The sequence below is a fragment of the Ranitomeya imitator genome, chromosome 1 (assembly GCF_032444005.1).
Source record: "Ranitomeya imitator isolate aRanImi1 chromosome 1, aRanImi1.pri, whole genome shotgun sequence".
In the NCBI taxonomy this organism is placed as follows: domain Eukaryota; kingdom Metazoa; phylum Chordata; class Amphibia; order Anura; family Dendrobatidae; genus Ranitomeya; species Ranitomeya imitator.
In genome coordinates this window covers 10,699,434-10,766,438 of record NC_091282.1, presented here as the reverse complement: position 1 = coordinate 10,766,438, position 67,005 = coordinate 10,699,434, and the positions used below count along the sequence as shown (strand labels likewise).

General features: G+C 45.7%; 1 protein-coding gene across 1 annotated transcript; it reads left to right on the top strand.

Moving 5' to 3' along the window:
* The first annotated feature begins 7,993 nt into the window (after nt 1–7,993).
* On the top strand, nt 7,994–44,475 carry LOC138657438 (zinc finger protein ZFP2-like). Its single transcript, XM_069745230.1, has 9 exons — nt 7,994–8,205; nt 15,047–15,193; nt 15,496–15,675; nt 17,090–17,213; nt 34,554–34,651; nt 34,730–34,808; nt 34,913–35,010; nt 35,133–35,250; nt 42,884–44,475. The coding sequence occupies exons 2-9, from the start codon at nt 15,104–15,106 to the stop codon at nt 44,179–44,181; spliced, it is 2,085 nt and encodes a 694-aa protein (XP_069601331.1). The 5' UTR covers nt 7,994–8,205; nt 15,047–15,103; the 3' UTR covers nt 44,182–44,475.
* The last annotated feature ends 22,530 nt before the right edge of the window (nt 44,476–67,005 follow it).

Here is a 67,005-nt window from a genome sequence, read left to right as displayed (position 1 = left end):
GCAAGATGACTCTACTATAAAACATATCCAGATATATTATATATGATGTTACAAAGCTGTGACTCATATTGATTACAGAGCTATATTGATGTCATCATATCCCACCCAGCTGCATATATATATGTAAAAAATCTCTTTTGACATATGGCCAGTATGATTGTTATACCCTATTTTTTGCATATCACCCGGCATTTTTTGTATAGTTTGGGATTATTAGATAGTTTTTTTCTTTGGTACATCCCCTGTATTGTCTGCCGGTTTGGCACATCTGGGATTTATTAGGATTTTGTGTATCTTTTTTCTTTTATTACACCTGGGGTTAATCTAGACTAAATTGATGATAGATTTTTCATATGTCCCTCTTCCATATATTGCCCCACATTCCCTTCTCATATTAGAGTGATGGCATATTGTTGCGTATTTTTCTCCTCAGTTATTATTTCTATACTTCTCCATACCTATCTAGACCTGGCCTCTGGTGGTGCGCATGCCCAGTCGGCGTGAGGGGACTCAGCCGTTCCGCGTCCTTGCTGCTATGGAGACGTCGGGTACTCAGCTCCCGTACGTCCTGGCGGCATGACGCGGTCGGCGGAAGTGCCGGAGCGGTTAGACTGCGCATGCGCCGCCTACACCCGGGCCGCGGTGCTAGTTAGAGGGACAGTATTTAATCAGCGCTTGTGCGCCCTAATAGCCACCCCCCTGACGAAGGAGTACCATCCGAAACGCGCGTCGGGGCGCGTTTGTATGAGGACCCGGCTGACCCCGCTGACCCAATCTATCTATTAAGGTATAATGAGCTCCCCTGTTTGCCACCTTTCATACTAGAATATTCTGGCTGAGGCGGTACTTTCAACGATCTGTGGGCTGTGTGCTTCTATTGCCCTCAACCGTAAGAGGGTGCCAGCAGTATTTCTGCTGGTAGGAAACTTATATTCTATTGGGCACCCTCTCTGCTTTATCGGCTGCATTGCACTTTGGCACTTTCTCTCTATGTACTGACATTATGGTAGAGAGTCAGACTGGATAGACCACTCTTTTTATATTATTATTATTACCTGTCTTTTTACAGTTTTGCACATTTTTTGCACTTTGGTAATATTCACTATTAATATATTAATAATTACCCTCATTTTGTGGTATATAATTTGTGGCACGTTACACTTTGATCTGTGCAGTCTGACACATCCATACAGGAGTTTTTTTGTGCCTTTCATTTTACTCAGCACTTGTATTAGTATCTATTTTTTTACCAAAATTCCCCCTTGTCTTTGTTTTTTCTTGCTGTATACATTTTAGGGGAGCCACACCCTCGGTCCTAATTGTGGATACTGTTGGGGTCAGCTAGTGTTTTTATTCCAAACAAGCATTTTTTATATATAATAAATTCTTTTATCTATATTTTTGTATTAGATGTTTGGTTAATATTAATATTCTGTCCTTATGCGCATCTCTTATGATTATTTAATATACATATATTGTGCCAATTATATTCAATAAAGGCGTTTTTTTAATATATATCCTGTGTGGTGTCAGATCTTACTTCTATCCATATGCTGGCTATGGTTATACCTATACTTTGGTGAGTGGGTTCTCCACAAAGTGTTCCACAGCGCACTGGTTATTTGCATAATATTATCTATTTTTATTATTGCCTACGTGGCATGTATATGTATACATAGTACCATTGTGCCCTGTGGATTTGTCTTATCTTCAAGTGGCCAAAGTGGCTACCGAGGTGCTGAATGTGCCTAAGTGGCCCAAGTGGTTACCGAGGTGCCGAATATGCCAAAGTGGCTATCAAGTGGCCAAAGTGGTTACCGAGGTGCCGAATGTGCCAATGTGGCTACCAAGTGGCCAAAGTGGCTACCGAGTGTGTGCCATGTACATGTGTGTGCTGTGTACATGTGTGTGTACGTGTGTGTGTATGTGTGTGCCATGTACGTGTGTGTGTATGTGCAGCGCCCCAGAGACCTGGTCGTTGCAGTATGATGCTCTGCCACTAAGGGAAGTGATGGTACGTCTGATGGCACTGAAGGAATTCTACTGACCAGGTATCACCAGCACACATTACACTTCACACTCCGGCCACTAGGGGGAGGAAAAGGCTTTATTTATTGGGCCACTCCTCACACTGGTAAAACAAGGGGTTGGGGAGGAAGTTAGTCAGAAGCTGACTGGGTTGGATTCAGGCAACATCCCGTGGCAGGGGGTGTTGCAGGGAGAAGACACAGGGGGGTCCCTGTTGTGAATTGCGCTCTTGGCCTCCCTCCGGTAGTTGTAAGTGGCACTTTTGTGAGTTCTGCTCTTGGGCTCCCTCCGGTGGTTTTAAGTGGAATGGCTGCTCCTTGAATTTAGCAGTCAGCAGCTGCTTCCACTAATTGTCTATTCTGCTTGGCTATTTAGCCTGGCTATTTCCTTCAGCTTGTGCCACTTGTCAATGTTCCTGGCTGGATTCACATCTCTGCTTGGATTTCCCTGATATCCTGACCAGTTCAGCATAGATAAGTCCTTGCTTTGCTCTTTTCTGTCCACATGTTGTGGACTTAATTGTTCTGTGCATTCTGTGTTTTGTCCAGCTTGTCAGTATGGATTTATTCTGTTAGCTGGAAGCTCTGGGAAGCAGATTTACCCTCCACACCTTTAGTCAGGTGTGGAGATTTTTATAAACTCTGTGTGGATTTTTTGTAGTTTTTAATACTGACCGCACAGTATCCTGTCCTATCTATCCAGCTAGTATGGCCTCCTATGCTAAAATCTGATTTCATTTCTGCGTATGTTATTTCCCTCTCCTCTCACCATCAATATTTGTGGGGGGCTATCTTTCCTTTGGGGATTTTCTCTGAGGCAAGATAGGTTTCCTGTTTCTGTCTTTAGGGGAAGTTAGATCTTAGGCTGTGCCGAGGGGTCTAGGGAGTGTCAGGTACCCCTCACGGCTATTTCTAGTTGCGCTGCTAGGTTCAGGGTTTGTGGTCAGTACAGGTACCACCTCCTTCAGAGCTTGTCTCATGTTGCTCCTTAACCACCAGTTCATAACAGTACAAGTGGCCAAAAATGAATTAAATGCATCTCAAAAGAAGGAAAAAGAAATTCTGAGCCATTTTTTTTTTTTTGCACTCTGTTTTGTCTTTTTTTTTTCCTCTTGATTTCTGGGTGGTTCAGGATTTTGGCGCTGGCATGGATGTTCAGGGTTTGTTTTCTCGTGTGGATCAACTTGCTGCAAGAGTACAGAGTATCCAAGATTATGTTGTCCAGACTCCAGCTTTAGAGCCTAGAATTCCTACTCCTGATTTGTTTTTTTGAGGACAGATCCAAGTTTTTGAACTTTAAAAATAACTGCAAATTGTTTTTTGCTTTGAAACCCTGTTCTTCTGGTGATCCCATTCAGCAAGTTAAAATCATCATATCCTTGCTGCGTGGTGACCCTCAGGACTGGGCATTTTCTCTTGAATCAGGGGATCCGGCATTGCTGAATGCAGACGCATTTTTTCAAGCGCTCGGATTATTGTATGACGAACCTAATTCTGTGGATTATGCAGAAAAAACCCTGTTGGCCCTGTGTCAAGGTCAGGAAGCGGCAGAATTATACTGCCAGAAATTTAGAAAATGGTCTGTGCTCACTAAATGGAATGAGGATGCTCTGGCTGCAATTTTCAGAAAAGGTCTTTCTGAAGCCCTTAAAGATGTTATGGTGGGCTTCCCTACGCCTACTGGTTTGAGCGAATCTATGTCTCTAGCCATTCAAATTGATCGGCGTCTGCGCGAGCGCAAAGCTGTGCACCATATGGCAGTGTCCTCTGAGCAGAGTCCTGAGCCTATGCAATGTGATAGGATTTTGACTAGAACAGAACGGCAGGAATTCAGACGTCAGAATAGGCTGTGTTTTTACTGTGGTGATTCTGCTCATGTTATTTCTGATTGCCGTAAGCGTACTAGGAGGGTCGCTAGGTCTGTTACCATTAGTACTGTACAGCCTAAATTTCTCTTATCTGTGACCCTGATTTGCTCATTATCGTCCTTTTCTGTCATGGCATTTGTGGATTCAGGCGCTGCCCTGAACTTAATGGACTTAGAATTCGCTAGGCGCTGTGGCTTTTCCTTGCAGCCTTTACAGAGCCCTATTCCTTTGAGGGGCATTGATGCTACTCCATTGGCCAAGGATAAACCTGAGTACTGGACACAGATGACTATGTACATGGCTCCAGCACATCAGGATTATTGCCGTTTTCTGGTGTTGCATAACCTACATGATGTTGTTGTACTGGGTTTTCCATGGTTACAGGAACATAATCCGGTGCTGGATTGGAAAACTATGTCTGTGACTAGTTGGGGTTGTCAAGGGGTGCATAGTGACGTTCCTTTGATGTCAATTTCCTCTTCCCCCTCTTCTGAGGTCCCTGAGTTTTTGTCGGATTTCCAGGATGTATTTGATGAGCCCAAGTCCAGTTCCCTTCCTCCACATAGGGACTGTGATTGTGCTATTGACTTGATTCCTGGCTGCAAGTTCCCTAAGGGCCGACTTTTCAACCTGTCTGTGCCAGAGCATGCCGCCATGCGGAGTTATGTTAAGGAGTCTTTGGAGAAGGGGCATATTCGGCCGTCTTCGTCACCATTGGGAGCGGGTTTCTTTTTTGTTGCTAAGAACGATGGCTCCTTGAGACCCTGTATAGATTATCGTCTTCTTAATAAGATCACGGTCAAATTCCAATACCCCTTGCCTTTGCTTTCTGATTTGTTTGCCCGGATTAAGGGGGCTAGTTGGTTTACTAAGATTGACCTTCGAGGGGCATATAATCTTGTTCGTATTAAACAGGGTGACGAATGGAAAACTGCATTTAATACGCCCGAAGGCCATTTTGAATACCTTGTGATGCCATTTGGACTCTCTAATGCTCTATCTGTGTTCCAATCCTTCATGCATGATATTTTCCGCAATTATCTTGATAAATTCATGGTTGTATATTTGGATGATATTTTGATTTTTTCCGATGATTGGGAATCTCATGTGAAGCAGGTCAGGATGGTATTCCAGATCCTTCGTGATAATGCTTTATTTGTGAAGGGGTCTAAGTGCCTATTCGGAGTTCAGAAGGACTCTTTTTTGGGGTTTTATTTTTTCCCCCTCATCTATGGAAATGGACCTTTTAACGTCCAAGCCATTCATGACTGGATTCAACCCACATCTGTGAAGAGCCTTCAGAAATTTTTGGGCTTTGCTAATTTCTATCGCCGTTTCATTGCCAACTTTTACAGTGTGGTTAAGCCCCTTACTGATTTGACGAAGAAAGGCGCTGATGTGACGAATTGGTCCTCTGCGGCTGTTGAGGCCTTTCAGGAGCTTAAACGCCGATTTACTTCTGCCCCTGTGTTGCGTCAGCTGGATGTTTCTCTTCCTTTTCAGGTTGAGGTTGACACTTCTGAGATTGGGGCAGGGGCCGTTTTGTCTCAGAGGAATTCTGATGGTTCTTTGATGAAACCGTGTGCTTTTTTTTCCAGAAAGTTTTCGCCTGCGGAGCGCAATTATGACGTCGGCAATGGTGAGTTGCTGGCTATGAAGTGGGCATTTGAGGAGTGGCGACATTGGCTTGAGGGAGCCAAGCACCGCGTTGTCTTGACTGATCATAAGAATCTGATTTACCTCGAGTCGGCCAAGCGGCTGAACCCTAGACAGGCTCGGTGGTCCCTGTTTTTCTCCCGTTTTGATTTTGTGGTCTCGTATCTTCCGGGATCTAAGAATGTTAAGGCTGATGCCCTCTCTAGGAGTTTTTTGCCTGACTCTCCTGGAGTCCTTGAGCCGGTTGGCATTCTTAAGGAAGGGGTGATTCTTTCTGCCATCTCCCCTGATTTGCGGCGGGTGCTTCAGGAATTTCAGGCTGATAAACCTGACCGCTGTCCAGTGGGGAAGCTGTTTGTTCCTGATAGATGGACAAGTAAGGTAATTTCTGAGGTTCATTGTTCAGTGTTGGCCGGTCATCCTGGGATTTTTGGTACCAGAGATTTGGTTGCTAGGTCCTTTTGGTGGCCTTCCTTGTCTCGCGATGTGCGTGCTTTTGTGCAGTCCTGTGGGACTTGCGCCCGGGCCAAGCCTTGCTGTTCCCACGCTAGTGGGTTGCTTTTGCCTTTGCCGGTCCCCGAGAGGCCCTGGACGCATATTTCCATGGATTTTATTTTGGATCTTCCTGTGTCCCAGAAGATGTCTGTTATTTGGGTGGTTTGTGACCGGTTCTCTAAAATGGTCCATCTGGTATCTTTGCCTAAGTTGCCTTCCTCCTCAGATTTGGTTCCATTGTTTTTTCAGCATGTGGTTCGTTTACATGGCATTCCGGAGAATATTGTGTATGACAGAGGTTCTCAGTTTTTTTCTAGGTTTTGGCGGGCCTTTTGTGCTAGGATGGGCATTGATTTGTCTTTTTCTTTGGCGTTTCATCCTCAGACTAATGGCCAAACTGAGTGAACTAATCAGACCTTAGAAACCTATTTGAGATGCTTTGTGTCTGCTGATCAGGATGATTGGGTGGCTTTCTTGCCGTTGGCCGAGTTTGCCCTTAATAATCGGGCTAGTTCGGCTACTTTGGTTTCACCTTTCTTTTGTAATTTTGGTTTTCATCCTCGTTTTTCTTCTGGGCAGGTTGAGCCTTCTGATTGTCCTGGTGTTGATTCTGTGGTGGACAGGCTGCAGCAGATTTGGACTCATGTGGTGGACAATTTGACGTTGTCTCAGGAAAGGGCTCAACGTTTTGCTATCACAATGCGATTTTTTTCGCGGAAAAAAAGGAACATTTGCACTAGAAATGTGGAATACACTGTAATTAATAGGAGGCATATGTAAGCGTTTTTTTCGCGTTTTTATCACGTTTTTATAGCGAAAAAAAGCGAAAAAAACGTGAAAAATACTGAACGTGTGCACATGGCCTAACAGTGTGTGGGGGCTTCCTATTTATCCCAATCTGTGCCCTCAGATCATGATTGTGTGGTCCTGATGTTTGCCGGCAATTCACGACCAAATCGCGGCCTTAGAGTCTGTCGGCTGTAGTAATCTGTTCAGAAGTTAGAGACATTTAGGTGGTAAAAATGCACATTTTCATCTTTCATGCCACTTTGCATTAATTCCTGTAATGCACCTGAAGGGTTAATAAAATACCTGGTTGCAGTTTTCAATATATCAGGGGGTGCTGTTTTTAAAATGGTATCACTTTTGGGGATTTCCCAATATATGAGACCCCTAAAGGCACTTTAAACATGGATAGGTCCCTAAAAAAACAAATTTAGTAAATTTCCTTGAAAAAAAAAAATGAAAAATTGCTGCTACATTTTCAAACCTCCTAAAATGCTAAAAAAAATAACATTTTACAAATGGTGCTGATGTAAAGCCGACATGTGGGAAATGTTATTTTTTAATGTTTTGCTGTGGTAAAAGGGATAATCATTTAAAGTTTGAAAATTGCAATTTTTTTTAATTTTTTTCTGAAATTTATATTTTTTGTAAATAAACACAAAACATATCCATATAAATGTAACATTATTATAAAGTATAATGTGTCACGAAAAAACAGTCTCAAAATCACTGCTATGTGTTGAAGCGTTCCAGAGTTATTACCACATAAAGTAACAGGTCAGATTCCAAAAATTTGGCTCCGTCACTAAGGGGTTAAAAGTCTTAATACTAAAAGGACATTTTAAGGACAACAGAGGAAGAAACATTTGGGAATTCCACACTGATAAAGATGTTCAATTCTTTAGCACTGGGGAGACACTACATGGACACAATTCACACCTCCACCAGACACACTCCAGATAATAAACAACACCTCGCCATCTGTAAGGAAATGCCGAATCTGATCTCCTTGACTTATCTTCAGGAGGCCTCACCCCTCCTACATCATGAACAAATGTCCTACTGTACTATCCCTTAACATTGTACCTGCCTGCCCCTGATCACATGACAGTGACGTCACCACAGGTCCTTCACCCCACATAGTACTCTACTGAGCTCCGCCCCTGATCACATGATAGTGACAACGCCGAAGGTCCTGCAGATCATCCACCACAACAAATTGTTCCTAAAAGAGCAAAAAATTCCTCTCCCAGATATCAACCAATAACCTCAGCAGAGGCCGAATGTACAGAGAGCGGGAGGCGGCTCAGTACTGAGCGTGTACCAGCACCTGAGTGACGGCAGCACCGAGGAGCGGAGCGACAGAGACTCCGGTACAGGATCCATCAGTCACTGACGTCTCATAGATGTGATCGGAGCCTTAGTTACAGGATCCATCGGTCGTGGTCGGTGACGTCTTGTAGATGTGATCGGAGCCTTAGTTACAGGATCCATCGGTCGTGGTCGGTGACGTCTTGTAGATGTGATCGGAGCCTTAGTTACAGGATCCATCGGTCGTGGTCGGTGACGTCTTGTAGATGTGATCGGAGTCTTAGTTACAGGATCCATCGGTCGTGGTCGGTGACGTCTTGTAGATGTGATCGGAGTCTTAGTTACAGGATCCATCGGTCGTGGTCGGTGACGTCTTGTAGATGTGATCGGAGTCTTAGTTACAGGATCCATCGGTCGTGGTCGGTGACGTCTTGTAGATGTGATCGGAGCCTTAGTTACAGGATCCATCGGTCGTGGTCGGTGATGTCTTGTAGATGTGATCGGAGCCTTAGTTACAGGATCCATCGGTCGTGGTCGGTGACGTCTTGTAGATGTGATCGGAGCTTTAGTTACAGGATCCATCGTTCGTGGTCGGTGACGTCTTGTAGATGTGATCGGAGCCTTAGTTACAGGATCCATCGGTCGTGGTCGGTGACGTCCTGTAGATGTGATCGGAGCCTTAGTTACAGGATCCATCGGTCGTGGTCGGTGACGTCTTGTAGATGTGATCGGAGCTTTAGTTACAGGATCCATCGTTCGTGGTCGGTGACGTCTTATAGATGTGATCGGAGCCTTAGTTACAGGATCCATCGGTCGTGGTCGGTGACGTCTTGTAGATGTGATCGGAGCTTTAGTTACAGGATCCATCGTTCGTGGTCGGTGACGTCTTGTAGATGTGATCGGAGTCTTAGTTACAGGATCCATCGGTCGTGGTCGGTGACGTCCTGTAGATGTGATCGGAGCCTTAGTTACAGGATCCATCGGTCGTGGTCGGTGACGTCTTGTAGATGTGATCAGGGCCTTAGTTACAGGATCCATCGGTCGTGGTCGGTGACGTCTTGTAGATGTGATCGGAGCCTTAGTTACAGGATCCATCGGTCGTGGTCGGTGACGTCCTGTAGATGTGATCGGAGCCTTAGTTACAGGATCCATCGGTCGTGGTTGGTGACGTCTTGTAGATGTGATCGGAGCCTTAGTTACAGGATCCATCGGTCGTGGTCGGTGACGTCTTGTAGATGTGATCGGAGCCTTAGTTACAGGATCCATCGGTCGTGGTCGGTGACGTCTTGTAGATGTGATCGGAGCCTTAGTTACAGGATCCATCGGTCGTGGTCGGTGACGTCTTGTAGATGTAATCGGAGCCTTAGTTACAGGATCCATCGGTCGTGGTCGGTGATATCTTCTAGATGTGATCGGGGCCTTAGTTACAGGATCCATCGGTCGTGGTCGGTGACGTCTTGTAGCTGTGATCGGAGCTTTAGTTATAGGATCCATCGGTCGTGGTCGGTGACGTCTTGTAGATGTGATCGGAGCTTTAGTTATAGGATCCATCAGTTGTGGTCGGTGACGTCTTGTAGATGTGATCAGAGCCTTAGTTACAGGATCCATCGGTCGTGGTCGGTGACGTCTTGTAGATGTGATCGGAGCTTTAGTTATAGGATCCATCGGTCGTGGTCGGTGACGTCTTGTAGATGTGATCGGAGCTTTAGTTACAGGATCCATCGGTCGTGGTCGGTGACGTCTTGTAGATGTGATCGGAGCCTTAGTTACAGGATCCATCGGTCGGGGTCGGTGACGTCTTGTAGATGTGATCGGAGCTTTAGTTATAGGATCCATCGGTCGTGGTCGGTGACGTCTTGTAGATGTGATCGGAGCTTTAGTTATAGGATCCATCAGTCGTGGTCAGTGATGTCTTGTAGATGTGATCAGAGCCTTAGTTACAGGATCCATCGGTCGTGGTCGGTGACGTCTTGTAGATGTGATCGGGGCCTTAGTTACAGGATCCATCGGTCGTGGTCGGTGACGTCTTGTAGATGTGATCGGTGCCTTAGTTACAGGATCCATCGGTCGTGGTCGGTGACGTCTTGTAGATGTGATCTGAGCTTTAGTTACAGGATCCATCGGTCGTGGTCGTTGACGTCTTGTAGATGTGATCGGAGCCTTAGTTACAGGATCCATCGGTCGTGGTCGGTGACGTCTTGTAGATGTGATCGGAGCCTTAGTTACAGGATCCATCGGTTGTGGTCGGTGACGTCTTGTAGATGTGATCGGAGTCTTAGTTACAGGATCCATCGCTCGTGGTAGGTGACGTCTTGTAGATGTGATCGGAGCCTTAGTTACAGGATCCATCGCTCGTGGTAGGTGACGTCTTGTAGATGTGATCGGAGCCTTAGTTACAGGATCCATCGGTCATGGTCGTTGACGTCTTGTAGATGTGATCGGAGTCTTAGTTACAGGATCCATCGGTCGTGGTCGGTGACGTCCTGTAGATGTGATCGGAGCCTTAGTTACAGGATCCATCGGTCGTGGTCGGTGACGTCTTGTAGATGTGATCAGGGCCTTAGTTACAGGATCCATCGGTCGTGGTCGGTGACGTCTTGTAGATGTGATCGGAGCCTTAGTTACAGGATCCATCGGTCGTGGTCGGTGACGTCCTGTAGATGTGATCGGAGCCTTAGTTACAGGATCCATCGGTCGTGGTCGGTGACGTCTTGTAGATGTGATCGGAGCCTTAGTTACAGGATCCATCGGTCGTGGTCGGTGACGTCTTGTAGATGTGATCGGAGCCTTAGTTACAGGATCCATCGGTCGTGGTCGGTGACGTCTTGTAGATGTGATCGGAGCCTTAGTTACAGGATCCATCGGTCGTGGTCGGTGACGTCTTGTAGATGTAATCGGAGCCTTAGTTACAGGATCCATCGGTCGTGGTCGGTGATATCTTCTAGATGTGATCGGGGCCTTAGTTAAAGGATCTATCGGTCGTGGTCGGTGATATCTTGTAGATGTGATCAGGGCCTTAGTTACAGGATCCATCGGTCGTGGTCGGTGACGTCTTGTAGATGTGATCGGAGCCTTAGTTACAGGATCCATCGGTCGTGGTCGGTGACGTCTTGTAGATGTGATCAGAGCATTAGTTACAGGATCCATCGGTCGTGGTCGGTGACGTCTTGTAGATGAGATCGGAGCCTTAGTTACAGGATCCATCGGTCATGAACGGTGACATCTTGTAGATGTTATCGGAGCCTTAGTTACAGGATCCATCGGTCGTGGTCGGTGACGTCTTGTAGATGTGATCGGGGCCTTAGTTACAGGATCCATCGGTCGTGGTCGGTGTCGTCTTGTAGATGTGATCGGAGCCTTAGATACAGGATCCATCGGTCGTGGTCGGTGACGTCTTGTAGATGTGATCGGGGCCTTAGTTTCAGGATCCATCGGTCGTGGTCGGTGTCGTCTTGTAGATGTGATCGGAGCCTTAGTTACAGGATCCATCAGTCGTGGTCGGTGACGTCTTGTAGATGTGATCGGGGCCTTAGTTACAGGATCCATCGGTCGTGGTCGGTGACGTCTTGTAGATGTGATCGGGGCCTTAGTTACAGGATCCATCGGTTGTGGTCAGTGACGTCTTGTAGATGTGATCGGAGCCTTAGTTACAGGATCCATCGGTCGTGGTCGGTGACGTCTTGTAGCTGTGATCGGAGCTTTAGTTATAGGATCCATCGGTCGTGGTCGGTGACGTCTTGTAGATGTGATCGGAGCTTTAGTTATAGGATCCATCAGTTGTGGTCGGTGACGTCTTGTAGATGTGATCAGAGCCTTAGTTACAGGATCCATCGGTCGTGGTCGGTGACGTCTTGTAGATGTGATCGGAGCTTTAGTTATAGGATCCATCGGTCGTGGTCGGTGACGTCTTGTAGATGTGATCGGAGCTTTAGTTACAGGATCCATCGGTCGTGGTCGGTGACGTCTTGTAGATGTGATCGGAGCCTTAGTTACAGGATCCATCGGTCGGGGTCGGTGACGTCTTGTAGATGTGATCGGAGCTTTAGTTATAGGATCCATCGGTCGTGGTCGGTGACGTCTTGTAGATGTGATCGGAGCTTTAGTTATAGGATCCATCAGTCGTGGTCAGTGATGTCTTGTAGATGTGATCAGAGCCTTAGTTACAGGATCCATCGGTCGTGGTCGGTGACGTCTTGTAGATGTGATAGGGGCCTTAGTTACAGGATCCATCGGTCGTGGTCGGTGACGTCTTGTAGATGTGATCGGTGCCTTAGTTACAGGATCCATCGGTCGTGGTCGGTGACGTCTTGTAGATGTGATCTGAGCTTTAGTTACAGGATCCATCGGTCGTGGTCGGTGACGTCTTGTAGATGTGATCGGAGCCTTAGTTACAGGATCCATCGGTCGTGGTCGGTGACGTCTTGTAGATGTGATCGGAGCCTTAGTTACAGGATCCATCGGTTGTGGTCGGTGACGTCTTGTAGATGTGATCGGAGTCTTAGTTACAGGATCCATCGCTCGTGGTAGGTGACGTCTTGTAGATGTGATCGGAGCCTTAGTTACAGGATCCATCGCTCGTGGTAGGTGACGTCTTGTAGATGTGATCGGAGCCTTAGTTACAGGATCCATCGGTCATGGTCGTTGACGTCTTGTAGATGTGATCAGAGCCTTAGTTACAGGATCCATCGGTCGTGGTCGGTGACGTCTTGTAGATGTGATCGGAGCTTTAGTTATAGGATCCATCGGTCGTGGTCGGTGACGTCTTGTAGATGTGATCGGAGCCTTAGTTACAGGATCCATCAGACGTGGTCGGTGACGTCTTGTAGATGTGATCGGAGCCTTAGTTACAGAATCCATCAGTCACTGACGTCTCATAGATGTGATCGGAGCCTTAGTTACAGGATCCATCGGTCGTGGTTGGTGACGTCTTGTAGATGTGATCGGAGCCTTAGTTACAGGATCCATCGGTCGTCGTCGGTGACGTCTTGTAGATGTGATCGGAGCCTTAGTTACAGGATCCATCGGTCGTGGTCGGTGATGTCTTGTAGATGTGATCGGAGCCTTAGTTACAGGACCCATCGGTCGTGGTCGGTGATGTCTTGTAGATGAGATCGGAGCCTTAGTTACAGGATCCATCGGTCGTGGTCGGTGAAGTCTTGTAGATGAGATCGGAGCCTTAGTTACAGGATCCATCGGTCGTGGTCGGTGACGTCTTGTAGATGTGATCGGAGCCTTAGTTACAGGACCCATCGGTCGTGGTCGGTGATGTCTTGTAGATGAGATCGGAGCCTTAGTTACAGGATCCATCGGTCGTGGTCGGTGATGTCTTGTAGATGTGATCGGAGCCTTAGTTACAGGATCCATCGGTCGTGGTCGGTGATGTCTTGTAGATGTGATCGGAGCCTTAGTTACAGGATCCATCGGTCGTGGTCGGTGACGTCTTGTAGATGTGATCGGAGCTTTAGTTATAGGATCCATCGGTCGTGGTCAGTGACGTCTTGTAGATGTGATCGGAGCCTTAGTTACAGGATCCATCAGTCACTGACGTCTCATAGATGTGATCGGAGCCTTAGTTACAGGATCCATCGGTCGGTGACATCTTGTAGATGTGATCGGAGCCTTATTTACAGGATCCTTCGGTCGTGGTCGGTGACATCTTGTAGATGTGATCGGAGCCTTAGTTACAGGATCTATCGGTCGGTGACGCCTTGTAGATGTGATCGGAGCTTTAGTTATAGGATCCATCGGTCGTGGTCGGTGACATCTTGTAGATGTGATCGGAGCCTTAGTTACAGGATCCATCGGTCGTGGTAGGTGACGTCTTGCAGATGTGATCGGAGCCTTAGTTACAGGATCCATCGGTCGTGGTCACTGACGTCTTGTAGATGTGATCGGAGCCTTAGTTACAGGATCCATCGGTCGGTGACGACTTGTAGATGTGATCGGAGCCTTAGTTACAGGATCCATCGGTCGTGGTCGGTGACATCTTGTATATGTGATCGGAGCCTTAGTTACAGGATTCATCGGTCGTCGTCGGTGACGTCTTGTAAATGTGATCGGAGCCTTAGTTACAGGATCCATCGGTCGTGGTCGGTGACGTCTTGTAGATGTGATCGGTGCCTTAGTTACAGGATCCATCGGTCGTGGTCGGTGACGTCTTGTAGATGTGATCGGAGCCTTAGTTACAGGATCCATCGGTCGTGGTCGGTGACGTCTTGTAGATGGGATCAGTGGTTTAGTTACAGGATCCATCGGTCGTGGTAGGTGACGTCTTGTAGATGTGATCGGAGCCTTAGTTACAGGATCCATCGGTCGTGGTCACTGACGTCTTGTAGATGTGATCGGAGCCTTAATTACAGGATCCATCGGTCGGTGACGACTTGTAGATGTGATCGGAGCCTTAGTTACAGGATCCATCGGTCGTGGTCGGTGACATCTTGTAAATGTGATCGGAGCCTTAGTTACAGGATCCATCGGTCGTGGTCGGTGACGTCTTGTAGATGTGATCGGAGCCTTAGTTACAGGATCCATCGGTCGTGGTCGGTGACGTCTTGTAGATGTGATCGGTGCCTTAGTTACAGGATCCATCGGTCGTGGTCGGTGACGTCTTGTAGATGTGATCGGAGCCTTAGTTACAGGATCCATCGGTCGTGGTCGGTGACGTCTTGTAGATGGGATCAGTGGTTTAGTTACATTGTCATATTCACATCAGAATGAGTGATAGAAATCCAGAAACCCGGGCAGCAGACTTCTTTTTTTTTTTGGTAACTTTATTAATCCAGAAGAATCAGCACGTTTTGTCCTCACAATGCCTTTATCAAGCCGTATAAATAGAGAGATTTGCATTCTGGATCTCACATTATTTTGTCTCCTATATTTTCCATCTTCTCCTTCATCATGAAGACGCCGGCAGGGCGGGATCCCTCCAGCTGATCCACTGCTCATCCCTCCTCCTCCTGAATGACCCCGAGGATGGACGAGGACAGGGATGAGACCACCAGAAGATTATTCCACTTCGCCCTGGAGATCATCTCCCTGCTGAGCGGAGAGGTAACTCCTCTACATTTCTATCAGCTTTATTGTGTTCTGTGACAAGTCCGACATCCAGAATCGAGAGAAGGATTCTTTACTGTAAGAGCAGTGATTGTGTGGAGCTCTCTGCCCGGAGGAGTTGTCATGGGGATTCCCTATAAGAGCTGTAGAGGGGCCGGGATGTCTGTCCGGAGGGGAATAATATTCCCGGTTATGGCCCCAGATTACTGGAGACGGTTATTGATCCCGGGATTTCTACTGATTGTCAGATCTGGAGTCGGGAAGGACTCTTCTCCCTAAGTGTCTCTCTCCATACACAGGATTACACCATAGTGAGGAAGACACCGGGGGACGGTGTGACTCCCATCATCCATCTCCAGGAGTCAGGAGGGCGGAGCCCGGGCCCCATCACAGAGCCTCCCCCGCACTCCCTGCTACATGAGAGGAACAAGAAGATCCTGGAGCTCAGCAACAAGATGATTGAGCTGCTGAGCGGAGAGGTGACTGCTGGGAGATTATACAGGACTGGAGGATTCTGGGTGATGAGCGGAGAGGTGACTGCTGGGACATTATACAGGACTGGAGAATTCTGGGTGATGAGCGGAGAGGTGACTGCTGGGACGTTATACAGCACTGGAGGATTCTGGGTGATGAGCGGAGAGGTGACTGCTGGGACATTATACAGGACTGGAGGATTCTGGGTGATGAGCGGAGAGGTGACTGCTGGGACATTATACTGCACTGGAGGATTCTGGGTGATGAGCGGAGAGGTGACTGCTGGAACATTATACAGGACTGAAGGATTCTGGGTGATGAGCGGAGAGGTGACTGCTGGGACATTATACAGGACTGGAGGATTCTGGGTGATGAGCGGAGAGGTGACTGCTGGGACATTATACAGCACTGGAGGATTCTGGGTGATGAGCGGAGAGGTGACTACTGGGACATTATACAGCACTGGAGGATTCTGGGTGATGAGCGGAGAGGTGACTGCTGGGACATTATACAGCACTGGAGGATTCTGGGTAATGAGCGGAGAGGTGACTGCTGGGACATTATACAGCACTGGAGGATTCTGGGTGATGAGCGGAGAGGTGACTGCTAGGACAGTATACAGCACTGGAGGATTCTGGGTGATGAGCGGAGAGGTGACTGCTGGGACATTATACAGGACTGGAGGATTCTGGGTGATGAGCGGAGAGGTGACTGCTGGGACATTATACAGCACTGGAGGATTCTGGGTGATGAGCGGAGAGGTGACTGCTGGGACATTATACAGCACTGGAGGATTCTGGGTGATGAGCGGAGAGGTGACTGCTGGGACATTATACAGGACTGGAGGATTCTGGGTGATGAGCGGAGAGGTGACTGCTGGGACATTATACAGCACTGGAGGATTCTGGGTGATGAGCGGAGAGGTGACTGCTGGGACATTATACAGCACTGGAGGATTCTGGGTGATGAGCGGAGAGGTGACTGCTGGGACATTATACAGCACTGGAGGATTCTGGGTGATGAGCGGAGAGGTGACTGCTGGGACATTATACAGCACTGGAGGATTCTGGGTGATGAGCGGAGAGGTGACTGCTGGGACATTATACAGCACTGGAGGATTCTGGGTGATGAGCGGAGAGGTGACTGCTGGGACATTATACAGGACTGGAGGATTCTGGGTGATGAGCGGAGAGGTGACTGCTGGGACATTATACAGCACTGGAGGATTCTGGGTGATGAGCGGAGAGGTGACTGCTGGGAGATTATACAGGACTGGAGGATTCTGGGTGATGAGCGGAGAGGTGACTGCTGGGACATTATACAGGACTGGAGGATTCTGGGTGATGAGCGGAGAGGGGACTGCTGGGACATTATACAGCACTGGAGGATTCTGGGTGATGACGGTGTGGCTGTTGTCAGGTTCCTATAAGGTGTCAGGACGTCGCTGTCTATCTCTCCATGGAGGAGTGGGAGTATCTAGAAGGACACCAGGATCGGTACCAGGATGTGATGATGGAGGAGCTCCGGCCTCTTACACCACGAGGTGAGAGGCTCCTTGTTGGCTCCGGTGGATGTGATGACGTCTCTCCGGCGTCATCCTATAATGTAGTTATATATGATTACGTTGCGGTGGTTTCAGGTAGTATACCTTCTCTATGTTGCTGTAATATTTTGGCCTTTACACAATGTTTCACCTTACATTAGCCCATAAGAGATCTAAAATGGCAAATAATAAGCAGAGTGGGCTTTTACCTTGGATGCTGGTGAGAAAGTCCTGATGATAAAGGTGCCTCCGTGTATGAGGTAGATGTCCTTCTGACACAATACAGAGTCCTGATGATAAAGGTGGTGATTGCATGCATGCGTTAAATAACCTGTGTAGTAGGTCTGAGTTGAATAAGTCACATGGATTAGTCTCTGATGGCTTGTGGATGCGAAGATTAGAAATCACTGTCCCGGCCAGTGACAGGCGCTTGGATACGGCGTCCAGCGGTACTGGTGAAGCACGTGTGTGCTCACAGGACCTGTGTGACGTCAGCAGTCACGTGACACTAAGCGGTCATGTGGTCAGGGCCGGCTCCAGGTTTTCGAGGGCCCCGGGCGAAAGAGTCTCAGTGGGCCCCCCCCCCCTTTAACACATACCCCGATTTATGATGCACAGATACGGCAGAGAAATGTATAGTACAATGCCAGATTTCACTTCTTACATGAGTGACAGCTATTGTAGATTCTGCAGTGTATATATACAGGAGGAAAGGTGCTGTGCAGTGTATATATACAGGAGGAAAGGTGCTGTGCAGTGTATATATACAGGAGGAAAGGTGCTGTGCAGTGTATATATACAGGAGAGGTGCTGTGCAGTGTATATATACAGGAGAGGTGCTTTTCTGTTTTGAGTTTTTCTATGAAACAAAGACTTTTCTACATAAACAACGTTGTTTGGTTTTGCGGCCCCGACAGACAGGGCATTAATGAGGGACCTGATGCTGAATCCTTTCCACAAATCCTAATGACCCAATTAGTGCCCCGTCATTAGAAGCTCATTAAACGCCTCCCTGTCCTGAGTAGTCATGTACAGGATGGGGGGATCCTGCAGCCCACCCCCTGACTGCTCCATACCATACACTGCCCTCTGTCGCTCTCACTATTATCCTGTGCATTTCTCTGTCATCGTTACCCCATGTTACACTTGTCACCCCCCACTACAGAGTAGCAGGGCAGCCAATGTCACCCCGTCCCGGACCCTAATGGCAGCAGGAAATGTCTGCTCCTCTATTGAGTTGGAACCTGATTTAATCAAGGAATAATGTGGATTTGTTGCCGGTGGCTGCAGGGGAAGGGTTAAGTGATGCCATGTCCTTGGTGGGAGCAGTGGCAGCTGCTGGGACCTGGACAGACACAACCAATGTTGCTGTGACTGCACAGTGTAATGTGGAGGAGAGAAGCTGAGACTCCGGAGCAGAAATCACCCACATGCCAGCACTGGGCAGAGTCCCTCCAGTCACCAGCCTGGGGCCACGGGGCCCCAACATACAGCCCACAGCTCAGATTTATCCATGGCAGCAGCTCCCCTTCCTCCTGGCATCTGGTTAACCCCATTTATGCGGGTCGGATTGTTATCTTTAAGGTTCAGCAATAGCCTTCATACAGATGGGAAGGGGTTAAGCTTCTTCCTACCCCACTGGTGCAGGTTTGGTGCAGCATGCATGTATTCTGGGTGAGCTGGGTGGCTGCAGGCTGCACCCCACCAGCTGCTCCTCCAGACATCACCCACATTTTTAGGCAGAAGAGACAGACAGCAGCAGACTGAGCCACAACTGCAACCACTGCTGGATACCATAGCACTCACTCAAGCACTGCTAGGACGGAGCTCCTCCGGAATCTGCCTGATAAACTTCAGCACTGTCTGCAGCCACCCAGGGGGGAGAGCAGAGAATGTGCTCTCTCCGCCCACAATGTCACACTGGCTGCCTTCTCTTAACCCCTATGTGTGCCTGCCTGGCTGCACTGACTGAGTGAGAAGATGCTTGTGTCAGAGCTGGCACATAGGGGTTAAGAGAACGCATCCAGCAGTGACTTTGTGGGGGGAGAGAGCATGTTATCTCCTGCTCTGCTCTCCCAGCTGTATCTATGACAGCATTAGTGGGCCCCCTCTCTCCCCAGGGCCCCCGGCATTTGCCCGCTGTGCCGGGTGCTGACGCCGGCCCTGCATGTGGTACATACTCTTAGTTACGATGGACAGATAGGACCAATTCCTACACGTCTCGGAAAATGGCATTTTCTTTCAGTCCTTAAGTCTGTCGTGGATTGTTACTCAGCAGAGTCAGGGTTAATTTATGGGTGATTTGCCAGCTAATCTGCTGTCGCTCGTCCATCCCTCAGAAGCGGTTCTGGCTCAATGACGTCGTCATTGGGTGTTTGGCTCCTCCTTCTTGACTGACACTTGTGTGACCTTCCTTGGACTCTGTACCGCAAGTCAGCAGGAGTGGACTGATGAGACTACTTGTCCCATTAGCCTACGTCTGCTGTCACTGATAACAGTGATGGCAGTAACCGCTGATCGGCGCCTGTGCTCACAGTAAAAAATAAAACAAAAAAACATGTAAAATAATTACATACATATTCAAACAAAAATTAAAAAACCATTATACTCACCTAACACCAAATCCCCGATGCCCTTGTCTCCTAGAAATAATGTAAAATAATAAACCACCATATACTGTTAGGTGCCGGGATTCTTCCTCTGCACAGGATGGATCCCAAGCCTTATCTTCTCCTGTAGTCTCCCATTCAGTCTCAACCGCAGTGGATGCTGCTCAGCAAGGACGTCAGTCTCAGCGTCTTGCTCAGACTCGGGCTGTGCACATTGTTACTGCTGCCTCTCCAGGTTCAGCTATGGCAACTAACAATAGACAGCAACGAGCAGCCATTCCTGAGACTAAGTCCAGGATTCGCTCTACTGAGCATGCTCGTGAGGTGGCGACCTCTCATTGATGGTTGGTCGTCAGCTGGTCAGGTCCTGTGTCGGCTCCGGATTGGCCCGCGAGCAAGGTCCTGCCTGATTGGCACAGTCTATAAGAAGATCTTTGAAGCGCCCATCGGTGCGCTAAGATCATGTGTATTTGCTGTGTGTCTAGGTGGGACAGTTACCACCCAGTATGCACGTGTGCCCCTATTAGCACCAGAGGTGTGTTTCTAGTCAGGCAATGTAGGGTGGGAGTTCCGAGTGTTAGAGTAGGTTCAATCACCAGTATAGTGGGGGAGTTTACGGTGCTTGCTCGCAGCTACATTCCGCCATTGTCCTCTAGCTGCAGTTTTTCCATCACCGCACGGTGGACCCCGGGTTGCTATCGCACCTTCCCATAATTTACATTTGTTGCGATCCGCAAAAACTAACATATACCCCCTGTCCTCCGTAGTCCACAAAATCCCAAGTGTCCCACGGTAACCTCATGTGTAGAACAGTCACAGCAGGAGATGTGACTGCTCTACCCAGCCGCCGGCGATACACTGACAGGAGGTAATCGCTCTCCCAGTGTAAAGTGCTGAGCTGCTGTGAGAGAGGTCACACGAGTTCATGATGAACTGTTGAATTTTCTCACGCAGCGGTGGTGCCATAAGTGAGATCATCGGAGCCAATCAGCTGATGAGCTGTGGTGACCTCTCTCATTCACAGCGGCTCAGTGCTATACACTGCAGGAGCGATTACCTCCTGTCAGTGTATCGACGGCTGTCTTTGAGAGTAGGATCGTTGTGGGACATTATGGATTATCTTCTTTACGGACAGGTGAGGAATATTGTGGTTTATTTTATTTTTGTTGCAGGAGACGTTGGCGTCAGTGGATTAGGCATCCGGTGAGTATGGTTTAATTTAGATTCAATAAAGGAGTGTCAGAGACAGTATTTCTGCTCCTACTCGGGCTTTTCTCTGTCTTAGGTACCTAAGAAGAATATGACAGCAAGACACACTGTTGTCTGTCTGAATGATCTCTGTTTATCATTGGATATGGTCATCTTTTATAGTACAAGATCAAAGGGAATTGAGGCATTACACAATAATTTGGCAGAAATATGAGTTATACAATTGGTTGTCAAACACATCCTGGGATGCAAAATAAATTACATGAGAGAATGTGGAGGAACTTTCCTTATGTCAGTGTGCCCTGGTCCAAAAGGTGAAGTTCTCAAGAGAAATTGGGCTGAATCCACAGGTTTTTTATGTGGTTATCCTATATCATCATTATATTTGGAAACCACAATGTGTCCTTGACAATTTCTGGGAATTGTAAGAAAAACCATCAGGCCATAAAAATGTCTGTGCATAGACAGATGATAACCACAACATAGGCCATTCTTGCGTAAGACTATTTTCTTGTACTTTTTTTCAGTTTAAGGAACAGAGCAGAAATTAACCATTTCCTTAACAGGAGTCTGTTTCATTATTTCAAATAAAGAACTTTATTCTGGGTGTTTGTGTTTTTTTAATATCACTATGGCGTTGTTATAGCTGTTTTCGCTCTGACCTAGTCAGATAGCTAGATCACCAGGGAGGCCAAATTGTGAAATTACGCCCTTAAATGACAAGCGCTTGGAGACAAAAAGACACCTCACACATATCCTGTGAGCAAGTCACTTTTATCTGATATATAAAAAGCCAAAGCAATGTTTTATACCATTTACACATAATGCATTTCAATGTAACTCATGTAGCCCCCATCATCACCCAGGGTCATACTGACCTTTAATCTCTCACGTACCAAATAACATGTTGTGACTGAATATGGAGAACATACATGATAAGAAGTGCAGTCTCCTTGAAGCGGAGACACTAACACTACTGCGTCAACAGATTCTAGTAATTCTAACACTTAAAAAGGCAAAAGGCACTTAAAGGCAAGGTAGCTAAAGGCAAACTATTAACCCTTCTATATCAATTTCCCCCTTTTGTGAATGGTATAACCTTTGCTACGGGGTCAGCTGATGTCCACCAAGGAGCTACTGTCTCATGGGTCTAGTACCCACAAGGGGACTTCCTACCTGCTTCACCCATCCACCCTCAGTGTGGACACACACCTCCCCCGTCAACAGTGGCTATACGGGGCCTATGATACACTACAGAAGGTTCAGCCTTAGGGTTTTTTTCTACACATACATTATTCCATAGCTTAGGTAATACATATATTAGCGCTTTTGCGGCTACATAAAACAATAAGCAAAGCAACAAAATTTGCATACAAGTCTGTATAATGCCAGAAATCCATCCTGCTAGGCCATTAAACCAATTTGCGGGATTTAAAAAGGAGAATGTGTTCCCCCACCAGGAGTCTCTGTTTACACTGTGTTGGTTTAACCATCAGTCTCTAAGGGTACCGTCACACTATACGATTTACCTACGATCACGACCAGCGATATGACCTGGCCGTGATCGTAGGTAAATCGTAGTGTGGTCGCTGGGGAGCTGTCACACAGACAGCTCTCCATCGACCAACGATGCCGAGGTCCCTGGGTAACCAGGGTAAACATCGGGTAACTAAGCGCAGGACCGCGCTTAGTTACCCGATGTTTACCCTGGTTACAAGCGTAAAACTAAAAAAAAACAAACAGCACATACTTACATTCTGGTGTCCGTCAGGTCCCTTGCAGTCTCTGCTTCCCGCACTGTGACTGCCGGCCGTAAAGTGAAAGTGAAAGCACAGCCGCTGTGCTCTGCTTTCACTTTACGGCCGGCAGTCACAGTGCGGGAAGCAGACGGCAAGGGACCTGACGGACACCAGAATGTAAGTATGTGCTGTTTGTTTTTTTTTAGTTTAACGCTTGTAACCAGGGTAAACATCGGGTAACTAAGCGCGGTCCTGCGCTTAGTTACCCGATGTTTACCCTGGTTACAAGCGAACGCATCGCTGGATCGCATCGCTAGATCGCTAGATCGGTGTCACACACACCGATCTAGCGATGACAGCGGGAGATCCAGCGATGAAAGAAAGTTCTAAACGATCTGCTACGACGTACGATTCTCAGCAGGATCCCTGATCGCTGCTGCGTGTCAGACACAGCGATATCGTAACGATATCGCTGGAACGTCACGAATCGTACCGTCGTAGCGATCGAAATGTTATAGTGTGACGGTACCCTTAGTTCACCTATTTTATCTATACTGGCCCTGATCTGGAGATTGCCAGCAGGGTCAATATAATTGCAACAGGAGGGACCAATTATTTGACACATTCCTCCTTCCTTTGCTGTCAGGTAATCTAGCACTATAGTATGTTGGTTAGTAACTATGATTAATTGTCTCTGTATTGTATTAGTTTCATTAAGAACCTCAAGAATCTGGAAAATCTGATCATCCAGATAGTCAGTAGCCTCCACTAATTTATCCCACATTTGTGTTATGAAGGGGTATATTAGTATACTACTGAATATTTTATTTGTTATTCCCATTTCTACTAAATGCGGTCTACCACTTGACCGGGGCTTATTGTCTGCAGCCCTTCTGTACAAGGTGTGAATTGGGACCACTGCTGTGTCTATTTTACTATGCGGAACTATGAAGGTGGCTGGTGTTAGTTTGGCAAGAGTGCAAACCCCTCTTATGTCTGGGCTCACCCACCTGTATGCACGATGTCCACATATCAAGAATACTCCTTCTGGGAGAACACAAACGTGACCAGGTGTCTGTATACATTGGTATAAACTCAAAAGTCCCAACATAGGTTTATGGGCACACCAAGTATTATTCATTTGTTTTCCGCTTATACCATATGTACATTTACCCCTTTCTTTCCTTAGTGTTTCACTCATAGCTGCTCCACAGCCTTTAACACCATCTTTGTACACTGTCTCATTAACTCGTGTTTGATCATGAGTGTATATACGGAAACAATCATTGTTCTTATCACAGGTATTTGCTCCAGCGTTTTGAAGACTGAACCATAGTCCATCGTTGGGAATGGGATCAGAACGAGGGAGTTCAGTCCTTTTCCTGGCGACCACATTTCCGACATCTGAATCATACTCCCGCCACCACATTTGAACCTTAGGCCTGGTTATATTAAACTGAAACCAGGGATTAGCGATCCACCCGATTATAGCCAATGAGGCAGATATATCACGGGGCACATCTTTTCCCCAAAACCGAGATTGAGTCCAAGTCTCATTGTGTATGCAGTGTGGAGTCAGTACTTGCCACGGCTCCAGAGGTAAGGCTAAGTATGGCATAGTCCTTGCAGATACTGGGCTGTGTGTGCAGATCCAACAGTCTTTTGGTTTCTGCCCTTCCATGTCCTTTATAAGCAGAGCATGATGTCGAATAAGCTTGTTGTCCCAGTCAGTGTTTAAAAGTTCATCCTGTGTCTTTGTAAAGTGCAGTAATCCTGTCACTGCCAGCAAGGTGATTAGAAGAACAGTCATTCTGCTGGTAACAGGACCTTCTTGCAGTGACTGGCGTGGATCCAGGTGGGCTTTCCCTCAAGTTTTACTGAAGTGGATGTGGTCAACTGGACTTGGAAAGGGCCGTCAAACCGTGGGTCAAGGCTCCTTCTCACATGCCTGCGTATAACCACCCAATCACCTGGATTCAGCTGATGCACATCTGCACTTTCATTAGGATCTGGAATGGATGAAAACACATGTTTATGCACCACATTAAGTCTTTCCTGCAGTGCCTGGACATAAGCTGTCATAGCACCGTGCTGCATTTGTAGCACCTGTGGGAAGTATAGACCAGTCTTTGGGGCACTACCAAACTGGACTTCAAAAGGAGACAAGCCTGTCTTTCTATTTGGAGTGTGTCTAACTGAAAAGAGTGCAAGAGACAAGCACTCTACCCAGCTCTTTCCTGTATCTGCCATGGCCTTTTGAATTTTCAGCTTAAGTGTCCCATTTAGTCTCTCCACTTTCCCACTACTTTGTGGTCTATATGGTGTATGAAATGCTTGCTGTACTCCCAGGGCCTGCATGACTTCCCTCATTATTTCTCCTGTGAAGTGTGTGCCCCTATCGCTCTCTATGGTTTCTGGGACACCATACCTGCAGATCAGTTCTTTCATCAGTTTGTCTGCAGTAGTTTTAGCATTTGCAGATTTTATCGGGTAGGCTTCCGGCCAACCAGAGAAGAGATCTACACATACTAGGACGTATTCATACACTCCTACCTTTGGTAACTGTATGTAGTCAATCTGCAGTCTCTGAAACGGGTAGAGAGGCCTGGGTGTCGCTTTCTTAGGGACTTTTACTGTTTTTCCAGGGTTGTGCTGTGCACAGATGAGGCATGATCATACGAGCTTTGTGGCTGCGTAACTGAAACCAGGAGCGATCCAGAAGGCATTTACTATGGCACACATGTGACTTTTGGATGCGTGAGTGGGGCCATGTGTTGCTTGCGCCATGATTGGGAACAGGGACCTTGGTAGACACAATTTATCCTTATTCTCCCATACTCCATTCGAGTTTAGCTCGGCTCCTGCTCTCCCCCATTGTTCTTTCTCTGAGGGGGAGGCTTGTTGTTGGAGGGTTTTCAGGACATCCAGGCTCAGTGTGGCTGGAATACTCTGACTCCCCACCACCATCCACTGCTCCCTAGGCCGCCTTGCTGCTACTTTAGCAGCCTCGTCCGCTCTTCTGTTGCCCTCTATCTCCACAGAGTTACCGTTCGTGTGTGCTTTTACCTTGACGATGCCAACCTGGACTGGTAACATCAATGCCTCCATCAATTGTTTCACCAGTTCTGCATTTTTAATGGGCTTACCGGCTGATGTAAGAAATGCTCTGCTTCTCCAGATAGGACCATAATCATGGGCTATTCCCCATGCGTAATTCGAATCTGTGTAAATATTAGCGACTTTACCTGCAGCAGCTCTACACGCCTCAGTGAGTGCCTTCAACTCTGCCTCCTGTGCCGACATGTGAGGAGGGAGTGGTTCAGCTCGGATTACCTCATGTGAGGATATTACTGCATATCCAGTGTAGAATCGCCCATCCTGGTGGTATCTGGAGCCATCTACAAAAAACTCAAAATCTGCATTAGGAACAGGTCTCTCATGAACATGTGCAAAACCCACTGTCTCCTGACTCATCAGTTCTATGTAGTCATGTTCATGTGTCATGTCAAAATACTCTTCCTCACTTGCTAAAATTGTCACCAATGGTAAATGCATTCATTGACGGTATGACCAAAGGGTTACGAGACGCAGTACAGACAGCCAGGCCTGAATGGAGAAATGTAGATCCAAAAGACCTTTTGAAGGTTGCTAAAGGAGTTGAACAAACCAGGACCGCAAAACGACCTGTCATGTATGCTGGAGCACAGGGAAAGCAGTGGAGACGCAGTAAAGGACCTAGGGATTTAGAAACAGTTAAGTGTTATAACTGTGGAGAGAGTGGGCACTACGCCAACCATTGTAGAAATCCTACAAAAGAAACTAAGCAGACCAATCCTCCACCCCCTTCATCTTCAGACTAGGAAACTGGCAACCCAGTGACAAGTGTGTGCCCTGTTCTTGTCCCCTCCGGACCTGGTCCTTCCTTAATGACCACCATAACAATGCCGGGAGGGAAGGAGGCAGAATTTTTGATTGACACTGGGGCAGCCGGGACTGTGGTGCACAAGGACTTGATAATGCCAGACTTGATTACTAACAAGACGGTGGAATGTGTGGGGGTGGAAGGACAAGTGACAGAAGCCCTAATGACTAAACAAATAAGACTAAAATTACGGGACAGCCAAGAGGTGCTTACAAAACTTATTGTTAGTGACAATACCCCTATGAACTTGCTGGGAGCAGATGTACTGAGCGCTATCCAGGCCACCATACAGTATTCCCCTGAAGGAATTACAGTCACAAGTCCCCTCTCAGAAAAGCACTTATGTAAGATTGCAGCAATGGTGTATATGACGAAAACAGTTACAAAAGTAACACCTGACACCAAAGTGTCTGAAGATGGGGAAATGAGTCAGATACCAGACACAGTTTGGCGCCCGAACAGGGACCGTGCAACCAGCCGACTCGGAATCCGTATGTGGGAGCAGCCTGGGAGATTGGACACGCAGAACACAGCTGCAGCAAGGTAAGAAAATTTATTCTTACACTGTTTTGCACTGCAATCTCTTTTGGATCTCTCCAGACCTCTGGGTAAAGGCTGTGAACACGGTTCAAAGAACCTACTACATCACCAGTGAGGTTTTGTGTTTTGTCTGTTTATGTCCGTATAAGAGTTGAATAATTGTTATCTGTAATATTTGTCAATATACCCATTGGTTGTGTATTTATGTAATACAGAGCTGGGATAGACTCTGTACAGTGCTGTTGTTTTGGTCATCTTGGATTGACAATACATTATATGAAGCTGTATTTTGTATTAGGGCCGTGGTTTTTAGTGTTTGGCCTTTAGTGTTTCAGAGTGTCAGTGGACACTGCTGCAGTTTTTATGTGGAGTTGTGTTAATTCCAAGGTGCAAAATAGGCAGGCTGTGTGAACTTTGTATGTATGTCTTATGAGAACCTCTGAAAGAGATGACAGGTGAGTGATTGAGTATAAGGGATAAATAAATAAATCCCTGATTAATGAGGGGTTCCGTTAGGTGTGGTCCTCTGTATGTGACAAAGGACATTATTCATCTCAATCTGAGCTGAATCAGGCGGAGTGACTGAGATAAGGGATTTTTAATTCTGTTTTGAAAAAAAAAAAATATATATAAATCCCTGAATGAGCACGTATGAATGAGGAAGGAGCACAAGAGGGACCATTCTGTCAAGATTGCAGAGGAGTTTTAATTGTAGTGAGTCAAGGGGCAGAGCCCTACAGAATTTGTTCATGGAATCCTAATATTGTTACCTTTCCAGTTCTTGTGCAAGACTCAGGACGGGTGCGTTACAGATTTTTTAATCTACATCTGAGATTGAATGAATTGAGTAATGATATAGCTCGTATTATATGTGGCATGACATTGAAAAGTTTCCTGGAAGAATTTGGCCTCCCTGGTGATCTAGCTATCTGACTAGGTCAGAGCGAAAACAGCTATAACAGTTTGGCGCCCCACGTTGGGCGCCAAACTGTTATAGTAGTTTTCGCTCTGACCTAGTCAGATAGCTAGATCACCAGGGAGGCCAAATTGTGAAATTACGCCCTTAAATGACAAGCGCTTGGAGACAAAAAGACACCTCACACATATCCTGTAAGCAAGTCACTTTTATCTGATATATAAAAAGCCAAAGCAATGTTTTATACCATTTACACATAATGCATTTCAATGTAACTCATGTAGCCCCCCCATCGTCACCCAGGGTCATACTGACCTTTAATCTTTCACGTACCAAATAACATGTTGTGACTAAATATGGAGAACATACATGATAAGAAGTGTAGTCTCCTTGAAGCGGAGACACTAAGACTACTGCGTCAACAGATTCTAGTAATTCTAACACTTAAAAAGGCAAAAGGCACTTAAAGGCAAGGTAGTTAAAAGCCAAAACTATTAACCCTTCTATATCAGCGTTAGTAATGGGGACAATATCCATGGCCCCTTTCTAAGCTATTAATATCAGCCCTCAGTGGTTAGCCTAGCCTTTACTGGTTAGATTTTTATAGGGGGACCCTATGTAAATTTTTTTCTGGGAATTCCCCTGTAAACTAGCCTGTAAAGGCTTAAAAAAACAGCGGTGAGCTGATACTAATAGCCTGGGAACGTTTATGGCTATTGGATCTTTCCCATAATATTAACATCAGCCGTCGTCTTTCCCTCTGCTGGTTATGAAAATTACGCAGGAGCCCACGCAATTTTTTTTTCTTTTAAATTAAGAGTTGTTGTTTGGTTACAGCCTATGTACAGTTAGGGCCAGAAATATTTGGACAGTGACACAATTTTAGCAAGTTGGGCTCTGCATGCCACCACATTGGATTTGAAATGAAACCTCTACAACAGAATTCAAGTGCAGATTGTAACGTTTAATTTGAAGGGTTGAACAAAAATATCTGATAGAAAATGTAGGAATTGTACACATTTCTTTACAAACACTCCACATTTTAGGAGGTCAAAAGTAATTGGACAAATAAACATAACCCAAACAAAATATTTTTATTTTCAATATTTTGTTGCAAATCCTTTGGAGGCAATCACTGCCTTAAGTCTGGAACCCATGGACATCACCAAACGCTGGGTTTCCTCCTTCTTAATGCTTTGCCAGGCCTTTACAGCCGCAGCCTTCAGGTCTTGCTTGTTTGTGGGTCTTTCCGTCTTAAGTCTGGATTTGAGCAAGTGAAATGCATGCTCAATTGGGTTTAGATCTGGAGATTGACTTGGCCATTGCAGAATGTTCCACTTTTTGGCACTCATGAACTCTTGGGTAGCTTTGGCTGTATGCTTGGGGTCATTGTCCATCTGTACTATGAAGCGCCGTCCAATCAACTTTGCAGCATTTGGCTGAATCTGGGCTGAAAGTATATCCCGGTACACTTCAGAATTCATCCGGCTACTCTTGTCTGCTCTTATGTCATCAATAAACACAAGTGACCCAGTGCCATTGAAAGCCATGCATGCCAATGCCATCACGTTGCCTCCACCATGTTTTACAGAGGATGTGGTGTGCCTTGGATCATGTGCCGTTCCCTTTCTTCTCCAAACTTTTTTCTTCCCATCATTCTGGTACAGGTTGATCTTTGTCTCATCTGTCCATAGAATACTTTTCCAGAACTGAGCTGGCTTCTTGAGGTGTTTTTCTGCAAATTTAACTCTGGCCTGTCTATTTTTGGTATTGATGAATGGTTTGCATCTAGATGTAAACCCTTTGTATTTACTGTCATGGAGTCTTCTCTTTACTGTTGACTTAGAGACAGATACACCTACTTCACTGAGAGTGTTCTGGACTTCAGTTGATGTTGTGAACGGGTTCTTCTTCACCAAATTAAGTATGCGGCGATCATCCACCACTGTTGTCATCCGTGGACGCCCAGGCCTTTTTGAGTTCCCAAGCTCACCAGTCAATTCCTTTTTTCTCAGAATGTACCCAACTGTTGATTTTGCTACTCCAAGCATGTCTGCTATCTCTCTGATGGATTTTTTCTTTTTTTTCAGCCTCAGGATGTTCTGCTTCACCTCAATTGAGAGTTCCTTTGACCGCATGTTGTCTGCTCACAGCAACAGCTTCCAAATGCAAAACCACACACCTGGAATCCACCCCTGACCTTTTAACTACTTCATTGATTACAGGTTAATGAGGGAGACGCCTTCAGAGTTAATTGCAGCCCTTAGATTCCATTGTCCAATTACTTTTGGTCCCTTGAAAAAGAGGACGCTATGCATTACAGAGCTATGATTCCTAAACCCTTTCTCCGATTTGGATGTGGAAACTATCATATTGCAGCTGGGAGTGTGCACTTTCAGCCCATATTATATATATAATTGTATTTCTGAACATGTTTTTGTAAACAGCTAAAATAACAAAACTTGTGTCACTGTCCAAATATTTCTGGCCCTAACTGTATGTCCATTCTGTTAATGCTCCTACATAGGCTGGTGACGATGTGTGTGTTTGTGTTTACTTATTGACTTATTAATGAGGGTGTCGAGCTGACACCTTTTCATTACTAATCCTAGGGCTAGGTAGACAGCTGTTAACACCAAGCCCTAATCCCATTACCCTGATGCTACTGCATCAGTATGAAAAAGGTGGTGTTGAACGAAGAAATTACATCACAAAACTTTTTTTTTACAAAATCTTTATTTAGCTCAAAATGCCATCATTGTTGTCCAAACATGAATGCAAAAAACACAAAATGCTGCAAAAACGCACCCAAAATCGCGGCAAATCTTTGACTTTGACACAGTGTTTTTGCTGCTAAGAAATGCAGAAACCTTGCAGAAGTTTCTGCAAGCAAATATTCAACGTGCGCACATAACCTTGGGGTTAAGGCTTTGTTAGGGTTGGAATTATAATTGGTGGGGTTTCCACTGTTTAGGCACGTCAGGGGGTCTCCAAATACGACATGGTCCCGCCATCGATTCCAGACAATTTTGCATTCAAAAAGTCCAACGGTGCTCCCTCCCTTCTGAGCCCTGCCATACAGTGCATTTCCCCCCACATATGGGGTATCTGTGTACTCAGGAGAAATTGCACAACAAATTTTGTGGTCCATTTTCCCCTTATACCCTTGTGAAAATAAAAAAAAGTTTGGGTCTAAAGTAGATTTTTTCTGAAAAAAGTTAAATGTTAATTTGTTTTCCTTCCACATTGCTTTCGGTCTCATGAAGCAACTGAAGTGTTAATAAACTTCTTGAATGTGGTTTTAAGCACCTTGAGGGGTGCATTTTTTATAATGGCGTCACTTTTTGGTATTTTCTGTCATATAAGCCCCTCAAAGTCACTTCAAATTTAAGGTGGTTCCTAAAAAAAAAATGAAAAATCGCGCTGATCAACTTTTAACCCTTAGAACTTCATAACCCCCCAAAAATAATGTTTCCAAAATGTTGCTGATGTAAAGTAGACATGTGAGAAATGCTATTAATTAACTATTTTGTGTGATATATCTCTCTGATTTAAGGACATAAAAAATAAATGTTTGAAAATTGCTAAATTTTCAAAATTTTTGCCAAATTTCCATTTTTTTCATAAATAAACGCAAGTCCTATCGAAGAAAAGTTACTACTAACATGAAGTACAATATGTCACAAACAAAAAAAGCTCGGAATCAGCGGGATCCGTTGAAGCGTCCCAGAGTTATTACCACATAAAGAGACAGTGGTCAGAATTGTAAAAATTGGCCCGGTCATTAAGGGGTTAAAATAGCATCCCTTTCACTGAGACCCATCACTTTATCTTCCGTTATTGGAGCGGTGTGATGGCTTCTCCTCTTGAATGCAGCGCTGACCTTTTTATTGGGATCATTTTGGGGCATCTGTGACTTTTTGATTGTTGTGTTTTCATTGCATTTTTGGGGAGGTGTTTGTGATGTTTTTGATATGTTTATTCTTATGCCGTTTACCGTGTGGGATAAATCCTCATGTGACAATGTCAAATATGTTGATTTATACTTTTTTTTTGTTCTTATATTTGGAGACAACAAAACTAATGAGGACTTCAACCTGAGATCCTGTTCATACCAGACGTCATAGGAAAACCTTGACGGCAGAGACAGGGGTCTTCTGGAGACCACAGACGGACATAGCCGGCTCTAATGCTGAGCTGGCTGTCAGTCATATCCGGCTCTAATGCTGAGCTGGCTGTCAGTCAGTGCCGAGGCCACGGTAACAGCTCTCTGTTGTGAATTCTGTTGTCGAACTCCCTCCTGTGGTCGTGAATGGTACTTCGGCGAGTTCTGTCTATGGGCTCCCTCTGGTGGCTGTGAGTGAAGCTGCTGCTTCTGAGGTTCCTTACACAGGTAACGTGGTTTATCCTTTGGTTGGCTGCTCTATTTAACTCCACTCAGATCGTTACTCCATGCCAGCTGTCAATGTTCCTGCATTGGTTCAGTTCGCTCTTGGATCTTTCTGGTGACCTGTCTTCTCCAGCAGAAGCTAAGTTCCTGATAGTTATTATTTGTTCATTGTTTCCTTGTCCAGCTGGTTATCATGATTTTGTCTTGCTAGCTGGAAGCTCTGGGATGCAGAGTGGCACCTCCGCACCGTGAGTCGGTGCGGAGGTCTTTTTTGCACACTCTGCGTGGTCTTTTGTAGTTTTTTGTGCTGAATGCAAACATACCTTTCCTATCCTCTGTCTGTTTAGTAAGTCTGGCCTCCCTTTGCTGAAACCTGTTTCATTTCTGCGTTTGTGACTTTCATCTTTACTCACAGTCAATATATGTGGGGGGCTGCCTTTTCCTTTGGGGAATTTCTCTGAGGCAAGGTAGGCTTTATTTTCTATCTCTAGGGCTAGCTAGCTCTGAGGCTGTGAAGAGGCGTCTAGGGAGAGTCAGGAACGCTCCACGGCTATTTCTAGTGTGTGCGATAGGATTAGGGCTTGCGGTCAGCAGAGCTCCCACATCCCAGAGCTCGTCCTGTGTGAGTTTAACTATCAGGTCGTCCCGGGTGCTCCTAACCACCAGGTCATAACAGCTGTCGCTCTCTATACACTGAGCGGTGACTGTAGCTGCTGCGGCTGAAACTCCATGACTGGAAGCCGAACGCTGCCGAGTGAGACTAAAGTCCATTTCCTCCTGGCAGCGGGGCTCTCAGTGCTGACACCGGGCAGGTTCAGTATGTTATTAACCTGCGGGTTAACCCCATGTCTGCAGGTTATTACCATTATTTTACATGACAGGTTCCCTTTAACCACTTCACTGCTGCTGACAGTTCCATTTAAGTAGCAGAAATTTGAGCTCGCTCCACAGATGCGCACCTGGCATCCTCTATGCATGAACACCAGATATCAGGAAGGGGTTAACGAGCCTTATCACATGATGCCAGAATGCATGTGACGGGGGTCCTAGCCTAAGGACTGAACGACAGCAAAATGTCAGGGGGTCCGCTCTTCCTCTTCATGGGGTCTGATGAGAACAATGTAAGTGGGATGGTGACGCAGGTGTTGGCCCTTCAGATACATCGGGCAGCACAAGGGTGATAATAATCAGTGTAAGTTTCCCTTAAAGGGTGGTTTATTCAGATGAATATGTATTCTGGGGCTTTTCTGTGGAATCTGACCAGACAATCTCTCCTTGGCTCCCCGTGTTCATCAGTAAGCGCCCATGACCCCGGTGCCTGCTCTCTACTTGTCCTTTCTATACATTGATAGGCACTAACCGCTGTGTACCGGGGGCTCCCCACAACACCGTCCTCCCGAGCCCTGTGACTACATCCGTTAGCTGTATACGTGCACTTTCCTCCTTCAGAGACAAATTCAGAACTTTCCGCACACTCGTCTATTAATAGGAGGACGGCAGGATCTCTCCTCTTACAGTGATCCCAAAGGATCCTGTCCAGGAAGGAGGCCGTGTCCTCATGGTGACCTCATGAGCTCTCAGAAAACAATCACTGGTAAATGGTAACCGTCCTTCCCCCAATCTCCATAATGGCAAATTAGTAGAGAAGAAACCACTGGATAGAAATGTGGAGCTTTCTCCAGCTCCTCTGTGGTTCCATCCCTGGTGGAGAGGAAACTTGGAGAAGTTGTGTTTCTTAGTACGGCTCCTCCATCTGACTGACGAGGGTCTTCTCTGTCCCCTCCTCAGGGTCCTCATCCTCCGAGTGCAGAGCAGAGAGCATTAGGCTTTGGCATCGCTGATTATCACTTCATACTTGGGGCCACAATGTGCTGGGACCTCGGTACCGGTGGTGAGGACCACAACAATGTAATTTAGTCCCTGATACATAAACCTAGAATTACCGGTTCCGATAGACGTGTCTCATATATAGATAGATACACGGCAGGTCATGTATTCAGTCTGTGTCTCCACAGATGGATCCAGGAGGAGAAATCCACCAGAGAGATGTCCCCGTCCTCTGTATCCCCAGGACTGTCCGGAGGAGAATCACAACATCCCGGAGGATCATCAGGTAGATGACACTGAAGCCTCCACAACATCTGACCATGAAGTGATGGGACCTGAGCTCATCTTACGTTTTTCTTTTTAGGGTGAAGATCTGATTGATATTAAGGTTGAGGTTATACATGGAGCACAAGAGGCGATCGCAATATGGGCCGATCAGCAGGGTGAGGAGGGGAGACTGTCATGTCTGTCCTGTGGTCACCTACTACTACTCCTATCATCTCATCATCACATGACACAATCTGTTCCATCACTGTGTCTCCTACAGATGGATCCAGGAGGAGAAATCCACCAGAGAGATGTCCCCGTCCTCTGTATCCCCAGGACTGTCCGGAGGAGAATCACAACATCCCGGAGGATCATCAGGTAGACGGTGCTGAGCCCTGTACCGGATCTGTATATGGGGGGACATTTCTGATCGAGGTCATAGAGGTCACAGATTTTGGTGGTTTCTTGTATTGTGCTGATTGTTACATCTGATAAATCAGGAGGAAGATCCGACTAAGAATAAAGTGAAGGATGAGACAGAAGAAGAAGCGATGACGAGGGGGGATCAGCCGTGTGTGAGTGACGGGAAGGAGGAGATTCTGGGAGAAGTTTCCACAGGTATGTAATAATGACCGGCATGATGATGATGACTTGTGTGTGATGATGATGATGATGATCATCGTGTGGTGATGATGATGACCGGTGTGTGATGATGATGATGATCGGTGTGTGATGATGATGACCGGTGTGTGATGGCGATGACTGGCGCGTGATGATGATGACTATGACCGGTGCGTGATGATGATGATGACGATGACTGGCGCATGATGATTATGACCGGCACATGATGATGACCAGCGCGTGATGATGACGTCCGACATGTGATGATGATGTCCGGCGTGTAATGATTGATGATGACTTGCGTGTCAGGATGATGATGACCTGCATGTCATCATGATAATGAGCGGTGTGTGATGATGATCATGATGACCGGTGTGTGATGATGATGACCAGTGTGTGATATCGTGTGGAGTCTCCGGTGCAGTGAAGCTTTATCTGCTGTCCTCATCACAGCAGAAGCGTCCGGTGATGGCGCGGCTGCTCCTGTAGAGTCCGGCGGTGCACCGATGAATAATGGATCCACCTTCACACCTCTTCTTAATGATTTAGGAAGCACAGATTTAGTTTTCCTTTACCTTTGTTAAAATTAATTCCATCCTTTACTTCCATGTTTTCTTACACAAGTCCCGTGCTGCCATATAAATGACCGAGCTTGTGATTCAGACAGAACCTCTGATGGAAGATTCCCTGTAATAAGGCAGATGGAGACACTGTGGATGCTGTCTGGGCCTTTGATCCGGCGGTGTCCAGCGTGTATAAAAGCGTGGTCATCCACGGTTTTGTGCACTTCTGAAAATGACACCTTTGAACAAAGGCCAGATGGAGTCCAGAATAACTCTGCTGCCTCAATATAGTGAACTGATTCTTCTGGGGTTTCATCTGAATAATGTCCCTAACTCAAGTCCATCATCTGTTAACTGAAATATAGAGGCATCCACGTTACTGGTAGCACAAAGGATCTTGAAAAGTGACGTGGCTTCTGTTGGGGTGATCTCTTAAGGTGACACCTTTAGTGATTGCCTGTTCCTGACCTAAATATGAGCCGAGTGCATGCTTAAAAGAGAGACACCGGACACAGAATCAGATGTATGCTCCTTCCTCGGCAAAAGCTGGCACACTTTATTCTTAGAACAAAGAATCTTGTAACAGGCAGAAAGTGGGTGTTGCACAACTTCTGAATAGTAATGGTGTCAGTCTGTGATAGGTCCTTGCCAACTCCACTCCATATATGGTTTTCAATCCAATGTCCAGTATCTGCTTCACATTCCAAGAATTCCTTCCCGGGTGTTGTTCCAGGATACAGACACCATCTTTGTCACATCATATCTGAACTGATTATATAAGATTAATAATTGATTTAATTCTCTTCAAAATAAATTATTCAAAATCTGCACTCCCAAATCCAAATACCCCCTCCTCCTGAGCCTAAACTGCAGTTAGCATCCATATGTTTGGCATTTCTTTATCAAGTAGAGACCCCTTAAATTACAGGGTGTGCATTTCCTGAAGCACAAGCTGGGCATAATGTTTGGGCACTACAATGTACTGGGTACTACATTATACAGGCACTACAATATTTGGGCACTACTGTGTACTGGGCATAATTTACTGGGCACTACAGTATTGGCACTACAATGTACTTGACACTACAATGACCGGCACTACAATGTACTGGACTCTATAATGTACTGAGCCCTACAATGTACTGGACACTACAACGAACGGGGCACTAAAACATATTGGGCACTGCAATATATGGGACACTAGAATGTACAGGAAGCTGCAGTGTAGTGGCCACTGCAATGTACTGGGCACTACAATGTACGAGCACTATAATGTACGGGCACTATAATGTACGGGCACTATAATGTACGGGCACTATAATGTACGGGCACTACAATGTACGGGCACTATAATGGCATATTTGCATTTTCACTTAGCAACATCCACTGCTGCTTGTTTGTGGAGAACACCCATGGAGTCAAATACATCACTGAACCTGTGGATAAATTCCCAGAGGGGTGCAATTTCCAAGATGGGGTTACTTGAGGGGATTCTGCTCTTTTAGCACTTATGGATTCTGTATATGGAGTCCGCAAACTATTCTAGGAAAATCTGCCCTCCAGGAGGCAAATAGCGCTCCATTCCTCCCGAGTCTCGGCGTGTGGCTAAGCAGTACTGCACAGCATCATATGTGGTATTTTCACATTCGACAGAAATTGTGTAACAAATTATTTGGTAATTTTTACCCATTTACCCTTGTGGAAATGTAAAATCTGGGACTAAAACAAAATTATAGTGGTAAAAATTAATGATGAGCGAATTTGTTCGAAAAACGATCGCCAAGCATAAATTTGGCACGAATATGGCGCATTCGGATTTGTGATCGGAAACACGAGCAAAATTTTATAAAATCAGAAAAAATTGGTAACAATTGGTAAAATGTGCAGGAAAATATTTCCATTGCCAGTCTTTTCAGCACTTAGCAATGATAATGGTGGTGTATCATGAGTATTTGTCACGTGTTTGATGAGGGGAGGGGGTTTGCAGAGCTCAGAGGCGCAGTGTTCTTGTAAACAGTATTTTTTTTTCTAACTTCATGTGTGCACATTGTGGCTAGCCAATCAGGGTGCAGGAAACACCCACAATGTCCTGACATAACGACTTCTGTCATTGGCTGCTGAAATCACATGTCCCTCTCCATATAAATAGCGGACATCTTGTTTCAGCGCCATTTTGGCACTGTAACAGCGCAGAGAGGCTGCTCCTGTCCCTGCCACTGTTAACAGCAAGAAATTAGCTAGTTAACTAGGCGGTTGTATATCAGTCAGATAGTGTAGCTAGTTAGAGTCCAATGTGGCTGTGAAATTTACCTTCCAGCACTTTTTTTTTTTGGCCATTACTGAGGTTCACAGAGAAAGCCAGCAGGGCACATGTCCTACAAATGTGTTGTGCACTGCTTCTATTGCGCTCCATGCACGAGTATAGCATTCTAGATAATATTTTTTTACTAGCTAAATGTGAAACAGCCTGCCGTATCCCAACTAGTCATTTTGTGCTGTGGTGATATGAAACTGTCTGCAGACCTAAGGCACATTAAATTAAAAAAATAATGTTTCAGTTGCAAAAAGTTAGACAACCCACAGTATCACACTGTTGTGTTGAAATTAATCTGTAGAGGCCCGATCCAGAGGCCATAAAAAAATTCTTCTGTTCCTAGTGTCATACAGTAGGGGAAATCTCACATTCAAATAGCATCTAGTGTGTTATAGAGGCCTGATCCAAAGGCCACAAAAATTCAACTGTTCCTAGTGTCATACAGTAGGGGACCTGACTTTCAAATAGTTTGCAGCATCTAGTGTGTTATAGAGGCCTGATCCAGAGGCTACCAAAAAATTCTTGTGTTCCCTATCGTCATACAGTAGAGGACATCTGACTTTCAAATTGTTTGTAGCATATATTCTTTGTCATACAGGCCTCATCCACACTCAAACAATTATTTTTTTCTGTGACTAATACGACACAACACGCCATATTTCAACTTGGGATTTACTGTTGCTGAAGTTCAGCTGTTTGCAGAGGTGGTGCAGAGTTTAAAATCTAATTTTTTGTTGCCAATACTGTGCTCCTATCACACTATTTGAAAAACATGACTGGGAAAAAGCGAGGCCGTGGTGGAAGGGGAATTGGGCTTTGTGTTCAAGGTGTAAGTGGGGTAGGTGTTAATGTTTGTGAATGCACTAGTGAAGCAATGTCACATCCTATACAACTGACAACTGACAACTTCTGTTACTGTATGGGCTACTCCACTACCTTTCTTTGACAGACGCACAGTGGTACGCATTGTTGATGAGGCCCAGAAAGAGCATGTGCTCGAGTGGATGGCAAGCGCAGTTTTAAGTGGCTTCTCCTTAACATCACACCCCGAACAGTCCACAGAGGTGGCACCCAAATTCCCCTTGGTTCCCCTCGCGTCAAAACTCTCCAACCGTACAACTGACTGTACGGAACCACAGATGGGTGAGTCTGAAGAGCTGTTCACACATTCTATGCCATGGTCATCAGAAGTGTACTCAAAAGCTTCACAGAGTCAAGAGGAGGAAATCTGCACTAATCCCCAAATTTTTTAAAGCTTGGATCCGGGGCAGGACAGAGTAGGGTCCGAACAGCATCCTGACCCTCGTCATCAGACTTTAACCCCGGGGGAGGAGGTGATCCTGATGAGACTCAGATATCTAAGGCTCATGCAGACTGTACTGTGCTGTTAGAGCAGGAAGAGGAGGAGGGTGAGTCCAAGGGCGTGGAATGTGATAACACAGAGGATAATGATGATGAGGCGTTAGATCCCAGTTGGCGTGAAGATAGAGGCACACAGCTGAGTAGGTCATCTGAGGAGGAAGACAAGGAGGTCACGGAAATGCTGCCTTTCCGCCTGGTAGGTACAGACGGTTTCCGAAAGCTGCTGGCCGTCGCAGTCCCCCAGTACAAATTGCCCAGTTGCCATTACTTTTCTAAGAAAGCTGTGCCTGAGCTACACCAGCATGTCGCAGACAACATCACCCGTTCCTTGACTAAATCTCTCTCTGACAGGGTGCATTACACCACAGACAGTTGGACAAGTAAGTATGGCCAAGGCCGTTACATCTCACTCACTGGGCACTGTGTGACTCTGGAGGCTGTGTGGGCAGGCCATGTCCAATAACAGCGCAAACCCTATGGCAAGGCAAGCTCACACACGTGCTTTGCATGGCTTGTGTCCTCAACCTGGTGGTACAGTATTTTCTCCACCATTATCCTGGCCTGGGTGAGCTTTTCCAGAAAGAACGTTAGCTTTGTGCTTATTTCTGCCATTTGCACCCCTCTGGTCATTGACTTACATCGATACAAAGGTCTTTATCAATGCCAAGTTAACAGGTTGATATGCCGACACGGTGGAAATCCACTCTGCACATGTTGCAGGGACTGTGTCAGCAGCAACGAACCCTGATGCAGTGTGTCATGTTGTATAGCCTGGGCCAACACAGTACGAACGTAGCGCATATCACATTTACAGAATGGGCACAGATTAAAGGGAACCTGTCACCCCCCTGTCATTTTTAACTAAAAGAGCCACCTTGTGTAGCACTAATGCTGCATTCTGTCAAGGTGGCTCTTTTATTTGGGGTCCCTTCCAATGCTGCAATATTGGTTTTTATAATTTGCCCGCCATACCTGTATTCTGTCCAGGGGGCATGTCTTTTCCCCCCGGACACAAATGCCTCCCAGCCATCCCTCAGCCCCTCCGGACGCCACCTCCTGTGCCTTCATTAACGTCCCCGGCGCCTTTTGCCAGATGCTTCCCACCCTGGAAAGGGACCCGCGAATGCTGTTTTGTTTTTAGACCAGCTCATGCACCAGCACAACAAATCTTGCACGTGGTGAACAAATGGAAAGGATGGTGCAGGAGTCTCTAGAACGGATTATAAATACAATCAATGAGGGTTTGGACCCTTTCACATTTTGGTCTTCCAAAATGGATGAGTGGCCTGAGCTCGCCTCACACGCCTTGGAAGTTTTATTGTGCCCAGCAGCCAGCGTTCTCTCAGAACGTGTCTTCAGCGCTGCTGGTGGTGTCCTGATAGATAAGCGCAGTTGGCTGTCCCCTGAATGTGTAGACCACCTAACTTTCATCAAGATGAAAAAGACATGGATCTCCAAAGACTTTTGCACCCCAATCGCAGACTGTACAGACTAGGTGATATTGCATTTTTTAGTGTGATGCCACACTATTTCTACTGTGGTGAAATTGATGCCACTTTGTTGGTGTCTGCCAATAATTTTTGGAAACGTGAACACTCCTGGTTGGGTGTCCTTCATGCGTGTTACCTGTAGCAGTAGGCCTCTGAGACCATCAGGCCTCCACTTCCTTGGATTCAACTACTCGTGTTACTATCCTTAAATTTTTCTGACAATGGTAGTCTACAAAACTGATATTTTTGCCACCTGAGTGTGGCTCAGCATGAAAGCAGGTAGAAAAGTTGCATGTGGTATCAGGGCTCCCAGCAAAGGCGTTTTGATATTTACGGCAAATAATCGTCAAATTATTCGGCGAATATTGGAATTCGGCTTTAGTAATCCAAACTGAACATTGCAATATTCTCTCATCTTTAGTAAAAACGTATTTTTTTCCTCACAGTTCAATGGTATAGCATTTTGTGAAACCATACCTCTAGACATATTCCTTGCGGGGTCTATTTTCCAAAATGGGGTCAGTTGTGGTGGTTTCCACTGCTTAGGCACAGCAGGGGCTCTGCAAACACTACGTGGCATCCGCTATCTATTTTCTCCAATTTTGCGCTCCAAAAGTCAAATGGTTCTCCTTCCTTTCTAATTACTGCCATGCTCCCAGACAGTAGTTTTTCCCCACATATGGGATATTGGCATGCTCAGGAGAAATTGCACAACAAGTTGTATGGTGCATTTACTTTTGAGAGAATTTAAAATTTGGAGCTAAAGCAACATTTTTGTGGGGGAAAAATTAAAATGTATATTTTTTCCCTCCACATTGCTTTAATTCCTGTGAAGATCCTAAAGGGTTAATAAACTTCTTCAATGTGGTTTTGAGCACCTTGAGTGGTGCAGTTTTTCGAATGGTGCCACTTTTGGTATTTTCTGTCACATAGGCCCCTTAAAGTCACTTCAAATGTGATGTGGTCTCTTAATAAATAAGGTTTTGTAAATTTTGTTGGAAAAAAGAGAAATTGCTGATAAATTTTTAACCCTACTTACTTTCTAACAAAAAAAAAATTAGGTTTCAAAAATGATTCTGATGTAAAGTAGATATGTGGGAAATGTTATTTATTAACTATTTTTGATCATTTAACTATACGAGGATTTAAGGGGATAAAAAAAAAGTCAAATTTTTTATGTTTTCATAAGTGAACGCAAATAATGACGACCACAATTTACCACAAACGTGAAGTAAAATATGTCACAAAAACAATCTCAGAATCAGTGGGATGTGTGCAAGCTCCAGCGTTATTACCACATAAAGTGAAAGTGGTCAGAATGAGGCTCGGTCATTCACGTACGTAATTTACAAAGTAGCTTGGTCCTAAGGAGTTAATGTGCCTTCAGGGCTATTGCAGTCTTCTAATGTTTCCTATCCTGCCCTTACACGTACTGAGGCCATGATTACAGTGGTTGGAGCTTGACTGCTCCTGGGTGTAAGGTCACCTTTGTGACTAGTCAATCTCATTTGCATACAGTACTGAAATATTAAAACTCCATTTTTAATTGCGTGAACTCTTTTCTGCACTAGGTACTTTTTGGCATGATAGGAAGCTTGAGAGAGTGAAATGGAACTGGTGGTATATTAAGGAGGTAAATCCTGATGGCAGGTTCCCTTTAAGAAGTGTCTGTCTATTTTCTGTTTAATCTCTGCCACCTCTGACTTGTGCCAATGTCACCAGTTTATAAGTGTTCTTCACATTAGCAATCATCATGTTAATGTTATGGCATGTAGATGTTTACCTTATTACCGATCCTTTCACTGACGAGGGTTTCATTATGAGCTCCATAAAGTATATGTAGAAATCCCTTTTGTGTTGTAGATTGGATGTGATTATTTTTCTATTTTTCATCCTTATAGGAAATCCTTTTGAGAATAATGGTTTATCACAAAATTGTAAAAAAGATGTCCAGAAGCACTATAATGGAGAAAACCTCATTACCCTTCATGTACATCCTGGACTTCACAGTACTTCACTTTTTTATAATCCTCCTAATCACGAGGAACCCTCTCCTGATCAATCTCTCATTGTTACCACAATTCCAGGTGACAAAGTGGATACACGATTTCAGTGTGACAAGCAAATTACTAGATGCTCAGATTTTTTAACACAAGGAAAGCACAAAGCAGAGAAGCCATACACCTGTTCAGAATGTGGGAAATGCTTTACAAAGAAATCAAAACTTGTTAGACATGAGAGAAGTCACACAGGAGAAAAGCCATATTCATGTTTGGAATGTGAGAAGTCCTTCACAGATAAATGGAGTCTTATTACACATCAGAGAATTCATACAGGTGAGAAGCCATATTCATGTTTGGAATGTGGGAAATGCTTTACAGATAAAGGACATCTTACTAAACATCAGAGAATTCATACAGGAGAGAAGCCGTATTCATGTTCAGAATGTGTGAAGGCCTTTACAGATAAAGGTGATCTTATCAGACATCAGAGAATTCATACAGGAGAAAAGCCATACTCCTGTTTGGAATGTGGAAAATGCTTTACAGATAAAGGGCATCTTACTAAACATCAGAGAATTCACAAACGAGAAAAGCCATTTTCACGTTTGGAATGTGAGAAGTCGTTCGCAGATAAAGGCGGTCTTATTAGACATCAGAGAATTCATACAGGAGAGAAGCCATACTCCTGTTCAGAATGTGGGAAATGCTTTACAGTTAAATCAAAATTTGTTATACATCAGAGAATTCACAAAGGAGAAAAGCCATTTTCATGTTTGGAATGTGGGAAATCCTACACAGATAAAGAGAGTTTTATTACACATCAGAGAATTCACGCAGGAGAGAAACCTTATTCATGTTCAGAATGTGGGAAGTTCTTCACAGGTAAAAGGAGTCTTATTAAACATCAGAGAATTCATGCAGGAGAGGCTTCATATTCATGTTTAGAATGTGGGAAATGTTTTTTATATAAATCAGAAGTTGAAATGCATGAGAGAATTCACACAGGAGCAAAGCCATTTTCATGCGTGGAATGTGGGAAGTCTTTCACATATAAAGGGTATCTTATTATACATCAGAGAATTCACACAGGAGAGAAGCCATATTCATGTTCACTATGTGGAAAGTCCTTTAGAGTTAAAGGGAGTCTTAGTAGACATCAGAGCATTCATACTGGAGAGACTCCATATTCATGTTAAGTATGTGGGAAATGTTTTAGAGATAAATCACATCTTGTTAGACATCAAATAATTCACATGGGGAGAAACTTTTCATGCTTACAATGTGGAATGTACTTTCCAAAAAAATCAAGTTTTGTGAGCCTGGAGAGAAGTCACGCATTGAAACATGTTCAGAATATGGGAAATCTGTCATATATAAATCATATCTTGTAAAACATGAGAGAAAGTATGCAGGAAAGATACTGTAATTAAGAGTTCTGTGTTTTATACATTTTAATAAACATTGCTCAGTATAAATGAGTACACCCCCTTTGATAAGATTTAATTAATATCTCACTGCACTTAAGAATAATTTCTAACATTTTGCCAACACTAAATTTCATAGAACATTTTGTGTCGGGGAATATGATGTAGAGGAGCTATGTGGGAGGGGGAATGTGATGTAGAGGAGTTGTTTGTGGGGGGAATTGTTATGATCTGGTGGTTTAGGAACAACATGAGACAAGCTCTGAAGGAGGTGGTATCTGTACTAACCGCAAACCCTGAACCTAGCAGCGCAACTAAAAATAGCCGTGGGGGGTACCTGACGCTCCCTAGACCCCTCGGCACAGCCTAAGATCTAACTTCCCCTAAAGATGGAAACAGGAAACCTATCTTGCCTCAGAGAAAATCCCCAAAGGAAAGATAGCCCCCACAAATATTGACGGTGAGAGGAGGGGAAAATAACATACGCAGAAATGAAATCAGATTTTAGCATAGAAGGCCAGTCTAGCTTGATAGATAGGACAGGAAAGGATACTGTGCGGTCAGTATAAAAACTACAAAACAATCTACACAGAGTTTACAAAATCTCCACACCTGACTAAAGGTGTGGAGGGTAAATCTGCTTCCCAGAGCTTCCAGCTAACAGAAATAATCCATACTGACAAGCTGGACAAATATAGAATGCACAGAACAATAAGTCCACAACATGTTGTGAGTTCTGTTTTTGGGCTCCCTCTGGTGGTTACTGATGGTACTGGGTGACTTGTGTTTTCTGCAGTCTCTGGTGTCCACCTGTTCCATCAGCTTATGGGTGTTTCCTATTTAGCCTGGCTTCTTTGTCATTTCCTCGCCGGCTATCAATGTTATCAGCGTGTCTGTTTACCTCTGCTCCCTGCGTTTGTATTCTTCTGGACAAGCTAAGTTTTGTTTTTCCTGTTTTTCGTTTTGCTAACTTTTGGTCTTTGTCCAGCTTGCAGTTATGTTATTTCTGCTACTGGTTGCTCTAGTGGGCTGAAATTACTCCTCATGTTCCATGAGTTGGCACATGAGTTCAGGTAATTTCAGGATGGTTTTTTGTAGGGTTTTTCGCTGACCGCGCAGTTCACCTTCGTATCCTCTGCTATCTAGCTTTAGCGGGCCTCACTTTTGCTGATTCTGTTTTCATGACTACATATGTGCTTTCCTCTCATTTCACCGTTATTACATGTGGGGGGCTGCTATTTCTGTGGGGTGTTTCTCTGGAGGCAAGTGAGGTCTGTGTTTCTTCTTATAGGGGAAGTTAGTCCTCCGGCTGGAGCGAGACGTCTAGAATCATCGTAGGCACGTTCCCCGGCTACTGCTAGTTGTGTGTTTAGGTTCAGGATCGCGGTCAGCTCAGGTTCCATCTCCCTAGAGCTGGTTATGTTTTTGTGCTTGTCTTTTGTGATCCCCTGCCATTGGGATCATGACAGTATAGCCGGCCAATAAATATAATTTGGTCTTCGTTTTGGCTGAAGTAGGAGGAAAAATAGTCTGAGCATTTTTTTTTTCTTTCCTCCTCTTAATCTTTGAATGGCCCTGACTTCAGCTGTTTATCATGGACGTCCAGAGTTTGGCTTCCAGCCTGAATAATCTTGCTGCTAAGGTTCAAAATATACAAGATTTTGTTGTGCATACGCCTATCTCTGAACCTAGAATTCCTGTCCCAGAGTTTTTTTCTGGAGATAGATCTAGTTTTTTGAATTTTCGGAATAATTGCAAGTTGTTTCTTTCCTTGAAATCTCGCTCTTCTGGAGACCCTGCTCGGCAGGTCAAGATTATTATATCTTTCCTGCGGGGGGATCCTCAGAATTGGGCATTTGCATTGGCACCAGGGGATCCTGCGTTGCTCAATGTGGATGCGTTTTTTCTGGCATTGGGTTTGCTCTATGAGGAACCTAACCTAGAGATACAGGCTGAAAAAGCTTTATTAGCTCTCTCTCAGGGGCAAGATGAAGCAGAAATATATTGTCAGATATTTCGGAAATGGTCGGTGCTTACTCAGTGGAATGAGTGCGCTCTGGCTGCAAGATTCAGAGATGGTCTTTCTGAGGCCATTAAAGATGTTATGGTGGGGTTTCCGGCGCCTACAGGTCTGAATGAGTCCATGACTATGGCTATTCAGATTGATCGGCGTTTACGGGAGCGCAAACCTGTGCACCATTTGGCGGTGTCTTCTGAACAGGCACCTGAGATAATGCAATGTGATAGAATTCAGTCCAGAAGTGAACGGCAAAATTATAGACGGAAAAATGGACTGTGTTTTTATTGTGGTGATTCAGCTCATGTTATATCAGCATGCTCTAAACGCACAAAAAAGGTTGATAAGTCTGTTGCCATTGGTACTTTACAGTCTAAGTTCATTCTGTCTGTGACGCTGATTTGTTCATTATCATCCATTTCCGTCGATGCCTATGTGGATTCAGGCGCTGCCCTGAGTCTTATGGATTGGTCATTTGCCAAACGCTGTGGGTTTAGTCTGGAACCTCTGGAAGTTCCTATTCCTTTGAAAGGAATTGACTCTACACCTTTGGCTATGAATAAACCTCAGTACTGGACACAAGTGACCATGCGTATGACTCCCGTTCATCAGGAGGTGATTCGCTTCCTGGTACTGTATAATTTACATGATGTCTTAGTGCTTGGTCTGCCATGGTTACAAACTCATAACCCAGTCCTGGACTGGAAAACAATGTCTGTGTTAAGCTGGGGATGTCAGGGGGTTCATGATGATGCATCTACGATTTCTATCGCTTCATCTACTCCTTCTGAGGTTCCGGTATTTTTGTCTGACTATCGGGAGGTTTTTGAGGAACCTAAGCTCAGTTCGCTTCCTCCTCACAGGGATTGCGATTGTGCTATAGATTTGATTCCTGGCAGTAAGTTCCCTAAAGGTCGTTTGTTCAATCTGTCTGTGCCAGAGCATACTGCTATGCGGAATTATATTAAGGAGTCCTTGGAAAAGGGGCATATCCGTCCGTCTTCGTCCCCTTTGGGAGCAGGTTTTTTTTTTGTGGCTAAGAAAGATGGTTCCTTGAGGCCTTGCATAGATTATCGTCTTTTGAATAAGATTACAGTCAAATATCAGTATCCTTTGCCATTGTTGACTGATTTATTTGCTCGCATTAAGGGGGCTAAATGGTTCACTAAGATTGATCTTAGGGGTGCGTATAATCTTGTGCGGATAAGGCAGGGTGATGAGTGGAAAACCGCATTTAATACGCCTGAGGGCCATTTCGAGTATTTGGTGATGCCTTTTGGACTTTCTAATGCTCCTTCTGTCTTCCAGTCTTTTATGCACAATATTTTCCGTGAATATCTGGATAAATTTATTATCGTGTATTTGGATGATATTTTGTTTTTTTCTGATGACTGGGAGTCTCATGTTCAGCAGGTCAGGAAGGTGTTTCAGGTCCTGCGGGCCAATTCTTTGTTTGTGAAGGGTTCTAAATGTCTCTTTGGGGTCCAGAAGATTTCTTTTTTGGGGTATATTTTTTCCCCTTCTACTATTGAGATGGATCCCGTCAAGGTTCAGGCTATTTGTGACTGGACGCAACCTAAATCTCTTAAGAGTCTACAGAAGTTCTTGGGCTTTGCTAATTTTTATCGTCGCTTCATAACTAATTTTTCTAGTGTGGTTAAGCCTTTGACGGATTTGACTAAAAAGGGTGCTGATGTTACTGATTGGTCTCCTGTGGCTGTGGAGGCCTTTCGGGAACTTAAGCGCCGGTTTTCTTCTGCTCCCGTGTTGCGTCAGCCAGATACGTCGCTTCCTTTTCAGGTTGAGGTTGATGCTTCCGAGATCGGAGCGGGGGCGGTTTTGTCGCAGAGAAGTTCCTATGGCTCAGTGATGAAGCCATGTGCGTTCTTTTCTAGAAAATTTTCGCCCGCTGAACGGAATTATGATGTTGGTAATCGGGAGCTTTTGGCCATGAAGTGGGCATTTGAGGAGTGGCGTCATTGGCTTGAGGGTGCTAGACATCGTGTGGTGGTCTTGACTGATCACAAAAATCTGATGTACCTTGAGTCTGCCAAGCGTCTGAATCCTAGACAGGCTTGTTGGTCACTGTTTTTCTCCCGTTTCAATTTTGTGGTTTCATACCTGCCGGGTTCAAAGAATGTGAAGGCGGATGCTCTTTCTAGGAGTTTTGTGCCTGACTCCCCTGGAAATTCTGAGCCTACTGGTATCCTTAGGGATGGGGTGATTTTGTCGGCGGTCTCCCCAGACTTGCGACGTGCTTTGCAGGAGTTTCAGGCGGATAAACCTGATCGTTGTCCGCCGGAAAGACTGTTTGTTCCGGATAATTGGACCAGTAGAGTCATCTCCGAGCTTCATTCTTCTGTGTTGGCAGGTCATCCTGGAATATTTGGTACTAGAGACTTGGTGGCCAGGTCTTTTTGGTGGCCTTCCTTGTCGAGGGATGTGCGTTCTTTTGTGCAGTCTTGTGGAGTTTGTGCTCGGGCTAAGCCTTGCTGTTCTCGGGCCAGTGGATTGTTGTTACCTTTGCCTATCCCGAAGAGGCCTTGGACGCACATTTCCATGGACTTTATTTCGGATCTCCCTGTCTCTCAAAAAATGTCCGTCATATGGGTTGTGTGTGACCGCTTTTCTAAAATGGTTCATCTGGTGCCCTTGCCTAAGTTACCTTCCTCCTCCGAGTTGGTCCCTCTGTTTTTTCAAAACGTGGTCCGTTTGCATGGCATTCCGGAGAACATCGTTTCTGACAGGGGATCCCAGTTTGTGTCTAGATTTTGGCGGACGTTCTGTGCTAAGATGGGTATTGATTTGTCCTTTTCGTCTGCGTTCCATCCCCAGACGAATGGCCAGACGGAACGAACTAATCAGACTTTGGAAACTTATTTGAGGTGTTTTGTTTCTGCTGATCAGGATGACTGGGTTTCCTTTTTGCCGCTTGCCGAGTTTGCCCTTAATAATCGGGCTAGTTCTGCTACCTTGGTTTCTCCTTTCTTTTGTAATTCGGGGTTTCATCCTCGTTTTTCCTCTGGTCAGGTAGAGCCTTCTGATTGTCCTGGAGTGGACATGGTGGTGGATAGGTTGCATCGCATCTGGAGTCATGTGGTGGACAATTTGAAGTTGTCCCAGGAGAAGGCTCAGCAGTTTGCTAATCGCCGTCGCCGCGTGGGTCCTCGACTTCTTGTTGGGGACTTGGTGTGGTTGTCTTCTCGTTTTGTTCCTATGAAGGTCTCTTCTCCTAAGTTCAAGCCTCGGTTCATCGGTCCCTATAAGATCTTAGAAATTCTTAACCCTGTGTCGTTTCGTTTGGATCTCCCGGCATCGTTTGCTATTCATAATGTGTTCCATCGGTCGTTGTTGCGGAGGTATGAGGTACCTGTCGTTCCTTCTCTTGAGCCTCCTGCTCCGGTGCTGGTGGAGGGTGAGTTGGAGTATGTTGTGGAGAAGATCTTGGATTCTCATGTTTCCAGACGGAGACTCCAGTATTTGGTTAAGTGGAAGGGTTATGGTCAGGAGGATAATTCTTGGGAGATTGCCTCTGATGTTCATGCTGCCGATTTGGTCCGTGCTTTTCATAGGGCTCATCCTGGTCGCCCTGGTGGTTCTCGTGAGGGTTCGGTGACCCCTCCTCAAGGGGGGGGGTACTGTTGTGAGTTCTGTTTTTGGGCTCCCTCTGGTGGTTACTGATGGTACTGGGTGACTTGTGTTTTCTGCAGTCTCTGGTGTCCACCTGTTCCATCAGCTTATGGGTGTTTCCTATTTAGCCTGGCTTCTTTGTCATTTCCTCGCCGGCTATCAATGTTATCAGCGTGTCTGTTTACCTCTGCTCCCTGCGTTTGTATTCTTCTGGACAAGCTAAGTTTTGTTTTTCCTGTTTTTCGTTTTGCTAACTTTTGGTCTTTGTCCAGCTTGCAGTTATGTTATTTCTGCTACTGGTTGCTCTAGTGGGCTGAAATTACTCCTCATGTTCCATGAGTTGGCACATGAGTTCAGGTAATTTCAGGATGGTTTTTTGTAGGGTTTTTCGCTGACCGCGCAGTTCACCTTCGTATCCTCTGCTATCTAGCTTTAGCGGGCCTCACTTTTGCTGATTCTGTTTTCATGACTACGTATGTGCTTTCCTCTCATTTCACCGTTATTACATGTGGGGGGCTGCTATTTCTGTGGGGTGTTTCTCTGGAGGCAAGTGAGGTCTGTGTTTCTTCTTATAGGGGAAGTTAGTCCTCCGGCTGGAGCGAGACGTCTAGAATCATCGTAGGCACGTTCCCCGGCTGCTGCTAGTTGTGTGTTTAGGTTCAGGATTGCGGTCAGCTCAGGTTCCATCTCCCTAGAGCTGGTTATGTTTTTGTGCTTGTCTTTTGTGATCCCCTGCCATTGGGATCATGACAGTGGACTGAAATGAGCAAAGCCAGAACTTATCTTTGCAGAACTGGTCAGGAAACCAGGAGAATCCAAGCAGAGATGTGAATCCAGCCAGGAAACATTGACAAGTGGCACAGGCTGAAGAAAGAGCCAGACTTAAATAGCGGAGCAGCAGAGACGATAAGTGGAGGCAGCTGATGACAGCTAACTCGAAGGAGCAGCCATACCACTAGAAACCACAAGAGGGAGCCCAAGAGCAGAACTCACAAAAGTGCCACTTACAACCACCGGAGGGAGCCCAAGAGCGAAATTCACAACAGTACCCCCCCCTTGAGGAGGGGTCACCGAACCCTCACCAGAGCCCCCAGGCCGATCAGGACGAGCCAAGTGAAAAGCACGAACCAAATCGGTAGCATGGACATCGGAGGCAACAACCCAAGAATTATCCTCCTGGCCATAACCCTTCCACTTGACAAGATACTGAAGCCTCCGCCTCGAAAAACGAGAATCCAAAATCTTCTCAACCTCATATTCCAACTCTCCCTCAACCAACACCGGGGCAGGAGAGTCAACCGAGGAAACAACGGGCACCACATATCTCCGCAACAAAGATCTATAGAAAACATCATGAATGGCAAAAGAGGCAGGAAGAGCCAAACGAAAAGACACCGGATTAATAATTTCAGAAATTTTATAAGGACCAATAAACCGAGGCTAAAACTTAGGAGAAGAAACCTTCATAGGAACATGACGAGAAGACAACCAAACCAAATCCCCCACATGAAGCCGGGGACCAACACACCGACGGCGGTTAGCAAAACGTTGAGCCCTTTCCTGAGACAACGTCAAATTGTCCACCACATGAGTCCAAATCTGCTGCAGCCTGTCAACCACAGAATTAACACCAGGACAATCAGAAGGCTCAAACTGCCCAGAAGAAAAACGAGGATGAAAACCAAAATTACAAAAGAAAGGTGAAACCAAAGTAGCCGAACTAGCCTGATTATTAAGGGCAAACTCGGCCAACGGCAAGAAAGACACCCAATCATCCTGATCAGCAGACACAACGCATCTCAAATAGGTCTCCAAGGTCTGATTAGTTCGCTCAGTTTGGCCAATAGTCTGAGGATGAAACGCCGAAGAAAAAGATAAGTCAATGCCCATCCTAGCACAAAAGGCCCGCCAAAATCTAGAGACAAACTGAGAACCTCTGTCAGACACAATATTCTCCGGAATGCCATGCAAACGAACCACATGCTGAAAAAACAATGGAACCAGATCTGAGGAGGAAGGCAACTTAGGCAAAGGTACCAGATGGACCATTTTAGAGAACCGGTCACAAACAACCCAGATAACAGAAATCTTCTGGGAAACAGGAAGATCCGAAATAAAATCCATGGAAATATGCGTCCAGGGCCTCTCAGGGACCGGCAAAGGCAAAAGCAACCCACTAGCGCGGGAACAGCAAGGCTTGGCCCGGGCGCAAGTCCCACAGGACTGCACAAAAGCACGCACATCGCGAGACAAGGAAGGCCACCAAAAGGACCTAGCAACCAAATCTCTGGTACCAAAAATCCCAGGATGACCTGCCAACACTGAACAATTAACCTCAGAAATTACTTTACTTGTCCATCTATCAGGAACAAACAGCTTCCCCACTGGACAGCGGTCAGGCCTATCAGCCTGAAATTCCTGAAGCACCCGCCACAAATCAGGGGAGATAGCAGAAAGAATCACCCCCTCCTTAAGAATGCCAACTGGCTCCAGGACTCCAGGAGAATCAGGCGAAAAACTCCTAGAGAGGGCATCAGCCTTAACATTCTTAGATCCCGGAAGATACGAGACCACAAAATCAAAACGGGAGAAAAACAGGGACCATCGACCCTGTCTAGGATTCAGCCGCTTGGCCGACTTGAGGTAAATCAGATTCTTATGATCGGTCAGGACCACAACACGGTGTTTAGCTCCCTCAAGCCAATGTCGCCACTCCTCAAATGCCCACTTCATAGCCAACAACTCCCGATTGCCGACATCATAATTGCATTCCGCAGGCGAAAACTTTCTGGAAAAAAAAGCACACGGTTTCATCAAAGAACCATCAGACTCCCTCTGAGACAAAACGGCCCCTGCCCCAATCTCAGAAGCGTCGACCTCAACCTGAAAAGGAAGAGAAACATCCGGTTGACGCAACACAGGGGCAGAAGTAAATCGGCGTTTAAGCTCCTGAAAGGCCTCAACAGCCTCAGAGGACCAATTCGTCACATCAGCGCCTTTCTTCGTCAAATCAGTAAGGGGCTTAACCACACTGGAAAAGTTGGTAATGAAACGGCGATAGAAATTAGCAAAGCCCAAAAATTTTTGAAGACCCTTCACAGATGTGGGTTGGATCCAGTCATGAATAGCTTGGACCTTAACCTGATCCATTTCTACAGACGAGGGAGAAAAAGCAAAACCCAAAAAAGAGACCTTCTGAACTCCGAATAGGCACTTAGACCCCTTCACAAATAAAGCATTATCACGAAGGATCTGGAACACCATCCTGACCTGCTTCACATGAGACTCCCGATCATTGGAAAAAATCAAAATATCATCCAAATATACGACCATGAATTTATCAAGATAATTGCGGAAAATATGCATGAAAGACTGGAACACAGATGGAGCATTAGAGCCCAAATGGCATCACAAGGTATTCAAAATGCCCTTCGGGCGTATTAAATGCAGTTTTCCATTCGTCACCCTGTTTAATACGAACAAGATTATATGCCCCTCTGAGGTCAATCTTAGTAAACCAACTAGCCCCCTTAATCTGAGCAAACAAATCAGTAAGCAAAGGCAAGGGGTATTGGAATTTGACCGTGATCTTATTAAGAAGACGATAATCAATACATAGTTACATAGTTACATAGTTATTAAGGTTGAAGGAAGACTATAAGTCCATCTAGTTCAACCCATAGCCTAACCTAACATGCCCTAACATGTTGATCCAGAGGAAGGCAAAAAAAACCCATGTGGCAAAGAGTAAGCTCCACATTGGGGAAAAAAATTCCTTCCCGACTCCACATACGGCAATCAGACTAGTTCCCTGGATCAACGCCCTATCAAGGAATCTAGTGTATATACCCTGTAACATTATACTTTTCCAGAAAGGTATCCAATCCCCTCTTAAATTTAAGTAATGAATCACTCATTACAACATCATACGGCAGAGAGTTCCATAGTCTCACTGCTCTTACAGTAAAGAATCCGCGTCTGTTATTATGCTTAAACCTTTTTTCCTCCAAACGCAGAGGATGCCCCCTTGTCCCTGTTTCATGTCTATGATTAAAAAGATCATCAGAAAGGTCTTTGTACTGTCCCCTCATATATTTATACATTAAAATAAGATCACCCCTTAGTCTTCGTTTTTCCAAACTAAATAGCCCAAGTGTAATAACCTATCTTGGTATTGCAGGCCCCCCAGTCCTCTAATAACCTTGGTCGCTCTTCTCTGCACCCGCTCTAGTTCAGCTATGTCTTTCTTATACACCGGAGACCAGAACTGTGCACAGTATTCTATGTGTGGTCGAACTAGTGACTTGTATAAAGGTAAAATTATGTTCTCCTCATGAGCATCTATGCCTCTTTTAATGCATCCCATTATTTTATTTGCCTTTGTAGCAGCTGCCTGACACTGGCCACTGAATATGAGTTTGTCATCCACCCATACACCCGGGTCTTTTTCATTGACGGTTTTGCCCAGAGAGTTAGAATTAAGCGCATAGTTATACATCTTATTACTTCTACCCAAGTGCATGACCTTACATTTATCCCCATTAAAGCTCATTTGCCATTTATCAGCCCAAGCTTCTAGTTTACATAAATCATCCTGTAATATAAAATTGTCCTCCTCTGTATTAATTACCCTGCAGAGTTTAGTGTCATCTGCAAATATTGAAATTCTACTCTGAATGCCCCCTACAAGGTCATTAATAAATATGTTAAAAAGAAGAGGGCCCAATACTGACCCCTGTGGTACCCCACTGCTAACCGCTACCCAGTCCGAGTGTGCTCCATTAATAACCACCCTTTGTTTCCTATCCCTGAGCCAGCTCTCAACCCACTTGCACATATTTTCCCCTATCCCCATTATTCTCATTTAATGTATCAACCTTTTGTGTCTCAAGGAGCCATCCTTCTTAGCAACAAAAAAGAAACCCGCTCCCAATGGTGACGAAGAGGGCCGAATATGCCCTTTCTCCAAAGATTCCTTAACATAGCTCCGCATGGCGGCATGCTCTGGCACAGACAGATTGAAAAGTCGGCCCTTAGGGAACTTACAACCAGGAATCAAGTTAATAGCACAATCACAGTCCCTATGTGGAGGAAGGGAACTGGACTTGGGCTCATCAAATACATCCTGGAAATCCGACAAAAACTCAGGGACCTCAGAAGAGGGGGAAGAGGAAATTGACATCAAAGGAATGTCACTATGTACTCCTCGACAACCCCAACTAGTCACCGACATAGTTTTCCAATCCAGCACCGGATTATGTACCTGTAACCATGGAAATCCCAGTACAACAACATCATGCAGGTTATGCAACACCAGAAAACGGCAATCTTCCTGATGTGCAGGAGCCATGTACATAGTCATCTGTGTCCAGTACTGAGGTTTATCCTTGGCCAAGGGTGTAGCATCAATGCCCCTCAAAGGAATAGGGCTCTGCAAAGGCTGCAAGGAAAAACCACAGCGACTGGCGAATTCTAAGTCCATTAAGTTCAGGGCAGCGCCTGAATCCACAAATGCCATGACAGAAAAGGACGACAATGAGCAAATCAGGGTCACAGATAAGAGAAATTTAGGCTGTATAGTACTAATGGTAACAGACCTAGCGACTCTCTTAGTACGCTTAGGGCAATCAGAGATTACATGAGCCGAATCACCACAGTAAAAACACAGCCTATTCTGACGTCTGAATTCCTGCCGTTCTATTCTAGTCAAAATCCTATCACATTGCATAGGTTCAGGACTATGCTCAGAGGATACTGCCATATGGTGCACAGCTTTGCGCTCGCGCAGGCGCCGATCAATCTGAATGGCTAGAGACATAGATTCGCTCAAACCGGCAGGCGTAGGAAAGCCCACCATAACATCTTTAAGGGTTTCAGAAAGACCTTTTATGAAAATAGCAGCCAGAGCCTCTTCATTCCATTTAGTGAGCACAGACCATTTTCTAAATATCTGGTAGTATAACTCTGCCGCTTCCTGACCTTGACACAAGGCCAACAGGGTTTTTTCTGCATGATCCACAGAATTAGGTTCGTCATACAATAATCCGAGCGCTTGAAAAAATGCATCTACATTCAATAATGCCAGATCCCCTGTTTCAAGAGAAAAAGCCCAGTCTTGAGGGTCACCACGCAGCAAACATATGATGATTTTCACCTGCTGAATGGGATCACCAGAAGAACGGGGTTTCAAAGCAAAAAACAATTTGCAGTTATTTTTAAAGTTCAAAAACTTGGATCTATCCCCAAAAAACAAATCAGGAGTAGGAATTCTGGGCTCTAAAGCCGGAATCTGGACAACATAGTCCTGGATACTCTGTTGTTATGAACAGGTGATTCAGAACCACAATGGACCTAGTGGTTAAGAGCACACAAGTGACCTGTTTAGTTACTAAATAGGACGAGCTCTGAGACGTGGGAACTCTGCTGACCGCAATCCCTGATCCTGTCATACCACACTAAAGGTAGCCGTGGAGCGCTCCTGACCAAAACCTAGGCGCCTCGGCACAGCCTGAGAAACTAGCTAGCCCTGAAGATAGAAAAATAAGCCTACCTTGCCTCAGAGAAATTCCCCAAAGGAAAAGGCAGCCCCCCACATATAATGACTGTGAGTAAGATGAAAATACAAACACAGAGATGAAATAGATTTAGCAAAGTGATGACCGACTTACTGAATAGACCGAGGATAGGAAAGATAGCTTTGCGGTCAGCACAAAAACCTACAAATAACCATGCAGAGGGGGCAAAAAGACCCTCCGCACCGACTAACGGTACGGAGGTGCTCCCTCTGCGTCTCAGCTTCCAGCAAGCAAGAAAAACCAATATAGCAAGCTGGACAGAAAATATAGGAAACAAAAGTAACAAGCAAAACTTGGCTCATGCAAGGCAGACAGGCCACAAGAACGATCCAGGAGAAAGCAAGACCAATACTGGAACATTGACTGGAGGCCAGGAACAAAGAACTAGGTGGAGTTAAGTAGAGCAGCACCTAACGACTTAACCTCGTCACCTGAGGAAGGAAACTCAGAAGCCGCAGCCCCACTCACATCCACCAGAGGAAACTCATAGACAGAACCAGCCGAAGTACCACTCATGACCACAAGAGGGAGCTTAACCACAGAATTCACAACAGTACCCCCCCCTTGAGGAGGGGTCACCGAACCCTCACCAGAGCCCCCAGGCCGACCAGGATGAGCCAAATGAAAGGCACGAACCAGATCGGCAGCATGAACATCAGAGGCAAAGACCCAGGAATTATCTTCCTGTCAATAACCCTTCCACTTAACCAGGTACTGGAGTTTCCGTCTCGAAATACGAGAATCCAAAATCTTCTCCACTATATACTCCAACTCCCCCTCATCCAAAACCGGGGAAGGAGGATCAACGGATGGAACCACAGGTGCCACGTATCTCCGCAACAATGACCTATGGAACATGTTATGGATGGAAAAAGAAGCTGGAAGGGTCAAACGAAAAGACACAGGATTAAGAACCTCAGACATCCTATACGGACCAATGAAACGAGGCTTAAATTTAGGAGAAGAAACTTTCATAGGGATATAACGAGATGACAACCAAACCAAATCCCCAACACGAAGTCGGGGACCCACACAGCGCCTGCGGTTAGCGAAACACTGAGCCTTCTCCTGAGAAAATGTCAAATTGTCCACCACATGAGTCCAAATCTGCTGCAACCTATCCACCACAGTATCCACGCCAGGACAGTCAGAAGACTCAACCTGCCCTGAAGAGAAACGAGGATGGAAGCCGGAATTGCAGAAAAACGGCGAAACCAAAGTAGCCGAGCTGGCCCGATTATTAAGGGCGAACTCAGCCAAAGGCAAAAAGGACACCCAATCATCCTGATCGGCAGAAACAAAACATCTCAGATATGTTTCCAAGGTCTGATTGGTTTGTTCAGTCTGGCCATTTGTCTGAGGATGGAAAGCCGAGGAAAAAGACAAATCAATGCCCATCCTAGCACAAAAGGCTCGCCAAAACCTCGACACAAACTGGGAACCTCTGCCAGAAATGATGTTCTCCGGAATGCCATGTAAACGAACCACATGCTGGAAGAACAATGGCACCAAATCAGAGGAGGAGGGCAATTTAGACAAGGGTACCAAATGGACCATCTTAGAAAAGCGATCACAAACAACCCAAATGACCGACATTTTTTGAGAGATGGGGAGATCCGAAATAAAATCCATAGAGATATGTGTCCAGGGCCTCTTCGGGACTGGCAAGGGCAAAAGCAACCCACTGGCACGAGAACAGCAGGGCTTAGCCCGAGCACAAATCCCACAGGACTGCACAAATGAACGCACATCCCGCGACAGAGACGGCCACCAAAAGGATCTAGCCACCAAATCTCTGGTACCAAAGATTCCAGGGTGACCAGCCAACACTGAACAATGAACCTCAGAGATAACTCTACTCGTCCATTTATCAGGGACAAACAGTTTCTCCGCTGGGCAACGGTCAGGTCTATTAGCCTGAAATTTTTGTAGCACCCGCCGCAAATCAGGGGAGATGGCAGACAAAATTACCCCCTCCTTGAGAACACTCGCCGGCTCAGACAAGCCTGGAGAGTCGGGCACAAAACTCCTAGACAGGGCATCCGCCTTCACATTTTTAGAGCCCGGAAGGTACGAAACCACAAAGTCAAAACGGGAGAAAAACAGCGACCAACGAGCCTGTCTAGGATTCAACCGCTTGACTGACTCGAGATAAATCAAGTTCTTGTGATCAGTCAAGACCACCACGCGATGCTTAGCTCCTTCAAGCCAATGACGCCACTCCTCGAATGCCCACTTCATGGCCAGCAACTCACGATTGCCAATATCATAATTACGCTCAGCAGGCGAAAACTTCCTGGAAAAGAAGGCGCATGGCTTCATCACCGAGCCATCAGAACTTCTTTGCGACAAAACAGCCCCTGCTCCAATCTCAGAAGCATCAACCTCGACCTGGAACGGGAGCGAAACATCTGGTTGGCACAACACAGGGGCAGAGGAAAAACAACGCTTCAACTCTTGCAAAGCTTCCACAGCAGCCGAAGACCAATTGACCACATCAGCACCCTTCTTGGTTAAATCAGTCAACGGTTTAGCAATACAAGAAAAATTATTGATGAAGCGACGATAAAAATTAGCAAAGCCCAGGAACTTTTGCAGACTCTTCAGAGATGTCGGCTGAGTCCAATCATGAATGGCTCGAACTTTAACAGGGTCCATCTCAATAGTAGAAGGGGAAAAAATGAAACCCAAAAATGAAACCTTCTGAACACCAAAGAGACACTTAGACCCCTTCACAAACAAAGAATTCGCACGCAGGATCTGGAACACCATTCTGACCTGCTTCACGTGAGACTTCCAATCATCCGAGAAGACCAAAATATCATCCAAGTATACAATCAGGAATTTATCCAGGTACTCTCGGAAGATGTCATGCATAAAGGACTGAAACACTGATGGAGCATTAGAAAGCCCGAATGGCATCACCAGGTACTCAAAATGGCCCTCGGGCGTATTAAATGCTGTTTTCCATTCATCGCCCCTTTTAATACGCACAAGATTATACGCACCACGAAGATCTATCTTGGTGAACCAACTAGCCCCCTTAATCCGAACGAACAAATCAGACAGCAAGGGCAAGGGGTACTGAAATTTGACCGTGATTTTATTTAGAAGGCGGTAATCAATACAAGGTCTCAGCGAACCATCCTTCTTGGCCACAAAAAAGAACCCTGCTCCCAATGGTGATGACGACGGGCGAATATGACCCTTCTCCAAGGATTCCTTTACGTAACTCCGCATAGCGGCGTGCTCAGGTACAGACAAATTAAACAGTCGACCTTTAGGAAACTTACTACCAGGAATCAAATCGATAGCACAATCACAATCCCTATGCGGAGGTAGGGCACTGGACTTGGGCTCATCAAATACATCCTGGTAATCTGACAAGAACTCTGGGACCTCAGAAGGGGTGGATATTGAAATAGACAGAAATGGAACATCACCATGTACCCCCTGACAACCCCAGCTGGACACAGACATTGATTTCCAATCCAATACTGGATTATGGACTTGTAGCCATGGCAACCCCAACACGACCACATCATGCAGATTATGCAACACCAAAAAGCAAATATCCTCCTGATGCGCAGGAGCCATGCACATGGTCAGCTGGGTCCAATACTGAGGCTTATTCTTGGCCAAAGGCGTAGCATCAATTCCTCTCAATGGAATAGGATGCTGCAAGGGCTCCAAGGAAAACCCACAGTGCCTAGCATACTCCAAGTCCATCAAATTCAGGGCAGCGCCTGAATCCACAAATGCCATGACGGAATAGGATGTCAAAGAGCAGATCAAAGTAACTGACAAAAGAAATTTCGACTGTACCGTACCAATGGTGGCAGACCTAGCGGACCGCTTAGTGCGCTTAGGACAATCGGAGATAGCATGAGTGGAATCACCACAATAAAAGCACAGCCCATTCTGACGTCTGTGTTCTTGCCGTTCAGCTCTGGTCAAAATCCTATCGCACTGCATAGACTCAGGTACATGCTCAGATAATACCGCCAAATGGTGCACAGTTTTACGCTCACGCAAGCGTCGACCGATCTGAATAGCCAAAGACATAGACTCATTCAAACCAGCTGGCATAGGAAATCCCACCATGACATCCTTAAGGGCTTCAGAGAAACCCTTTCTGAAAATTGCTGCCAGCGCGCATTCATTCCATTGAGTGAGCACAGACCACTTCCTAAACTTCTGACAATATATCTCTACCTCATCCTGACCCTGACACAGAGCCAGCAAATTTTTCTCTGCCTGATCCACTGAATTAGGTTCATCATACAGCAATCCGAGCGCCAGAAAAAACGCATCAATATTACATAATGCCGGATCTCCTGGCGCAAGAGAAAATGCCCAGTCTTGAGGGTCGCCACGTAACAAAGAAATAATGATCTTTACTTGTTGAACTGGGTCACCAGAGGAGCGGGGTTTCTGTTATGTTAACCAATTCAGTAACACAATGGACATAGCGGTCAGAACACATACAGTGATCTGACAAACACCCAAAATAAAAGAACGAGCTCTGAGACGTGGGAACTCTGCAGACCGCAATCCCTACTCCTATCAAACCACACTAAAGGTAGCCGTGGAGCGCTCCTGACCAGAACCTAGGCGCCTCGTCACAGCCTGAGAAACTAGCTATTCCTGAAGATAGAAAAAATAAGCCTACCTTGCCTCAGAGAAATTCCCCAAAGGAAAAGGCAGCCCCCCACATATAATGACTGTGAGTAAGATGAAAACACAAACATAGAGATGAAACAGATTTAGCAAAGTGAGGCCCAACTAGCTGAATAGAACGAGGATAGGGAAGATAACTTTGCGGTCAGCACAAAAACCTACAAATAACCACGCAGAGGGGACAAAAAGACCCTCCGCACCGACTAACGGTACGGAGGTCGTCCCTCTGCGTCTCAGAGCTTCCAGCAGGCGAGAAAAACCAATAAAGCAAGCTGGACTGAAAAATAGCAACAAAATAACATAAGCAAAACTTAGCTATGCAGAGCAGCAGGCCACAGGAATGATCCAGGGAAAAACAAGTCCAGCACTGGAACATTGACAGGAAGCATGAATCAAAGCATTAGGTGGAGCTAAGTAGAGAAGCACCTAACGAGCTCACAAGATCACCTGAGGGAGGAAACTCAGAAGCCGCAGTACCACTTTTCTCCACAAACGGAAGCTCCCAGAGAGAATCAGCCGAAGTACCACTTGTGACCACAGGAGGGAGCTCTGCCACAGAATTCACAACAGTACCCCCCCCTTGAGGAGGGGTCACCGAACCCTCACCAGAGCCCCCAGGCCGACCAGGATGAGCCACATGAAAGGCACGAACAAGATCGGGAGCGTGGACATCAGAGGCAAAAACCCAGGAATTATCTTCCTGAGCATAACCCTTCCATTTAACCAGATACTGGAGTTTCCGTCTTGAAACACGAGAATCCGAAATCTTCTCCACAATATACTCCAATTCCCCCTCCACCAAAACCGGGGCAGGAGGGTCAACAGATGGAACCATAGGTGCCACGTATCTCCGCAACAATGACCTATGGAATACGTTATGTATGGAAAAAGAATCTGGGAGGGTCAGACGAAAAGACACAGGATTAAGAACCTCAGAAATCCTATACGGACCAATGAAACGAGGTTTAAACTTAGGAGAGGAAACCTTCATAGGAATATGACGAGAAGATAACCAAACCAGATCCCCAACACGAAGTCGGGGACCCACACAGCGTCTGCGATTAGCAAAACGTTGAGCCTTCTCCTGGGACAAGGTCAAATTGTCCACTACATGAGTCCAAATCTGCTGCAACCTGTCCACCACAGTATCCACACCAGGACAGTCCGAAGACTCAACCTGTCCTGAAGAGAAACGAGGATGGAACCCAGAGTTGCAGAAAAATGGCGAAACCAAGGTAGCCGAGCTGGCCCGGTTATTAAGGGCGAACTCAGCCAAAGGCAAAAAGGACACCCAGTCATCCTGATCAGCAGAAACAAAACATCTCAGATATGTTTCCAAGGTCTGATTGGTTCGTTCGGTCTGGCCATTAGTCTGAGGATGGAAAGCCGAGGAAAAAGACAAGTCAATGCCCATCCTACCACAAAAGGCTCGCCAAAACCTCGAAACAAACTGGGAACCTCTGTCAGAAACGATATTCTCTGGAATGCCATGTAAACGAACCACATGCTGGAAGAACAATGGCACCAAATCAGAGGAGGAAGGCAATTTAAACAAGGGTACCAGATGGACCATCTTAGAAAAACGATCACAGACCACCCAAATGACTGACATCTTTTGAGAAACGGGAAGATCTGAAATAAAATCCATCGAGATATGTGTCCAAGGCCTCTTCGGGACCGGCAAGGGCAAAAGCAACCCACTGGCACGAGAACAGCAGGGCTTAGCCCAAGCACAAATCCCACAGGACTGCACAAAAGTACGCACATCCCGTGACAGAGATGGCCACCAAAAGGATCTAGCCACTAACTCTCTGGTACCAAAGATTCCAGGATGACCAGCCAACACCGAACAATGAACCTCAGAGATAACTTTATTTGTCCACCTATCAGGGACAAACAGTCTCTCCGCTGGACAACGATCAGGTTTATTAGCCTGAAATTTTTGCAACACCCGCCGCAAATGAGGGGAGATGGCAGACACAATTACACCTTCCTTGAGGATACCTGCCGGCTCAGACAAACCCGGAGAGTCGGATACAAAACTCCTAGACAGAGCATCCGCCTTCACATTTTTAGAGCCTGGAAGGTACGAAATCACAAAGTCAAAACGGGCAAAAAACAGCGACCATCGAGCCTGTCTAGGATTCAACCGCTTGGCAGACTCGAGATAAGTCAAGTTCTTATGGTCAGTCAATACCACCACGCGATGCTTAGCTCCTTCAAGCCAATGACGCCACTCCTCGAATGCCCACTTCATGGCCAGCAACTCTCGGTTGCCCACATCATAATTTCGCTCAGCAGGCGAAAACTTCCTGGAAAAGAAAGCGCATGGTTTCATCACCGAGCAATCAGAACCTCTCTGCGACAAAACAGCCCCTGCTCCAATCTCAGAAGCATCAACCTCGACCTGGAACGGAAGAGAAACATCTGGTTGACACAACACAGGGGCAGAAGAAAAACGACGCTTCAACTCCTGAAAAGCTTCCACAGCAGCAGAAGACCAATTGACCACATCAGCACCCTTCTTGGTCAAATCGGTCAATGGTTTAGCAATACTAGAAAAATCGCAGATGAAGCGACGATAAAAATTAGCAAAGCCCAGGAACTTCTGCAGACTTTTCAGGGATGTCGGCTGAGTCTAATCATGGATGGCTTGGACCTTAACAGGATCCATCTCGATAGTAGAAGGGGAAAAGATGAACCCCCAAAATGAAACCTTCTGCACACCGAAGAGACACTTTGATCCCTTCACAAACAAAGAATTAGCACGCAGGACCTGAAAAACCGTTCTGACCTACTTCACATGAGATTCCCAATCATCCGAGAAGATCAAAATGTCATCCAAGTACACAATCAGGAATTTATCCAGGTACTCTCGGAAGATGTGATGCATAAAGGACTGAAATACTGATGGAGCATTGGCAAGTCCGAACGGCATTACTAGATACTCAAAATGACCCTCGGGCGTATTAAATGCAGTTTTCCATTCATCGCCTTGCTTAATTCGCACCAGATTATACGCACCACGAAGATCTATCTTAGTGAACCAACTAGCCCCCTTAATCCGAGCAAACAGATCAGATAACAATGGCAAGGGGTACTGAAATTTAACCGTGATCTTATTTAGAAGGCGGTAATCTATACAAGGTCTCAGCGAACCATCCTTCGTGGCTACAAAAAAGAACCCTGCTCCTAATGGCGACGATGACGGGCGAATATGCCCCTTCTCCAGGGATTCCTTCACATAACTGCGCATAGCGGTGTGCTCAGGTACGGATAAATTAAACAATCGACCTTTTGGAAATTTACTACCAGGAATCAAATTGATAGCACAATCACAATCCTTATGCGGAGGTAAGGTATCGGACTTGGGCTCATCAAATACATCCCGGTAATCAGACAAGAACTCTGGGACCTCAGAAGGGGTGGATGATGAAATTGACAGAAATGGAACATCACCATGTACCCCCTGACAACCCCAAAACGACCACATCATGCAGATTATGCAACACCAGAAAGCGAATATCCTCCTGATGTGCAGGAGCCATGCACATGGTCAGCTGGGTCCAGTACTGAGGCTTATTCTTGGCCAAAGGTGTAGCATCAATTCCTCTCAATGGAATAGGACACTGCAAGGGCTCCAAGAAAAACCCACAACGCTTAGCATACTCTAAGTCCATCAAATTCAGGGCAGCGCCTGAATCCACAAATGCCATGACAGAATACGATGACAAAGAGCAGATCAAGGTAACGGACAGAAGAAATTTTGACTGTACCGTACCAATGGTGGCAGACCTAGCGAACCGCTTAGAGCGCTTAGGACGATCAGAGATGGCATGAGTGGAATCACCACAGTAGAAACACAGACCATTCAGACGTCTGTGTTCATGCCGTTCAACTCTGGACAAAGTCCTATCGCACTGCATAGGCTCAGGTTTATGCTCAGGTAATAACGCCAAATGGTGCACAGATTTACGCTCACGCAAGCGTCGACCGATCTGAATGGCCAAAGACATAGATTCATTCAGACCATCAGGCATAGGAAATCCCACCATGACATCTCTAAGGGCTTCAGAGAGACCCTTTCTGAAAATCGCTGCGAGCGCAGCTTCATTCCATTGAGTGAGTACAGACCACTTTCTAAATTTTTGTCAGTATACCTCTATCTCATCCTGACCCTGACACAAAGCCAGCAAATTTTTCTCTGCCTGATCCACTGAATTAGGCTCATCGTACAGCAATCCGAGCGCCAGGAAAAACGCATCAATATTACTTAATGCAGGATCTCCTGGCGCTAGGGAAAATGCCCAGTCTTGAGAGTCGCCACGCAAAAAAGAAATAATAATTCTCACTTGTTGAGCTGGGTCACCAGAGGAGTGAGGTTTCAAGGCCAAAAACAGTTTGCAATTATTTTTGAAATTCACAAACTTGACTCTATCACCATAAAACAAATCAGGAATAGGAATTCTTGGTTCAAAAATAGGCTTCTGAACCACCAAATCTTGAATCTTTTGCACATTTATAACGAGATTATCCATTGAAGAGCACAGACCCTGAATCTCCATGTCCACACCTGTGTCCTGAACCACCCAAATGTCTAGGGGGAAAAAAAAAAGCAAAACACAGTGCAAAGGAAAAAAAATGGTCTCAGAACTTCTTTTTTCCCTCTATTGAGAATCATTAGCACTTAGGCTTCCTGTACTGGTATGTTAACCAATTCAGTAACACAATGGACATAGCGGTCAGAACACATACAGTGATCTGACAAACACCCAAAATAAAAGAACTAGCTCTGAGACGTGGGAACTCTGCAGAGCGCAATCCCTACTCCTATCAAACCACACTAAAGGTAGCCGTGGAGCGCTCCTGACCAGAACCTAGGCGCCTCGTCACAGCCTGAGAAACTAGCTATTCCTGAAGATAGAAAAAATAAGCCTACCTTGCCTCAGAGAAATTCCCCAAAGGAAAAGGCAGCCCCCCACATATAATGACTGTGAGTAAGATGAAAACACAAACATAGAGATGAAACAGATTTAGCAAAGTGAGGCCCGACTAGCTGAATAGAACGAGGATAGGGAAGATAACTTTGCGGTCAGCACAAAAACCTACAAATAACCACGCAGAGGGGACAAAAAGACCCTCCGCACCGACTAACGGTACGGAGGTCGTCCCTCTGCGTCTCAGAGCTTCCAGCAGGCGAGAAAAACCAATAAAGCAAGCTGGACTGAAAAATAGCAACAAAATAACATAAGCAAAACTTAGCTATGCAGAGCAGCAGGCCACAGGAATGATCCAGGGAAAAACAAGTCCAGCACTGGAACATTGTCAGGAAGCATGAATCAAAGCATTAGGTGGAGCTAAGTAGAGAAGCACCTAACGAGCTCACAAGATCACCTGAGGGAGGAAACTCAGAAGCCGCAGTACCACTTTTCTCCACAAACGGAAGCTCCCAGAGAGAATCAGCCGAAGTACCACTTGTGACCACAGGAGGGAGCTCTGCCACAGAATTCACAACAGGTTTCAAAGCCAGAAATAATTTACAATTATTTTTGAAATTCAGAAATTTAGCTCTATCTCCAGAAAATAACTCAGGAATAGGAATTTTAGGTTCTAACATAGGATTCTGAACCACTAAATCTTGAATGTTCTGTACACTTATAGCGAGATTATCCATCAAAGAGGACAGAGCTTGAA

Coding starts and splice junctions, on each gene's coding strand:
- LOC138657438 (XM_069745230.1), top strand. CDS start 15,104: ATGACCCCGAGGATGGACGAGGACAGGGATGAGACCACCAGAAGATTA. Junction 15,194..15,495: donor TCTCCCTGCTGAGCGGAGAG/GTAACTCCTCTA, acceptor CTCCATACACAG/GATTACACCATAGTGAGGAA. Junction 17,214..34,553: donor CCGGCCTCTTACACCACGAG/GTGAGAGGCTCC, acceptor GTGTCTCCACAG/ATGGATCCAGGAGGAGAAAT.